This window comes from Aphelocoma coerulescens, chromosome 1 (genome assembly GCF_041296385.1).
Source record: "Aphelocoma coerulescens isolate FSJ_1873_10779 chromosome 1, UR_Acoe_1.0, whole genome shotgun sequence".
NCBI classification, from domain to species: Eukaryota; Metazoa; Chordata; class Aves; order Passeriformes; family Corvidae; genus Aphelocoma; species Aphelocoma coerulescens.
Window position 1 is genome coordinate 85,842,955 of NC_091013.1, and position 68,390 is coordinate 85,911,344.

The following is a 68,390-nucleotide window of genomic DNA, read 5'->3' on the forward strand; positions in this document are numbered from 1 at the left end:
CTACAGCAAATAAAAGAGAATTATACATTAAATCCACCAACACACAAGACAGTCTGATTTCAGAGGAACATTATTTAATCAAGCATAAGAAATACACAGTGTTCTTTGGGTGGTGTGGTAGCTTATGTTGGATCTGGGAGATTTTTGTAGGAGTGGATCTGATAAGATGCTACAACATTGGAGGTTACAAGAGACTTGAGGAGACTGCCCATCCTCCTTCTACAGCACACCTCAACAAGGTATTTGTAAACATCAATCAAACAATGCATGCTTGATTAGCACCTTAGTAACATGACTGAGTTACTGGAGGCCTCTAGAAATTGGACTGATAAGTTATATTGTTGTAATCTTCACTTTCTATGAGCAAGGGTTGTATCTCTGAAGAAGTTCCTCCTTTTTTCTTCCAGCAGGGCCTGATGTGCCTTGTGAGCACAGCAGTAACAACACTTCCAAACACAGCTGCTCCGACCAACCAAGCCCAGATCTGACGGGCTTGCTGAAGATAGGGTGTCAAAAAGTCTTGGAAAGACTCAAGGGCTAGAAAAAAACAGAAGAAGAAAGATCATGCTACTTGATACAATGTACTGTCAGCTTATGGAAGTTCTATAATAGATAATACCGGAAGGCTGAGCATAAAGAGGCAAGATGGGTAGAAATTGTCTGTCACAAACAGTTTTAAACAAATCTCTTCAGCCCTGATTGTCTGTTTCCCAATCTTCATATTGAGAAGGCTGGCACACAGTTCACTGTCCCCAGTGCTCCTTACGGTTTGTCAAAAGTTCAGACCGTAACCCAAGAAGTTTGATACTGTCTGACCAAAGGTCCTGCTAGCTCAGCATCCTTTGGCAACAATAACTGAGGCAGAGCACTAGGGAGAGCTTAAGAAAAGGTCAAGCCTATTACACTGCTTTCACAAAATACTTACCCAGCCTCCAAAATTTGCAGGTCCAGGATTTCCTGAAACAGATGTGGTGGTGTTGTGTGTAATAGTCATCGGAGGATTTTTTTTTTTCCTTCTGTCATCTTTTCAAGCTGTTCTTTGGACTTTTATCACAACTTTTAGCAGCAGAAATATCCCTGCCTTAACTACATATTGATTGGGGAAAAAAGCTTCCCGTCACTAATTGTGAACCTGCATTCTGTTTTCTTTGATAGCTCCTGTGTGAGGAGAGGCAGTAGACAACTATTCTGTGGTCACTCTTTGCACAATAAATCCTCTTTCTTTGGTGAATACTCAGCAGCTACTCATTTCTAGATGATCAGCTGCCTTCTTGCTTTGTGATATGAATGTGTGTGTCTGTTTTTCTCTCTATGGCTTAATGAGTTATGAAAACCCTGCCATAGAGGGGTCTCGCTTCACAACAGAGGCTGGAAAGAAACCTGTTCAAAATGCACCCAACAATGTGGTGGCTTGAATTTGAAAAATAATAATACTTGTCTGCTTGGGCCAAGGAAGATTTGGAATCCACATCTCTCAATTATTAGCTCTAAAGACCATTATTAGTGGTAATTACTAGCTAGTAAGGAAAAGGAAGAGCACCTCTATGGGCACCTTCTCTGGGAACTCCTATGGTGGTTTATTTTTGAATGCTCTTTATGCATCTGGACTGATTTAGAGGTACTCAACCATACTTAGTATGGTGTACCCCCACAAAGACTGTAAATATCTTCCTGTCGTTTTTTTACTGGTGCCTAGAAAAACAATCTGTAGATCCCCTTGGATCACGGTGCTTTGGAGAGTATGCTGTTACATGCACTGTGCTCTGCAAAGATGCTGCCTCCCTGGGCCTGGGTAAGGGATGTAGCCAGGAAGCTGCATGATTTGGTGTGGCCTTCTGACTATCCTCTATTAGTATTCCAGGTGGGTAGGGATGAGATTGAAGGAAGACATCCCAGGGTAATAATCTAAAGGGACTTCAGGGCACTGGAGCATTTGGTTAAAGGAGTAGATGTTCAGGTAGTATTCTCCTTGATTCATTCAGTACTAGGGGAAAATACTGAAAGGAATACAAAAACTCAACAGATCAATACATGGCCAAGAGACTGATGCCATAGGTGGAATTTTAGGGTTTTTGTCCACAGGGTCACTTACATGGAACCAGGCCTGCTCATGTTGGATGGGGTACACCTGACTCAGAGGAGGAAAAGTATCATGGCCCAGGAATTAGCAGGGCCGATAGCGAGGTTTTTAAACTAGCCTTAAGGGGGAGGGGGATAATTGGTTTCTGCCATTTTTGGTGTGTTTGTGTCTCACTGGTTGTGTCCCTCTGGATGTTAAAGGAAATGCCAGTGAGACTTCCACAATCAAAACTAGGAAGATGAGCTAGGAGAGATTCACGTTATGGAGTCCCTCAGTCAGTTTTAAGGTATCATTACTTGTTTTTGCAGTGGTGAAAAGTTCACAGCTCCCACAGATTTCATCAGTGTCCTCATTATTACAGCTTGGAAAGTCTTTTTTAATGGACAGGGTTGTCAAGCACTGGAACAGGCTGCCCAGGGAAGTGGTAGTGCCATCCCTGGGAGTGTTCAAAAACCATGTAGATCTGATGCTAGAGAAATGGTTTAGTGGTGGGCTTGACAGTGCTGGTTTTATGGTTGGACTTCATGATCTTAGCAGTCTTTTCCAATCTAAATGATTCTGTGATTCTATAAAACTCATCCCACTGGGAGAGGAAGATTTTCTGGGAAAAAGTCAAAACTGAATCTGTAAATTTATCTGTTTTCATTTCTGAAAGAAGAAAAAAATACAGAAAAGACAGTCTGGGGGCTGAAATATAAGCTCTTGGAACAGCTCTTGACAGAGCAACTTGTTTTGACAGCTACTGTTAGGTGGTGCCATTAGTTTTCCAAAGCTCCTGTTTGTTTTCAGGCAGCTGTGTAGGTTGTGGTCATTTTGCAGCTCACAATTCTCATGTTGGGGAAAGCTTGGTGTCTGCTCCAGATTCCACTCAGAGCAGCTCCCCAATAACTACACTCTGACACATGCCTTGGATTCCTGAGGGATGGATTTCTTTACACACTGTTTGCAACCACTTCTGCTTCAGCACTGTCATACATATAAAAGTAAATGAAGCTGCAATTAAAATTACATACTCTTACACACTGATTTGCGCTGCAGTGGAAAGCAGAGCTCCAAGCATCAATTTTTCCTCGGAGACACAACAACAATTTAATTTAGCATTAAAATGCCATTTTGCCATTGGATTCTTTCCAAGTTTTATTTCTTGTAACCAGCCTCTTCATGATCTGTGTAGCCCTGCTTTATCTCTCCTAAGCTGCTGGTACTATAACCCAGAACTGCTGCTCTTCACAGACTCACAGAATCATCAAGATTGGAAGAGACCTCCAAGACCATCTAGTTCAACTGTCTACCCAGCACCACCAAAATCACCCCTAAACCACTTTCTTTAAAAGCAAACAAGCCAGGTCTTGAGAGTAGGGTGGGGCCAGATTTTGTGTGCTCATTCCTCATTCTGTCTTGTTCTCTTTCTCTGCCTTTCCTCTTCTTCCTCATCTGGAAGATCTGCAGAAATGCTGCCTTTGCTTTACCACCCAGATCTTTGCTACTGACTTTTTTTTTTCTTTAGTAAATTTTTCCTATTTGTCCAGTACTTCCTGTTTGCCAACCACAGACTTTCTCTTCTCCCTTGAGTACACAAGAATCTAGTATTCCTATCTGAAGAAAAGTCTGTATTTAAATGCTAGAGTGGTAAGAAAATCTGTATCCGTATTTTGAGAGTCCAACCACTTTCCATTTGTAACCAGTTCTTCCCTCCAGATAAGAAATAGCTTGAGATCGCTTCTTCTCAGCAAGATTAACAAGGCGTTGAGTGACATCTGAGGATTACCTGGGCTTTCTGAACAAGGTGGAATTTCATTCGTTGTTTGATCTTTCAGAATAATTAAGGAACTACTTTCCTTACCTCTGTGTTAAAAACATGGGCAGAATTTCATAGGATTTTCTTTTTCTGAGGGATATGTACTCCCCTGGGAAAAGGCAGGAGTCCAAGAAGCAACAGAAATTAATTGATGAATGGTAAGTATTTTACCTTTTCCTTCCTCTTGAAGTACCACTTCAGGATTCAGAATTCCTGAAAGTCATGGTATTTGGCACTTTGAGTTGTACAATTCTAGCAATAGTATGAGTTTAGGAAACTAATGTCTTTCATTAAAAAATATATATACTTATTTCTGGTCTTCATCTGGCTGTTTCAAGAGCTTATAGTTCAGCCCCTGCACTAAGTCTTTTCTGCATCTCATTCCCCAGTTTGTCCATACATCCAGGATTGCCCCATCTCAGGTGCAGAATCTGACACTTCCCCTTGTTGAACTTCATATGGTTGGTGATTGCCCAGTCCTCTAATTTGTCGAGGTCTCTCTGCAGGGCCTCCCTGCCTTCGAGGAAGTCAACAGCTCCTCTCAGTTTTTTATTGTCTCCAGACTTGCTTAGGATCCCTTCCAGTCTGGTGTCCAAGTCATTTATGGAGATGTTAAAGAGCACAGAGCCCTGCAGAACCCCACTAGTGACGTGTCACCAGTCTGATGTCACCCCTCACTGTAACCCTTTGTGCCTGACCCATGAGCCAGTTGCTCACCCATTACATGATGTGTTTATCCACCTGTGTGCTGGACACTTTGTCCAGAAGAGTCCTGTGAGAGACAGTATCCAAAGCTTTACTGAAATCCAAAGAGATGACATCAACTGCCTTCCCTTGACCAATGAGGTGGGTTATCTTGTCATAAGAGGAAATCAGGTTTAATAAGAAGGACTTTCCCCTCATGAAGTTATGCTGTCTCTGGCCTATGACTGCATTGTCTTTCAGGTGTTTTAATACCTCCCAGAAGAATCTTCTCCATAATGACAGCCTTGAAGTCCAGCACTTTTTCTCCCCAGTTCTGATCACTAGCTGACCATTTGGGTCAGATTTTGCTATTAGTAGGCTAGGATGGATGGCACTGATATCAGTAGGATTTTTTTGTAACAGTATCATGTCAGATATGTATGATATCAGACCAGAAATGTGAAAACAAGCAGGTACAATTTGGGGACTATATTCAGGAAAAAATCTGGAATAGAAGGACTTTTTATCTGCTCATATGGCAGACATATTCCAGGTTATAGGCAACACATTTTACACTTCACCTTTTACATTTACCCAAAATTATAATATTACCTGGTTCTTGCAGATATGCATAGTCATATCCCAGCTCTCTTGAGGGTTTAAAAAATTCTCCATTTCTGTAAAGAGGGATGAAGGGGACCATGTAATTTTCTCGATTGTGCCCAATTGGTGCATTGGCTGCTGGGTAAACTTCTAGCATGGGCCTATGTCTTCTTAACCATCGTTCAAAAATGCTGTGGAAGAAAAAGCATGTTAATTAATGATGGAGATTAGCAGAAATTTTCTTCTTGAAGATTAAAAGAAAGTGCTACTTTTTAAAAAAAATTCTGGAGATAGAGTTGCATGCAATGTTTTGCATTTATGTGTGTGTAATGCTTTCCAGATTTCCAAATTTGGGCTTATCCACTTCACTGCTGAGTTCCTATGCAAGGCTACAAAAAGAAAATGCCTATGGTGCTGCAAAGAGTCTGAATGTGTTTTTAAATTCCATAAATGTAAATCACTCTCTCTTTGTGCTCAGAAACTCATGTTGTTGTGAGGGATAGAGAAAAATGGATTAAAGACCTCAGTCCTTCTTCCTCACTCTCAAAAACATTTGTAGTTGGTTGTAGATGGTCTTGTTTCTAGCTGCTCTGTCCTATTCCCCTTCTTCTAATTTCTTAGCAAGGGTTTTCACACCTGCAATAAAATATAGTTACACCATGATCCTTTGCACGTCACCAAAGGAGTTGAAACATCTGAGGAAGAAAGGATAAGCTGTATGAGCCCAAAATCTTGACAAAGCAGGTCAGCTCTAAGTAAAGTGTCTTTCTCCAGACAGAGCTTCTTCACTGACCTTAGTGTCTGCACTGTTGTTTAACATGCTCCTCTCTCCCAGCTGCTGTTGTGCAGCTTTATTTTACCTCTTCTTATATATGTTATCCCAGAGATGCTGCCAGTGTCACTGATGGGCTCAGTTTTGGCCAGTGACAGGGCTATCTTGCAGACGGCTGGAACAAGTTCCAACTAACATGGGAACAGAAACTTTCTGACACCTTCTGACAGAATCCAACCCCGTAGCCCTAACTACCAAAACCTTGCCATGTAAACAAAATGGATGCTGCTCCCCACACCTCCAGACTCAGCTGCTCCATTCCATATTTCTCTTCCAAAATATCTTCCATTAGCTCTCTGTCACCACAGGGCTGTGTATCTGCTCTTTAACTTTGAGGCAGAAAGTTTAAAGGCTGCAGCAGGGGAAGAGTTTACGTTGACATTTTCAAGTCAGCTACTGGATGTGTTTGGAAAGCAAAATTAGGAACCTTCCAAAACATTCTCAGTTTTCCTCCCTTTGAGCTTTTTCTGTTCAACTCTTCACTTTCTTTCAATCCTCAAATCCTTTCTTTGATCCCGTTGTGTTTATTCACCTGAGTGTGCCAGGTTGGAATAGGGAAGGTGGCAAAATGCTGCAGGGCAAGCAGATGCAGGTACCTTGTGCATGAAGAAAGATGACTCCATACTAAATCAGAAGATACTGGTGGGAGGTAATTATCAACATCAGGCTCAGGAAGGGATCACTGGATTCATTTATCAGTTCTAAGGGATAGAAATGGTCTAAAGAGACCTGTGAACTGTACTTTAATGGAGATCTTAGCTCAACAGTTGCTCCTCCCCAACACTGGCCACTGATGGGAGGACATGAAGTTCCTCCACCCCGTTCCCCCCCAGTGTTCAGGGACTCAGGTTATCTCAGAAATGCAGTCCCTAAATGCAGGTGCTCAGGGGTATCAGGATCTCTGCAGGTTATCTGCCAGTATTCTGCCATGAGATTTCTACCTCTTGTTTTTGGCCAGAAGTGTTGAGAAACACTCGGCATAGCCCACCAAATTAAAGCCCTCTCACACTACTCAAAGTAGAAGTAGGGCCAAAATCTTGGTTCTCTTTTTAGGATCAAATACTCTAATAAATGAAGACATGACTGTGATCATACATCTTGTCTACCCTTTACAATGCAGGTATTAATTTTAATTAAAATCTTCATTTGTGTCTCTCTTCCTCAGTTAATTTCATCAACCCTGTCTGGAAAAACTCTTATCTGAATAATAATGTTTAGTTAAAGCTTTCAGATGGATAAATTTATGAAGACTTCAACTGGAGTTATCTCAAGAAAGTTTGAACAGAATCTCTGTAATCTTTGGAGAACAGCATGAAGAAATTCAGTAATCACTAAAAAAGACATAGAATATAAAGGAGTAATTTAGCTTGAGGAGAGGTGGGATGTGGGGGAGTACTGTACTCCAATCTTTTCCCTGCCTGTCTTTTACTCATGCCTTGTGTAAAGAACCCTGAGTATTACTGCCTTATTTTCCTAGCAGTTGTAAATGGAAGCTGAGATAGCTCTTCTTTACAGTACAAGGTTGTTAGAGGTACAGAGGTACTCTGGTTGTGGGAACATGGTAATATTTTAAGAAGGCAGAGATAGGACTTGTATCAGGTTTTTAAAGTCTGGTGATGATCTGTACCCTAACTTTGGAATGCTCAATCTGAGGTACTTCCTGGTTTTAGAAAATGCTGAGCAATCACAATCTGAAAATCCTGAGGGCTGATGAGCACAAAGTTCAGAGCTAAAAGTCGTCATTTGCCTGAAACAGTTTTGCAAGACATGCCCTGAAATGCAGCATCCTCTCTGCATGAGTTAAGTGTTGCTGTTGCATAAGAGCTTTCAGTAAGAATCCTTAGGCCAGTAATCTTTCAAGCAGAATGCAAATGCAAAAATATTTCCATGGAAATGATCATATGTACTTTTGGATTCCTTCTTTTGGATTCCTTCATTTGCAGAGTGGTTCCCACATGAGGTATCAAGCTTTGCTTAGAGCAGTGGGAGAATTGAATTGCCTGCCCTTGCAGCTGATCTTTAGATTCAGATGCGATTACATGCCTCTAAATCCTGATATGATGGGTTTTGCTGATGCACAAAGTGTGTAGCACAATTCATTGTGTTGTAAGGGAACAGTTCTCTCCATTAGCTGGCACAAGATCTTATAATCTTTGCTGAAATCTCTTTCATTGAACTTATCTGTATGCCACCACAGAAATCTCAGAAACATCCTTTAAAGTTTAAGAGTCACATTTTCTTTTACTGCCTTCAGAAGAGCTAGTCATATGCATTTATCTTGTGGTAGTCTTTCGTTTTTTTGCTTTTGGGTTTTATTTGACACTTTGAAAGATTAGGATCATATTCTGCTTGCTAATAAAGTGATTGGGTGCAGTTGCATTTATTATTTCATTTAAAGGCTTGTTCTGAGCTTGTTCAGTAAGAGGGACTCAAAACACTATTTTTTTTCTTGGCCAGATAATGCATGATGATCTGTATTTCCAGGAGAGAGTTCATAGATTTTTTTTTTTTAACTTTGTGTGAGAAAACTGACAGATTTAGTATATCAGTAATATTTTTACATGTACTTCATCTGTTTGTGTTTCTCCTTTTAAGGGGGGCACCTGCCTTACTCATATTTTGTAAGTTATGGAAGCAGTAACTTATTCTTGATTTTCAGGAACAGTTTCCCAGCTTAATGGAAAAAGAAAACTCCCAATTGCATCCAGCTGGGGAGAAAAGCCCATGGACAGGGCATAATTTCAGCTGTATTTCTATTGGTAAAGTACAAATATTTCTTCTTGGCCACCATAAGCCATTTCATATCAGAGTTATATTTATGACTTCCCAACCAAGACCTTTAACTCCCTTCATACATTTTTAGAGAAAACTGAAATCCTGCAGTAGCCTGTGTCTTTTGCTGTCAGCCAGGTAGTGACACTGGTACAGTGCTCCTGTCCTTGGAGACTTAATTGAAAAGATTTTGGCCAAAAAAAAAATGTATATTAGGAGAAAGTAATCACACTCTCTTTTGTTTCAGAGTACTGTGACCACTGCATCAAACATTGTAGAATACTTTTTTTCTTCAAATAAGGTGCTTTTCTCCAGCGCTGGCTATATTTAAGGCAGTTAGCATCAAATATTTTCTCTGCCATGCAGGAAATGACATGCCAGAAAGAAATCAGTGTTTCCATCATCAGATGTTGATCTGCTTACAGTTGACAGAAGTTTTTCTTTTCTTCCCCTAAAAGCAGTCATGTAAGTTATTTCCCTTTAGTATCTTGAAAATACGTGCTTGTTTCCTGTTCTTTTTCTGGGAGCTACAACCTTGGAAGAGCCTAGGTCTGCCGAATTAATGCTACATGCAGAGAGACAAAATGCTGAGGTAATTAGCTGGTCCCTTCATGGAGTGACAAAGCTCCTGGTAGAAAAGCCAGGTTTGTGACAAAGAAGCAGACCTTAACTCCCTGGAATTGGTGGTTATCTTGGCAAACCACTGCTCTTATATTCTCTTCATATGAACCTCTGCATCCTTCCCTGGACCTGAGAGCCTAACAAAGCAGGACCATGAGGTAAAGGACATCTTCAGGGCCATTTTATTCTATATTGCCTCCCTTTCTTGACATAGTTTAACTAAAGATAGCAAAAAGGACATCTAAAGACTCAGATCAGGGCACTGCTTTATCCAACCTCCATACTAATTCCGTGCCAAAAAAAAGAGTACTGGACATAAGTTTAGTGAGGAGAGAAATCTCTCCGGCTCCTGCAGAAATCTGGTTGGTTACTTTCTTCCTCAGCATCTAGACAAAGAGAGCAAGCAGATAAGTAGCTATTTGTATAGCTGGAAGTGATATTTTCCAGAGACAGAGACTTTTTTAGCATTGCAATTCCAGCTAGACTGGCATCACTCAGGAGATGTTGGCAGTGCTGAGGGAACAGATGGGATGTGAGCGTGGTGGGAAGACAAGGCGGGATAAAGGAAAAAAAAGAAGAGCTAATCAAAAGTTGTTGGGAATTTTATTCAGAGAGTGGAAATGGAGAGAACCTGGCCTGGGATTAGCAACAATAAACTATAAATCCTTGAGGATGATAGGTCGAGCTAGAAGGGTCACAGTCAATCAAAGCTTAAGAAAGAAAAGTTTAAAACATGTAAAATAACTAAATTAAATAGAGATTAGTCTCCTGATAGCCCTAATGCCCTTTGTATTTCTTCAGCAGCAAGCAAAATTGACTTGGAAAAGGTAGTTTTTATTTAAAGGCATTGGGCAGATTAAAAAATAATTCTGTCTAGATTAGCGAAACTACTGTTTGCATCTGGAAGGCTTCTTCCTTCTCTTGAAGAAATCAAAGTCCCCAAACTGAATGTCCCAAATAAGGCGCCCAAGAACTGAAAGAAACTGGAGAATAATTTGAATTTTGAAAGATGCCCTGTCTCACATTTAGTGCTCAGAGAGGCTCAGTCTCTCTAAAGTGCATTTATGAAGTAGAAGTCATTTTGTAGGGGGTGTAGTATTAATTACTAGATTATGATAATCAGCACCCTATGTAAAGATTATTTTTGTAGTAGGAAATAGAATTTTAAAATTGTAGAATGGGTTGGATTTAGACAACTGTAGATTAAAATAAGCTCAGCTTTGTATTTAAACTATGGAAAAATTGATCATGGGACATGATAAATTCACTGTCACTTAAGCCATCTAATTCAGTCAGAGGCCATGTGTGATGCAGAAGTAGCTAAGGAAGGTCATCTGGTCAGAAGGATTCCGAAAAAATCGTAAAGGCAAAGAATATTTTTCCTGAATATTGGAGAATTTTTAGAGGCTCTTACAGGCCTCATTTTACTCTACACAAAATAGGCAGAGAGTAAAAATAACTTACCTAAATTCATACCAGACACACTGTGGTGGAGTGGGACCTCGGTTGTGGGGCCAGTTTGTACCAAACTGTGGCGCCTCCAGGAGTTAAGTTATACCATTGCAAAGCATGTGGTCTCAATTTTATTTAAATGTTTTGCTGTATGTCTCTCTACAGATCACTGTAACTGCTGATGAGCTTAATACTTGTGTGTACCACCTCTAATAGGTTCCAAAGAACTGGTATGTGGTAAAAAGTAATAATGTCGCCCACCTGGTATGTTGATGCTTTGTCAGTTTAAATTTTCATTCTGGGAAAATATACTTTGCTTTTGCAAAATGTTTTCTTGTGGCACAGTGAAAATTAAAGCCATCTATAAAAGACGTGGATATATCACTTCTATTTAATCGCATATAAATAGACTCAAGTACTTTCTTTGTTCTGCTCCATACATATCAGGTTATACAAAATGAATTTAAATGAGCTGTAGTGGAAAATTAATTAAAAAACCCAAACAAACAAACCCACCTTGGTTTAACAAGTTGTGGGAAAATAGGATTGATTTGAGGATGATTAAAAAAAGGCCACCAATATATATTTTCTTACTGAAAATATGAATTTGTATTATTTTATGAGTAATATATGCAAGGGGATTATAACTAATGAAAGGATGAGCCAAGAAATAACTGGGTTTATGTTGCCAGTGGGAAATATAAGGCAGAGTATAAAAGCGTTGCTGTATATGGGTTGGATTGCTTCCTACTGTTCCAGATAGTGTTGTACACTCTGAAAAAAGATGCTGCTCACAGGAAGGAAATCTTAAAATCTAGAAAAATAGAGTAAAACACTAAGAGTAGGCATTTTCTTTATCCTTTTGCAAAGTGTCCCTTCTACAGGCTGTTTCCCAAGTGTGCTACCACAGTCATGAGCAGAGGTACTCTTGACTGACTGAGTGTAACAGGAGAAACCAATATATTACCACATACCAATATCTTAGATATTCATTTCTAAGATTGAGCCACCTCAGAGGCACTGGCTCATAGTGTTAACTAACTTTCCCTTCAGGAAGATTTAACAGAAAAACTTTATTCCAGTGTGGTTTACCTTGCAGTGAAGGACAGCTGGAGAGAGGTGAAGGGGGAAGAAGAGAAGAATTCATACAGTACCTCTGTATGAATTCCTCTGTCACACAACAAGGAACAAGACTGGCACTGCAGGTATGCCCAGTGGGAGGACTACAATAACCTCTACAATAGTCTCATGGTCATTGTGGGTCCTTTGCACTGCAGGGGACACAGTACGGATTTCCTCCTGCCTCCTTGTCCTCACTTTCCTTCTAAGCATTTGCACAGCAATGCCATAAACAGGATTAAGGAACTGATTTGGTTTGAAACCAAACCTCCCCTTTATTTCCATTTGTTCTGGGATAGTTCAGATGAAATAAAGCCATGGATCTGATTCATTATTCTTATGTATGATGGCCAGTACCAGCACAAGGGAGAAACTCTGGGTAGCACTAATTACTGAGTAGGACTTTTTTTCTTCCTAATCTATGTGCCAGGTCAAACTGACTTAAAGCAATATTAAAATTGTGCCTTTTGTTTCTCAACAGCCTGATAAACCTGTGCCTCAGCCAAGCCTGCACTGAGTATTAACCATTCAGCTGCTAGATGGCCACTTTGTAAGTCACTAATAAATTTGTCAAGTTCAAATCCAAAGCTATGTCCTTTGTTGTGCAAGGTTTGACACAGAGACTTTCATTCCTCATCTCCAGTTGTGAGACTGAGGCTAGGTCAGACTGACTATGCCAGAAGGAAGACAGAACATTGTTGCATAGAGCTCATTTATACAATTTATTTCAGTATCATGAGATCTGACATGCTGTAGAAGAAATCTGGCAAGCAACATGTATTTGCATTTGGAAAGAAAAGAAAAAGGAAACAAATTGAGGAAAGCTGAAATGCCAGCCCAAGGACTGTGATTACACAGTAGTCATCACTTTAAAAGTTGGCACTAGTCAGCCAGTATCTCAAAGTCACCTCAGGTAATTCCCATCCCAAGGATTTGGGAGAAGGATTGGTGCTTCAGTCCTGGAAGAGGTGCTGATGCTGAGGCTGTAAAGTCAAGGCACTGCACTGTTTGCCAATGTATGCGGTTATATTGCAGTATTCTTTTTTGTTCTTTTTGTTTTAAGTTGGCTAAAGACACTACAGGGACTCTCAGGAAGGTTGTAAACAAATTACGCCGTCATAATGCAAGTGTCTGATTAAAAATGAACATGCTGCCCTCAATTATTGTGAAAACCTATCCAAAGCCTTTGAGGCTCTGTCCCCCACTGGTGAGTCACTGCTGAGACTGCCCTGGGTTACAGTGCTTATTCTGTCAACTCCCAGCTGCTGGAGAACATCCAGGGGCTCCCATCATCAATTCCAAGCTGCAGCATGCAGCAAGCATCTTTGGACAACGTTGCCTCTTCCCCAAACCCTCGCAGTACCTGCCAGTCCCTGGGCCAGCCACCAGAGAGACCTGTTTATGCAGGCATGCATTTGTGTGTCTGCCTGTGGGTGAGGCAGCCGCAGGTCAGGGATCAGGTTACTGGGTAGACTGGGTAAGGCTGGGGAATCTGGACTGTGCATGTATATATCTCTATATGTATCTATATTTTCCCATAACAGGCTTTCATTGTGGTCAGCCAAAGAGATAAAGAGGATGAGGCTGTTGGTGCCACTGGATTTTTGTGTGAGTGCTGCATTTCTTGCATTGATCTGTACAGCTGGTCAAGCATGTTTACATATATGCATGCATGTATATATGCACTAGTGTATGTGGGTGAGGTTGGGAGTACATGCTCAACCTCGATACTGGCTGCACCCAAGAACATGAAGCTGTGGTAGCAATACCAGCTTGAGCTTCTAGATTTGTCAACACTTAAAAGACAGACTTGCACAAAACAGAAAAAGAAGGATGTTTTAGTCTGGTGGAGCTATCTTCTCACATAATGCTGTGCTTCTGATTTTTTTTCTCAGAGCATATATTCCCATGTAGATCAATTATATGCCTCTGAAATATGAATATTTATTTTCAGGAAAGGTCTGGTCTACTGTATTGTTTCCCTTTACTTCATCTTCTAAACCAAAAGTGGGGATTTTTTTGTGGACTAGAGTGGAATAGGCCACCTGAAACAGGGAGGGGCAACATGCAGATGACAAAAAGTCCCTTCCTTGTTCAGCAAGATTGACACTGGCTGGAGGCTGTCTCCTAAAGTACCATTCGCTGAGTGAGGTATAATAACACACACTATGCTGACACCTTCCCACCCACTACAAAGTACCACCAGAGCTGGGGAGCCATGTGACACCTGAGGATCTTGGCACTGCTCTGCTTCATGGATCTTACTACAAGCATTCCATCTCCTTTGTTCTCACTGTACAAACTGGATGTTTGGAAAGTGTCAGATAAAGGAAGCAAGAGGGAGGGAGTTGGCAAGGGAGTAGTCCCACACAACCAATCCCACATAAGACAAAATCAATGCCACTTTGCATATGTCCCACTTTCTTGAAAACCTCGAGTTTACTGCAGCTGCTGTGCTCATAGAATCATAGAATGTCCTGCATTGGAGGGGACCCACCAGGATCACTGAGTTCAGCTCCTGGCCCTGCACAGGACATCCCCAAGAGTCACACCATGTGCCTGAGAGAGTTGTTCAAATGCTTCTTGAACTCTGTCAGGCTGGTGCTCTGAGCAGTGCCCAACCACCCTCTGGGGGAAAGAACCTTTCCCTAAACTAAGGAACTGTTTTCTGATCTTCTCCTTTTCGAACCCAGACCTCCCCTGACACAGTTCCATGTCATTTATGAGATTTTTTTTTTTTAATATTCCCTCTACCACTGTGATTTAGAACTTTTTCCCTTTATCTACAAAACACCTTCAACACGCCTGTAGGACTAAGGGAAGAGAAGGGTCTTCAGACTTTCCATCTGAAAATTTTCCTCTTTCTGTCAAACAGCTTGAGCATTCACAGCTAGCTGGAGAAGATGCAGTTGGATCTCTCATTGCTGCTTTACATGCTCATTTGGCTGCAGAGGGCTATATAGCTTCCCCTCATTGCTCCAATAATCATGAAGTCCTCCAAGTGTTTCTCTCTTAGAATTAAAAATTCACCAGGTTCTCAAGCCTCTCTTGTGAAAAGAAGCTGCTCAAGCACCAGAGTCCTGCAGAGAATTCAGATAACCATGATCCTGAACAGAGATCACTGCTGATGGTGTAGGACCAAATGTGGTTCCTCTCTCAGAGGGAGTTGCTGAAGTCTTGCACTTCTATTACCCATTTGCTATCATAATTTCCTTTGGTTTCATTGCAAACTGCTTAACCCTTCCCAAGAAAGTCATGTAGCTACCTGGGGCTTCAACTCCGTTGCATATAAGTCTGGGCTTTCCTGCCACAAATCTTAACAAGCTGGGTAGTCCTGTCACCTACTTTCCCAGTAAAGAAACCTTACTGAAATATTACTGGTTTTTGCCTTCTCAGAAAACTGAGTAGGATGAAACAAAAAAGTGCTGAGCCCAGCTTTGGTCAGTTGCTGTTATATTACCATGTAAAGAGCTTTATTTCTACTAAAGAGGAAGATAATTGATAAGCTAAGCTTGACCCTAAAGACAAGAGCTGAGTGTTGGAAAAAATGTGTAGGAATCTGTGCAGAGGAATGTCCATATTCTCTAGCACAGGACTAAGTAGGGCCTTAGCCGAACCCAGTTATTGGTAAAATAATCTAATTCCTGTGGGAGTTTATTCCATACCTCTGCTGGAAAGAAATGAGTTTAAATGAGGATTAGCTGTGCTGAAATTCTGTCAGATATCTGATCTAAACTCTGTTGCTTTTCTTAGTCAAGTCAGCCTTTGTTGAACGCCAAGGAAAGTTGTAAATAACTTTTCTGAGGTACAGGAGAGAAATTCTTGTTCCTTAAATAGCTGTCATCACATGTGTGGTTTCACCCCTTGCTGTCAAACCAGAGCAATGTTTGGCTAGAAATATTTGTTTTCCATTCAGATTTTGGTCTCCAATACTGTCCAACAATGCAAACTCCAGGTCATAAATGAGACATAATGGGGTGTCCTGTGTGCTTTGTAAATAAGGAAATACAAATGCAACCATGTGCTGTATTGAAAACAGAAGTTAGGATTTGATGGAATGTATATCCTGTGTTAAATTTCTCAGATTCATTTTTGCCGTGGTTTGTCACTAATACAAAAATATCACTTGAAGTCGGAGATCGTAAAAATGCCAGCTGCTCCAAAGTTTAATAACTACTTTCCCCTGAAGAGAAAGATAACAAGCAGATTAAAATGGACTGCTGTGGAGGTAGCTGGACTGACACTATGGAACACACTTTTGTGCTCTGCAATTCAGTTCTTTTGAGACTTAAAGATTGTCATTACTGAGGTTCACAAGGGCATATAATACATAAATCACATCTATGGGGGTGAAGTGATAATTTCTTTTGGTGAATAAGAGGTAGGTACATGTGGGTGAGAAAAGTACCATGATGTTTTGTGATTTTTTACAATTTGAACAATTGCATCAGCTGTTATCGCAGAAGTACTTCAGGAAGGAAATGCTAGCTGTCTGCATCAGAGCCCATTTTGATCGCTGCGCCGCAGGGAGCTTCCTCCTCCTCCAGCATTAAGAGAATAGGTGAAGACTAACCATGCAGCTCTTGTGAAGTTTCAGGGCAGTGTAACCTTTCCTTTTAAAATCCACTAATTCTTTGCAAAATATGTGGTGTACGAAGCGACTCATTCATTAATTGAGTTGGCTGAACTAAAATCTTGCAGTAAGACTGATATGAAACCTGCACTTTAAATAGGGCTATTTGAATTGAACCTGCTATATAATTGACTTTTATGAACAGAATGAATCATTACAAACATCTAGCCTGAATAATGACATGGCAGGTGAGATTGTCAACTGCTGTATTTCACATATGAACCAGAAGATGTCTGTTTAACCTCTCTCTGGTCATTACCCTAAAGCAAGGTGGAGCAGCAGCACTATAAGTTATATGTATGCTTAACCAATAAAAAGAATATTTATCTCCAGAGCCTGATCCTTGTCCCTATTTCTCTTTGCCTCTGTATGTTCTACCTGTGGATATCCAGAGGACCTATTTAAGGTTATTTTAAATGCAAGTGCACCCTTGAGTGTGCTCTGTAGACTCCACTCCCCTCTGTCCACTGGAGGAGGGATGCTCTAAAGCTGTATTCCTTCATTTTTGCCTCTAGCCAAGGTATGTGTTAGAAAATAGGTGATGTGACCCTCCAAGGCTGTTCCTGGATCCCTTTGGGTGCTTTGCAATTGCAACTCCTCAGGCTTACTGAAGTAGATGTTAGAGCCCAGCTCAGTATCTTGGTGTATGATTTGCCTTTCAGCCCCAGACACAGCGATATCGAAGCAGAGATACTGGGGAGCTGTTTCTCAGCAACACCCCATCCTTCCCACTTACACTCTGCTTTCCATGGATATATTTATGTGGTATTTCGCAGTAGATGTGAACTCACTCTGCCTACATACTGAGCCCACTTTGAGTGAGTCAGCTCCATCAAACAGGCTGAGTAGCTCTGGTTAACATGCTACAAAGCCTGAGAGGTTAGGAGGGAAAGGTTAGCAGCTCTGCTCTGTGCCAAGAGAGAGCTTGTGGTAAAAGAGGGAGCATGTGTCCTCCTGCACATTTGTAGACATTCCCCATGGGGAAAAAAATTAAAAATGCAGAAATTTCCTTTCTAAAAACTTCCATGCTCAGGTTTTCCCCTGTTTTCCGTACTTATCTGCTCTGTATCTCATACTTGTTGTAGAAGTGTTTGTGTGCCAAAGCGTGTGACCAAAGTCATTCCTGGCCCACCCTCATCTGAAACACTCTGCTGGAGATCAGTTTTCTTCCTCTGAGGTCCCTTGTGATAGAACAGAGCTGCTTTCCGTGAGCAGGAGCTGCTGTAACAAGGTGATTTTGTTAAGCATCAGGGAAGGGTGAGAGCTGGGCTATCTTGCTGCTGTGCCACAGAGCCTGCTGGTGGGACGTAGCTGTGCATGCTGATCAGAGCTCTCTTCCCAGGATATTGCTAATGGCAACCTCTTGACCTGCCTTTGTCTAATACATTTCAAGTGGCTCCAAGCCGTAGCTCATTCAGCTCCAGAAAAGTATGACTTCTAGCTGCATCATAATTTTTTTGCAAACGTAACCTCAAAAAGCAGAAATAGCCTTGCTGTGCCCATATCAAGGAATAAAATTTATTATACACTTTGTGTTTGTAATGTGATTTTTCCATTTTTATTCTGCTTTATTATTAGCTGATATATCATTGTATTACAATTTCCATATCAGCTGCACCTCAGTCAAATATTTTGGTGTCTCTAAGTTTTTGTATACCAAAGGGAGAAAATAATTCTTTGGCCTCATGCTTTATCTGTGTTTTCTCCCACTAGAGACAGTTCAGCTTAAAGAATGAATCTTATTTCATGTGTTAAACAAGTTTGGAACCATAGTGTTGTCTTACAAGAATTTCTGATGATTCTTTTTGAATGTTTTTTCTCCAAATATTCCAAATCCTTGAAGAAAATAGTGTTTAACTTCTAAAATAAATTCTAGTTTCCTGTCAACATTTCAAAACAAGAGAACAACTTAGTTTTTCCTGTGCCATTTTTTGGTTTAAAAACCCTGAGATGACATTCAAGAGAAAATGAAAGTGTTCTGTTTCAAAAACAGAGTAAAAATAAGAAGCTTTTATTTTGACATCTCCTGGGAGTGCAAATCAAATTTCCTCTTGTTAAAGCATTTTTCAACAAAATCACTTTTTCCACTTTTGTCATAGTGCTGACTTTATTTTTTAAGTGGAAGAAGGAGTTGGTGCATTGAATCCACAAGGACTGAAAGTGTCTGTAAAGTCGGCCGAAGGAATGGGGCGCTGCTGATCAGAGCAGGGATGTCCAGCTGTGTCCTGTCTTTACCATTTCATGCAACAGTAAATGAAGCAATTGTTATCTCTTGTTTCTTTGATACCTGAGAGCCACAGTCAGAGGCTAAGGATATGGCAGGTGCTGCACAGACCAGTGCAATGAGACAGTCCCTTAATGACAGAGTTTATAACATGCACACAGGACAAGGCACAACAGAGAGATGCAAACAGATAGGAGGAGGACCAGGCACCCATGCACTGGGACTGCAATAATCCACTCACTAAGGAGGAGTAGGGAGGGACTTGTCTGAATGCCAAAAAGGTGTACAGTTCATTTTGGTATAATGAATGTTTTGGAGGGGTACATGAGTTCCTATACAATGAAGAAGAAATGATTTGGGGTTGAGCAGTGAAGGCCCTTCACAATAGAAACCAGTTGATCTGATGGGAACAGAACACAGAAGCAATAGAAGGGTACTAACAGAGAAGAACCCTTGGAGTTAAAGAAGAGCATTGAGTTAATGTGATGGTGGTTGAAGCAGTATTCTGAGCTGTGCAGTTGTCTATGATAGCTGGAGAAAACAGGTGATGGCATCATTAGAACTGGCAATCTGGATCTAGCTCTAGTGTAACAGGCAAATAGTCTAACAAGTACTAGACTTTAGAGAGGCAAGAGACCGATATCCTACACATCTGTTGTTGTCTTCAGAAAATTAGTTCTAAATTGCTTGTTCTAAAACCAGGGCCTTTGGAAGTCATCCACATTATTATAATAAACCCTGCCCACTGCTGCAGAACTTAGGAGCGAGATGAGGACTGAGGCCCTATTGCATTAGCTGCTGCATGGGTATAAAGTTGTCAGGAGATCTTTAATGACAACTTCTATTCCCTGTTGCTATTTAGCTTTTCTTAGAGAAATTGTTCGGTTGGGGTGTGGAAATCCAGAAGTATAGAGGTATGAAATAAATGAGAAGAAAGCTGAAATATTCAAAGGACAGAAGTGCAGGGAGAACAGATGAAGATACTACATGGCTGTAGAGATGAAAGGTCTAAAAGATCCAGCAGAGAGGAAAGAGTTCCTTCTCAAGCACAGAAAACACCCCAATGAGCTCAAGTGGGACTGTGGGCTTGTGCTTTCATGGCCTGTGCAGCTGCTCCTTACAGCTTGAGTGGGTTGACTCCTCCCTTGTTATTCCCTTGTGCTGACTGCAGAGCATATCTGAATAGTAAAGAGATTTGCAATTAAGAGAAATGCTTCAGAGAGCTAAAAAAGCTCTTGGTTTTGCTGAATGTATATTTTGTTGCATCTTTTTTCTTTTTATTTTTTTAAGGCACTAGATTAACAATTAATAATTTTCAGGGCCGTCACCTGCTTTTACCAAGCACTGAGATTTGATCCCTACATCTTCTAGCAAACAAGAATTCAAGGAACCTGATTAATCATTGCTAAGAAAGCTGTTGCCTGGGTACCTTCATACATGTGCACTACTGAGAGGGAATGACCTGAAAAAAAGAGAAATGTTTATAAGCCAATGTTTTGTTTTTTTTCACCTGAGCGATCTCAGCTGCACCTCTGCTTCATCTATTCTTCCCTCCTTTTGTGCATCAGGCCTGAGCAGGGAAGGCTGAGGGACAGCAGATGGTAGGCTGACTGTTGCTCAGTTTAGAAAGCAGCTCCTAACATTTGGCTCACACCTGTCAGCAGACTCCGTATACACTTGTTTATCCTCCTCTGTACCATATGTTTCCATGCAAAATCAGTTCCAATGATCTATTGCCTTATTTCTATCACTCCTATTATGGTTGTAACTGAGCATTTCACAGTCATTAATGCATTTACCCTGACAGCATCCCTGTTGCGTAGGCATCTAATATCACCCACTGTACAGATGGGTTAGCTCAAGCTCAGATCCACAGCTCCTCAAAGGTCTCATTGAATCAATGGGAAGGAAACACATCTCCAGGGGATGAAAATTTGGGAGAGCAAGCTGCATGCTGAGTTTCACCCAAGGAATTTGCAGTGGAGTGAGGAAATTCCTCTGTGGGATCCTATTTGGATGCTCAGAGTGCTGGACCATTCCTGATTTCCTGACACAGAGCTGCTCCCTGCCTTTCCAAACCCAGCAGAACTGTGGTTGTTGTCATCATCAGAAGATACAATTAAAAAGTTAGTTAAAAGCCCATTGGCCCAAAGTAGTGATAGCAGTCAGCTCAAAAGTATTCTGCCCAAATGAGAAAAGTTGATAAGGACCAAAAAATGTGCTTCTGCTGGTCTGAAGACTGTCTCCCACTTCCTCTATTCTTTGTATTCTTGCTTGCCTCTCAGAAAAGAACTTTGTAGCTCTTCAGGTATAAAGTCTATGTAGGAGAGGAACAGGGTTTTCTAAAATGTACTGTATGTACCTATCCGTCACCTACTTATTAATTATAACTAAAAGCATGATTAATCTGTCACAGATAGGGCTGCTAAGTAACCCGAATCATGCTAATGCATTTCTGTCACCTACACAAAAGGCAGCATTTTTCTCAGATTTCACATCTGTGTGTACTAAGGCCCATATCCACAGCAGCTGCAGAGCACTGGTGATGTCTTTCTGCCACAGATGGGATGAGGTTGCATCATGCATATCTGTATCACTCCCACAGAGCCTGTGCAGTGGTTTATTTCCTCAACACTAGTACAATTTAGTGAGGTTATCTTTTGCAAATAATTTTGCCTTTTAAAATTGATAACAACTACAGTTATGAGAATTATTACCAGGAACTCATAATGACTATGACTGAAATTCCTCTGTGGGAAGGGTCAGCATGAAGGCCAAGGTGCTACTTGTAGGAGGTAAGAGGTGCATAGGTCTCCTGCAAGTGTCAATGCATGAGGAAAACAATTCTTTTGATAAGGCACATCATAATTTTTTCTCTTCCGTGTTCCTTTTCTCTGAATATTCAATTGACCCATTTTTTTAATAGCCTAGATGTTGGAAAGTTAATTTCCAGGCACCAACTCGAGATTAGTAACCACACTTGAAACCCTCATACATCCATCCTGTGAAGCAGTCAATGCATGGATATGCTAAATCACAGCTAAGCTACACAGTGTAACTTTTAACATGTCCTCAGAAAAAGCTTTTCACATAAAAGAGTTTGAAAACTGACACCTCCAGAAGACTAATTATACCCTACAATATGAGGAGCAGAAGACAGTTCACCCATTGAAGGAACCATTCCACTGATGCCTGGGTGACCTGCTAAAACTTGCTGCCCTATTTCTGGGTGGATCAAGTATGAGGAATACAATCATTAGGCTCATTAAATATATAGTATATTTATGCTATATTTATATAAATATATAAAAATATATTTTATTAGATATGAATTATATTAAATATATAGTATATTTATGCTATATTCATATACATATATATAAATATATTTTATTAAATATAAATTATATTATCTTTTCACTCCTCTTATATTTTAAATATTTATGAGGAGAAAAAGCCCAACTTCAACTTTGTCTTTTTTACACCTACTAGCTTTTTGGTTAAATAAGATAAAATTTTATATAAGAGTTTTGGTGTGAACTGCCTGAGACTGCAAGATGATGCTTGCAAGCTGTAATCTGCACCCCTCCTGTGGTGCATGCCTCAGTGGCCCAAATGAAGAAACCATTTTGGTCTTCATCTCAATAGGCACCTTTCTGCAGGCAGGCAGATTCTCAGTCAGTAGGTTTCTGAGCATGCAGATTTATGGAAGTTTGCATAGGGAATAGGTTTTTTGTCCTAAGCTATGCAGTAGTCAAGTAACATTCCATGGAGTAAAAGTAGAAGATGGATAAGAAAATATAAACTGCTCCAGAACAAGTGTTCATGTGGCTTTTACAGTTCTTTGCTTAGATTTTTTTTTTAATCGCTTTTTCGTCATCACAGTTTGGTGTCAATGCAGTCCAGAGCAAGTTGGTTGTAGCCATTCACATGTACTATAGTGACACAGAGATTAAATCTTGGAGTGCTGCCCTTAATGTAGCAATTTCACCAGTTTCTTGCAAAACTGCTCTCCTACCCTTTCTTATTAATAAACATGATATTCTTCTGTATGCTCTCCTTTCATTCTGCACAGCTGTACTCTTCTCTTTCATCAAGAAACAGCCACAATTTTGTTTGTCACGCTTAAATACAGACTTTTTTCTTCTTTATTTATGAATAGCAGGCTTGGATTTTCTTTATGGAATAGAAATTAAAAGAGCCCTGACATTTAGAATGTAAAGGAATTGCTCCAAATGATTATAGTTGTGTTAAAATGAGTCACACACTTTTGATCCAAACTTCCTGACATACACATCCATATATATTAATCCTTATGACATCATTGAAGAACTATTTTTACCTTTTTTTATAAAAGCTGAGTGCATTTGTCAACTCATCAAATTATATTTAATCCAGTGAACATACAGGTTGGTTAGGAGATGCACGTGCTTTCAAATTACAGCAGAGCTCATTTCTACATGTCTGAAAATGCTGTGCATGTAAAGACATGTAACATATTTGCACTCTTGGAAACACAGGTGAAAAGCCCACTGTAAAAAAAAAACCCCACATAATGAATTAGCTTTCCTAAGGAAAATTAAACTTACCTGTCAACAAATGCATGGTGTAGTACAAAGATAGGATCATTTGCAGAGCCTTGTACTTGGGACATGGAGCCATTCATGTAGATGTGAAGTGCATTATGCAAACTGCTTTGCGATGGGTTTGATATCGCAGTCTGTGGATCAGCAAAGCCTGTAGACTCAAGAGAAAATCATACGCTGATATGACAATGTGTATAATTCTTTTTCCAGCAACAGTGAAGATCAAAGTACTTCCTTTCCCTTCATTTACATTCAGCTTTTTAGACAAGAGTTTAGGAAAACTTGTAAAGGAGTGCTAATATATTTCAAAGGCATAGCAAAGATGAAATTAGAATAAGCTAAATTAAAACTCCTGCCATGTAGCTAATGCAGCATGTCAGCAAATGTACTGCTTAATTGCTTTATATTTTTAAATTTCTTTGTCCTTTTTGTCTGGCTGGTAAAACGCAAGATAATCCGTAGAGACATTTACATGTGAACATTTATTTATGTTGAGAAAACTTATTCACTTTATTTTCATTTTTAATCCCTATACTTACAGGTTCCTATTTTATCTCATCATACACTCAGTCATTTATTAATGTTTTTCTCTATAGAACACATTCTTTTATTGATAGGAGCCAACACAATGCAAGCTATAATCTCTACAGAAGGATTTGGTGAGTAATCAATAATCTTTTACAGTCAGACTTGCAGGATGGAAGTCTGTGGGCTGCTGTTATTTTAGAGGACACTTCAAAGATGGGTTTTAGGAAGAGCTTACACAGACCAGCTCCCAGACAGGAAATACTGGAAGATGAGCTTCTGTGTTAGTTTTTATCTTGGTAGCCTGTCTGTAGTTAGCTCTGATGTTATAGCCCTACTCAGCATCCCATCAGCTGTGCTTCCAACCTACTTGTAAGGACTCCTAGTCAAAGCCAACTCAACCATCTGATCCTTCTCTGGGATTTTCCCAGAGAATAGAAGGAGAAACCTATGTTGTCGTCCCAGTTCTATTCTGAACCTGATGCTAGCTCTGATATTTAACTCATGCCACAAAACCTCTCTGATCTGTCTCTTTTATTTTGTTCCTGAAGATGTCTTCTTCCCACAATTTCTGTAAGCTGTAGGATGAGGAAGCACAGTGGAGGCACATTAAAACATCATCACAATGTAATTATCGAATAAAATGGGCTGTGAAAAATATGGTCATTGGGTTGATCCTCAGAGTTTTCCCAATATTGTTGCAGTTTATCAGACCTGCAAGGTGGAGAAAATAAAGATATTAGCTTTTATCTTGGGAAATTCCTAACAGACTTTGAACACTTTCTTTACTTATTTGGCCCAAGAACCAGCATTTGAATGAGAATCAGTAATATACTTTTGAAGTGTATCTCCCAATAGTCCTTCTATTTGACACTGTGACTCACACCACAGGGCAATTTCTGACTTTGCAAGATGGATTCCTTTTGTAGAAAATCTAAAATGTGCCAACTATCAGAGGGTGTTCAGTTCAGGGGACTGAACTACAGACAATCTGAAAAAAACCTTCCCTGTCATAACCCTAATGTGTAACATGGAATTCAAGTCCACAGTACCAGCTCTTTTGCTCTGGATTTTCTCCTCTCTGAGTCACACATGAGTTGGCTCATCCTCTGAACTTGGAAATCTGAGTTTTAGACCCAACAGGGACTCTGATCTTCTGTGTGAAATGATTGCATTGCTTTGCTACTCTAAATTCCCTCACTGGGCTTTGTCTTGTCAGTCAACCTCTTCAAAAAAAGGGAGAACATCTGGCATAAACCCACTGGTATTTACCATAAGAATCAGATCATAACTGCAGCACATAGAAACCAAAATACCATGATAACCATCCATCTTTCTGAGTCTAATAGTATGACAAAGCTTTTGAGAAATTCAGGGGAAATCAGAGTTGAAAACATAATTAGGACATCTGGAGAAGGTAGAGTTGGTTTACTATGAAAATTGTAAGTCTTTAAGGTAAAGTAAATCTGGCTTTAGGTAACAAAGAGGAACACACTAACACCTAGAGATTTTAAGTACATCAGATGTGGACCAGGATTCTGGAAGAGTCTGCTTGGTGATATAAACAGCAGAGGATAGAAGTTCTCAAAGGGAAAATCGGGCCCACAGAAATCTGCATGATGGTGAATGCTATGTTTCCTAGCTATCAAATCAAGTAGAAAAGCAGAGTAAAATATTATTTATAAGGAATGATGTACATTGACAGTCTGTCCAGAATTCACAGAAAGCAATGGCAACAATTTTTGTCTTTCTTGCCGCTGGCCACAGTATGTGGTTATTTGGATCAGTCAGTTTAGCAATACTACAACATTTCTGTGAATATTAACTGGATATCATATATGTGTATCATTCTGAAGCAATTCTTCCACTTATATTCCACTGCATTGTAAGTATGTTTAAGGGAAAAGAAACTTTTTGCAGGGTCTGGGTAGAGAGATAGGTGTTTGATATCAGACTTCAGGTACTTCTTACATTTTTTTAATGCATTGCAAACAGTTGACCTAATCATTCATAAAAATACACAGAATACACATTTTGGCTCTGGACAGCTTTTCATGGAACATCTGCACATGAGCAATTTATCTTAATCATCCAAATCTCTGTACTGGAACAACTTTAGCAACCCCACCCTCTGGCTCAGATAATTGGGGTGCATCCAGTCAATGTCAAACATGATGTCATGTTTAACCCTGCACATGAGAAGTTCTAATACCTGATCGCTTGTTATGAAAACGCCATATAAATTTTTAAGTTAGCAGGAATAAAGTCATGATGTGATGTCACTGTATCTTATTAGCTTGGGTCTTATTCTTTTGTCTCAGACTTTTAAAAAGACTTCAGTACAATCAGCTATGCAGGATGACACACTAGAGTGGAGTCACCCAAAAAGGATATGTGAAAACTTCACCCTTTTTTTGGAGTACAGGAAACTTTGTTGAGGTAGCTGCAGTAAAATCCCCTCTAAAGCAGATGTGAGACTAAAGATAAAAGTGAGCTGAAATACGAGTTCCCTGTCTCTACATGGTGGAAGTCTTCTTCCTCCAGCTGCCTTGCCCCATGCTGTGCCTTCCTCTCCTCTACACTAACTTTAGCTCATCAGTCCTTCTGTGAACTGATTTCAATCACTGTTCTGGCAGTAAAGTTCCTCCTAATGTCCAACCTAAACCTCTCCTGGCACAGCTTGCAGCTAGGTCCCCTCATCCTGCTGCTAGTTGCTGGGGGGAAGAGACCAACCCCACCTGGATACAGCCTCCTTTCAGATAGTGATTGAGTCCCCCATGAGCCTCCTTTTCCTCAGGCTAAACAACCCCAACTCCCTCAGCTGCTCCTCCTAAGACTTGTGCTCCAGACCCTTCACTATCTCTGTTGCCCCTCTCTGGACTGGAAGAAGGCTCTGCAGAGAGATCTGAACAGGCCAGATTGATGGGCTGAGGAAAATTGTATGAGGTTCAACCCAGTGAAGTGGTGGTTCACAACATGAGTGCTGCAGGTTTGGGGGAGTGGCTGGAAAGCTGCCTAATGGAAAAAGATCTGCTGCTCCACAGCAGCTGAACATGAGCCAGTGTGTGCCCAGGGGGACAAGAAGGCTGATGGCATCCTGGCCTGGATCAGCAATAGTGTGGCCAGCAGGACCAGGGCAGTGATTTTCCCCCTGTACTCAGCACTGGTGAGGCCACACCTCAAATCCTGTGTTCAGTTTTGGACCCCTCTCTGCAGAGGGATCTGGGGAAGGGTCTGGAGCACAAGTCTGGTGAGGAGTGGCTGAGGGAGCTGGGGTTATTTCGTCTGGAGAAAAGGAGTCTTAGGGAGGATCTTCTCACTCTACAGCTGCCTGAAATGAGGCTGCAGCAAGATGGGGGTCAGGCTTTTCTCACAGGCAACAAAGCAACGGAAGAGGAAATTACCTCAAGTTGCCACAGGGGAAGTTTAGAGGAGATTTTAGGAAAAATTTCTTCATGAAAATGGTGGTTGGGCATTGGAATGGGCTCTCCAGGTAAGTGGTAGAGACACCATCCCTGGAAGTATTTACAAAACATGTGGATATGGCACCTGGAAATATGGTCTAATTGTGAAAATGGCGAGTGAGTATTTGGACTTGGAGATCTTAGAGGCCTTTTCCAATCTGAATGATTCTATGATTATATGGTTTAGTGATGGACATGATGGTGTTGGGTTTATGGTTGGACTCGATGATCTTAAAGGTCTTTTCCAGTCTAAATGATTCTAATGTCGGGGTCCCTCCCCCTGCCATGTAGCCCTGGGAGAGGGGCCCTGAGGGGAGACACGGGGTTTCCCTGCCCCTGGTCAGCCTCGTTCCCCATTGGTTGTTTTGTGTTCCCCTGTGCGGGCAAGGACCCTCGGGTCCCGTGATTGCAGCAGTTCCTCGGCAGATCCCGGCCATGCGGCTGGAGAAATAAACATCTCTGAAACATCTACCAAGAATCCGTTCATAGACATTTCTTTTCCACGGGACTCCTGGTTTGATATAGGCGTGTTACAGTATCCCCACTGTAGCATTCTATGATTCTCTATTTGTGCCCAGCTTAGTCCCATTCTCCTGGGGTATGATTTTTTTCTTTAATAAAGTTTTCACATTTTAGAGAAGTTCAGGTCAGATAGATGCATCTACTTTAAAACAGGAGGAATATAAGAATTTTAAGGCCATATTCTTGAAGCTCTTTGAAGTTAGGGATGTTCTTCTAGCTTATATTTGTGGAGTATTTATGCCATTGGCAAATTCGCAAGAAATTTTTCAGGGTTAAATCTTATATCCTTTCTCAGACAGTGTTATTACTGTAATCCCTCTAGAGTGAGGTAGCTGCAAGATCCATAGAATTTGACCTATGTGACTATAGTAAATGAAAGTTTGTGATTATCTATTTTAGACCATGTCATCATCTACTTTTTTTTTCTTAAAATTTCTCTTGTAGAGTTTCAATGTGATCTGTGCTGAATAGTCCTTCTAGTTCTCTAGAAATGGCTCTTTGCAATTTGACAACATTTTCTCAGTGTACAGCATAAATTTATCTAGAGGTGGAGGTTCAAGCTGGATGAGGAATGTTGGCTGTAGGCTGAAACTTTTTCAATTAGAAGTTTTCTGTTGGCTAACTTCATTTTTAGAGACCGTTTTTTTAATAGATTTATGGATTGCTGTGAAAACATTGAGAAAAGTTTTCCAGATGAAAATTTCTCATTTCAGGAGAAAAAAAGAAAATGTCCTCTTGAAATGAAATTACATTTTGAAATGTTTGATATTTAATTCCATTATTTCATGACAGAATAGCAGTAACAATACATAATTGTGACAGACAATGGAATGCTATGACATGGCTTGGCTTGATACCATTTTTCATGAGTTAATTCATGAATAATGAAAGTAATACAGGGTTTTAGAATTTTTTTAATGTTCATCTGTCACTTTGTGCAAAACTTAAAAGGCCCTGATTTTCATTTGAAGTTGCTGTGAATAAAGTAATTTCAACTGTGGAATCTGCTCATAAAAAAAAAGAAAGTCTAAATTTTTCATCCATCTCTTATTGTTAGGAAGTAGCATTCAAGGTATTACACACCAAAACTGGACTGAACAAAGAAGTCAAACTACTTAATTTGAAGTCAGCTAATCCATTTCTGATCTTTCCTGATGCTTTTAAACTAGGTTGATTTTCTGTTCTCTTCTATCCATGAAGCTTCCAATGAAGTCAACAGTGTTCCCCGGTTAGGACCACGAATCAACAAATGCTATTTAAAATAATTGCTCCCAGGGGCAAAGTGTAAACTGCATTTCACCTGTTGTTTTTCATTCATAGCAGAAGCTTGTCTGTCACAGAGAGGGCAACTCATGTGCTCAGCCCCTTGGGGAGGTTTTATTGAACAATATTGACCTTTGCTGTTTATGGCTGTTGTGACATAAATTCTTCAGTGACATAATTCCAGTCTCTGCAGCAGCCCTTTTATGTTAGTCCGACAGAAATTTCAGCCTGCCTTGTTGTCATCTGCTCATAGAGATGATGATATTTGCCCCTTTGAAGGATAAAAGTTTTAGCCTTTGTTCCAGTGCACTGAAGAATAAAAAAGCATAAAGTTTTGCCCAGAAGGGGATCTTCTATGTGATCACAGGTATTTTCCATTATAGAACTGAAACTGAGGCATAAATCTCACATTGGTGTAAATCAGGAACTGCTCAATTACAGTCACTGGCTTAGTTCTGATCACCTTTCGTAAACCTAGAGTAACTCCAATAAGGTCAATGCACTTACTTTGGATTTCCTTGGGATCTAAAAGGAATTAGAATTTGATCTTAGGTGTATTGGCACAAAATTGTGCAAATAAGTAAAGCAGGATTGAACAATGTTTTGCTTAGAAAAAGAACAAAATGTTGGGAACTACAAAGTGTTAACAGGTTTGTAAGAACACAGTAAAGAAGAAGTAGGCAGGCACAGACAAAGTAAATGCAAGTCATCAATTTAAGCGTGGCATTTTTACACAAAAAACTAAACTAGCCACTTTTAAGAAAGGAGTTAATACACTATAAGGGTTTGTTTTTTTTTGCAGTAAAATTTCTTTTAAAACTTTCCACCATCTTTTTCAACATTAGCCATGAATTCTTCATTTCACATTGCAGTTCAGTATCTTGTTAACTAAATAAGTTGGTTGGCAGAAATGTTTGTGGTTCTGTGGTGTAAAGTAGTGTTGAAATGATTCAAGTTAAAAAACAAAATAAAATACTACCACAGACCATGCTTTTGCTTTTGTTTCCAATACCAGTAGCATGATGGTAGACCCTCAGTAATTCATGACTTGTTTACTTTAATTCCTTTTTCTCTACTCCTTCCACTCCACCCTTTGCATCCATTCACACACTTTATGGAGTAAAATGTAGGCAAAGCTCTACTCAGTTATATCACCTTTTACTTTTCAATACTTCATGTAGTTTCTGTTTTCAAGGACAGAAATGTTCAGAGATGCAGACACTTATTGTCTGGATTCTTTCTAGTCTGCAAGAGACAAATTCTGAATTTCTGATGATTTTTACAAAGAAACTGGTCCACTTTTCCCAAGGAAGCTTTATGGCGTTCCACACTGCATTAAGACTAAGACTGAACATACTAAAACTTTTGCTATCTTAGAATCATAGAATGGTTAAGGTTGGAAGTGACCTCAAAGCTCATCTTGTTCCAACCCCCTTGCCATGGGAAGGGATGCCACTCACTAGATCAAGTTGCTCAGGGCCCAAACCAACCAGATCTTGAACACTTTCAGGGATGGGGCAGCCACATCTTCTCCAGGCAACCTGTGCCAGTTCCTCACCATCCTCTGAGTAAAGAATTTCTTCCTAATATCTGATCTAAACCTTCACTCTTTGAGTTTAAAACCACTGGCCCTCGTCTTCTCACCATCTGCCCATTTTAAAAAGAAATCTCTCTCCCTTCTTTTTATAAGCCCTCTTAATGTACTTGGAGGCCCCAGTAAAATTCCCCCAAAGCCGTCTCTTCTGCAGGCTGAACAACCCCAGCTCTCTCAGCCTGTCTTCATAAAAGAGTTGCTCCATCCCTCTGATCATCTTTATGACTCCTCTCTTATCCTCACTCCTACTGCTATCTTGTGTTGTTGTGCCCTTATGCAGTTCATTGAAAACCAAAAGCTCATAGACATGAAAAGTAGATCACATTTGATTCAGCTGATATATGATATTGTAGAAATATATTTATTGATAAATGTACAATATGTTATCCTTGCTTATCAGCAATTTTGCAAGATTCAAAAGAGTTTAGACAGATATTAAGAATTTCTTTTAGTAAAGAACTTAAGTTTACTAGCCAATTAGGAAAATTCAAAACAGGTTAAATAGCTAGATAATTAAGATAAACATTGAAATTCTTTTGGAAATTATACTAAGTGCCATTTTTGAGGGATAGCTTAATCCATGTTCCTTGGACTTTGGGAAAAAGTTTGCTGTGGAGTTCACAGTGGAATGATGTAGACGTAGCATGCCAGCTGGCAGCATTGTCTTTCACCCTTGTTATCCAGCCTGGTCCCTGGAAGACAGTGAATTCCAGGGCCAACATGTACCCCCCCATGGCTACATGGTTACGTATGGTTGTGCACAAGCAGATTATTGGATGTTCAGCTTTTCTGCTGTGCTGTATTTACTTTGCAGTGCCTGGTGCTGACTGAAGCAGGAGACAGTATCTCCTAACAGACAGACTTAGGGTCTGATCTTGTCTGTAGTTTCTAGTTTGTTATCAAATGCCTTTAATGTGGTTCTTCCTGTCTGGTGCAGCTCCTGGTGAAAGCATAACTTTTTCTTTCTTTTTAAGTTATTCTTCATTAAATCAACTCAATCTTCCCACGTTTTGAAGACTCTAACCCCAGAGAGAAACAATTTACAGATGGAAATGGCATAACAGAATAAAGCATGTTACCTTCCAAAGTGTTTCGGAAACTGTAATTGGCCATTTTATCCATGGGTCCAGATTCATACTGAGTCAGTGAAAGGCAAAACTCAACATCAGCTGAGGATGGGAGTCTTGGAGTCCTTGATTTGTCATTGTTCCCAGGATTTCGCCTTATAGGCCCCTCGCTCGTGGCACTGCATAAAGCCTGTTGGCTGTTGTACTCTTCAGACTGAGTGCAAATTACCTGCATAAAACACTTTCTATTAGAGGAATTTCAATTACAAAAACAAAAGAGCCAAAAGAGGTACTTCGAATAATTTTTTTAAGAGCAAAGAAAATGTACTGTGTAATAAGTTTGTTTCAAGAATACATATGATTTTTTACATTTTATGCATATGATTTTAATAAAAGATGGTTATTTCATGGAAAACAGTCCTCTAATACAGTGCATATTCTGAAGTAATACACTTATCTGTATCTGAAACTACTCATGCGGACTAAGGCATCAAATCTCATTCATGCTCTTGAAAACTCACAGGCTAAATTCAGCGTTACCCACCAATGCAGCAGGACACAGAGTTAAATCTGATGCTGACGTTGCTAAAGGGAGGCTTTTTGGCTGCAGAAGGCTACTGAATAAAGCCATAATCACAGATTTTTTTACCCCACACAGTAAGAGTGGCAATTGTTGACTTGAAATATGAAATAAAAAGTTATTATGAAAATATCTGTGTATGCTTTGTCAGGGTAAATGGGCACTTTCTCTATGTCTCAATGCTACATGTGTGAAATGGAAAAAGCTGTTGCTGTACTTCCTAGAAATGTTGCAGAGATGAACATGTATGACCAAATGAAATACCATAGTGATGGATATTGGATATTTGGAAAGGATCTTAAACAGAGAGCTGGATACAGATGTAAAATACTTCCAGAATCCAGCATCACTTATATAAATGTTCTGGGTTCACAGACAAAGTCCAATTACAATGACATAACAACTCATTATTTGTCAGTTGATCTGTAGAAGCTGCCAGTCCAATTTGAGACTCCTGGAAGAGCAAGGTAGTTCAGTGGTGGGTCTATGATAATGAAACAGAACAACAGTGGCTCAAAATTCCCAGAAGTTGTTTTGTATCCTTAGCAGGTAAGACTGAGGCTCTGAATCAAAGTCGCTGTCTATTGTTTTGCTTTCCTCCTGAAAAAAACACCAAAACAAGTAAAATTCCAAACCACCCGAGGCCCCTTTAAAACAGAGGACTCTGCAGTTAGCAAGTAATCGATGGGGTAATGAGAAATTTGTATGGAAAAAGAGTAGGTCTCATTAGTGAGTGAGACATCATGGGGGAGAAAACACCTAACATTGAAAGCTCAACTTCTTTTATCCTGAAGGTATATTTCTATTTCATGGAGAAAAGCAATGAACAAGGAGGTGAGTGAAAGCAATCATCTCTGCTTTGAATGAGATGGAAGAACATGTGATTCTCTGTTGATGAAGGAAGTGGGTGGGAAATTAATTTCACTTATAGTAGCCAAGTAAAAATGGTGAGATTGAATCAACACTTTAGGATGACCTCTGCAATCAGGGGAGAGAGAGCCATCTCCTGAGTGTGATTCAGCTCTCCCAAACCAGATGTCTGGTAGGTGAGATGTACTTACCTCTGGGGGTGCCTAACTCTCTCCATTGACTAAGTCAATGAAATAAAATGAGTAAAAAAATCAATGCAGAAACTGTCTCTGGACTGCAGTTAGCAAGGGAAGCAAAATTAAGAGTGTTCAACTTAATGCTCTGCTTCTGCATTAGGGTGGGATGAATCACACCCTGGAGGCTCAGATGTGCTTCTGAACTAACTAAAGACAGAGCCAAAGGCAAGTTGAAGTGCTGCTGAACTAACTTTTGAACGAGTGGAAGGAGATCAGATGAATCCTTTTGTAAGTGATTTCACGACAAATTCACACATGATGTTTGATGAAGCTGGTGATATAACATAGAGTCCTTAAGCATCTGGAGTTCTTAAATGATAAATTTTCTATGAATGTGAATATCATGAAGAAATTATTCTCATCTTTTTTGGGGGTATATAAGAAAGCTTACCAGAGGCTTTATCCTTAGACACTGCTCTGTTAGCTGCAATCTGCGCATGTCTGTTAAAACTACTGAGGTGCTCTTGGAGGCTATAGGTAGTTTTCCAGCAGAGAGTTTCATGAGCACATTTCCCCAAAAGCTCACCAAGTGGGTTAGGATTGTACCTCTAAGAGGTACTCAGGTCAGGAATGTGCCTCTAAGGAGTCTTTTCTAAGAACCTCCACCAAGAAAGGAGAGGTAGCAACAGGGAGAGGCCCAAAGTTATAAACACAAGCCATAGCTACGGTGCTGTTTTTATGTTTGGTTTGTATTACTGACAGAGTTGATTCTCATTAGGAGGAACATGGACAATTCAGGAGAAGCTCTAGTAATTTCTTTGGTCATAAAGATGCACCATTCTGTGTCCCCAAGAAGTGCATTAGTGATGAAGGCAAATGTTTCTTGGCCTGTGATGCTCAACCAGTTTCTCAGTTGTCACTTGGCTCAGAAACTACCTATGTGTGGATTTTCTTTCTCTCCCCTATGGACTTTATCTAGGTTCATATCTCCTGGGTTCTTCATCCTGCCATCTCCTATCTTTTGTCCTTTCCCCACTGCCCTGGGGATATATCCCTATTGTGTCTTAAAGAGGAATTGCATGCTCTGTCCAAGACACAGTTTTCAGATATTCAGATAGAGAATCTTCAAGCATGAGATCAAATATATTTCTAAACAAAAAAACTTTCCCCCTTTGTTCTGTTTATCAATTTCAGGGGGATTTAATGTAATTGTTAATGTCATGAGGGTTATAAATCAGAGCGCTATTTTTTTTTTTCCATTTATGTTTCAGTGTAGCCTTTGTTAACTGTCTGACTAACTAGATTCATCCTAAACAGAAGCCAGATGCCACAAGGCATTTGGTAAATCATGGTCAAGAAATGCCAACATAAGTGCCAGGAATGAAAATGCTTGTCTGTAACCTTTTGCTTTTTCTTTTTCTGAACTAAAAATTAAGGCTTGGTCATAAAATTAAGCAGGATGCTTTTCCAGAAAGATTTAACTTAGGTGATATTAATTAAGCATCTATCCTGAAACTATAATTTGTTGTTTTAACTGTCATGTGATGTGTAAGTGATAATAGAACATAGATCAGTCAAATGGTTCTTTCTGGATGTAACCTGCATAAAGGATACATAAAATGGGTCACATCATTGCCTTCTTTTCCTTCAGCAGGAATTCTTTTTACTATAAAGATGTTGGTTTAAAACATGATTTTTTTTCCCTTTTAGCACAGTCCTGAGCAAATTTCTCAATTCATCCTGGACAAATCCTCAAATTCCAGCTGCACCTGCCTGTGTGAATTCCTCAGCTCCAGGGAAACTGTTAGGAAGATACTCTGAGGAAAGGATTATGTAAGTAGTGAGCTGAGCAAATGCCAGTAGATGGCAGTCCAGAATATGCAGCACTGCCTCTGGACCTTGTAGCGCCCAGCAAAACATATCCCTCTGTGCACTGCAGCTGAGATCTTGAACAGAGCTCTTCGGAGTGTTTCTTAGAAAACAGACTGTAGAGGCTGTCTCACACCTTTGGTAAATGGAAAAGTCTTTTGTCTTTTACTTTGCAACTGCATGCACAGACCAGCCCCTGTGACAAAATAAGGGGAACTGCGTTACAGAACACTTCAACGATGTTCAGTCTTTTGCCTGCTGACTCTAAATTCAAAGCTTTGGGGAATTTTGTGACAGATTTCTTGGGGTTACTTTTGCCTATTAGATCTGTGCTCATAAGGGGATTCAACACTGGTAATAGATACCTGAATGCTTGGGAAAAGAGGATTCTCTGTGGTATTGAAATGGGTGCTCACTTACAAAGTGATCTGAAGTTCCTCAGTTTATTGGGGCAGTAGAGCCACTCAAAGGGCTAATCCACACCTCTGTGTCCTTTAGAACTGGTTCCTTGCTCTGCTTGTCTTCTGAGCCCCCCTGAGCAGGGATCTGCCCCTCTCCAGAAGCTCTACCAGCATATTTTCATAGTGTTGTGCTGCAGATTATATAGTCTGAAAGAACCACTTCAGACTACAGCCAGAGCAACCACTTAACTTGCTGATGTGTGCCAGCCACAGAGATGTGATGTAGGCATTTCACGGCCTTCCTTGACATCTCCCCTCACCTCGCTTTGTCCTACATGAAGCCTGAACTCCTGATTTGGAGCCTTGGGTCCCGTTATGGAGCCAAAAGAGATTTTGCAATGATTCATTGTCTTTCTCTGTCTTTCTCCACTTATTCTCATGACCTTGCTTGGGAATGTCATTAAAGCACAGGTCTCACACTGGGTTTAAAACATTTGGTAGCAGTAAAGAGGTTTAATTTTTACTCTTTTTTTGACTGCATTAGGGCCTGGCATAATTTAATCCTAATTAAGTGGAATCCAGAAGATATTTACTCACCAAACTGGGAAAACGCAAGGAAATCCCCAGATACAAGCTGTAATTTGAGACCTTGTTTTGATAGGAGGAACTTTGAAAGGTGCTGTATCTGTAGCAGACCAAAAGGGTTTTAAGAGATTCTGTATATTTATATCTGGTTCTTCATGTACTGCTGAATATTGGCAGGAATGGAAAAGTTAAACAGGCAGAGGACTGAAAGAAAAGAGAATATGGAAAGCAAAGCTTTGAAGAAATTCTAACATCTTCTAAAAGGGTAAGGTCCTTAATTGTCTTTCTTCCCCTTATGGCACATACATAGACTGGGGAAACTGTGAAACAGCTAAAAGGAGATGAGACCAACATGGACTGACAGCACTGAAACTAACCTGGAGCCTTCAAGGTATTTTCTCAGCCTTCAGTAAAAGCTGTCTGAGTTTCACCTTTTTGCTTGGAAGCAGTCCAGAATTTGGGGGGTAACCTATACCCCATTAAGCACCTCAAAATAGTGCTGGGCCAGAGTAGAAAACTCTATTAACAAGTACTGATGAAGTATTCACTAACACCTTCTGGTTTGACAGGCCCTGATTGCCTGCTCCCTGGCTGTCTCCAAGCTGTACCATCACTGCTGCTGTCTCCATGTCTACTGTGAAATCACTCAGACACTTCTCTCTAGAGAGAGAGATGGTAGGCTTCTTCTGCTGGTGAATTATTAACAAACCCCAGTTTTAATGAAATTAAATCTAGCTATTGATTTATACACCTCTGAATATGTATATTCTTTATCTTTTATTTCCATGACTCCTGAGCAAGCATGGCTATACACTTGTGGACAGCCAAGCATCCAGGGACCCAGCTTCACTGTCACCCACACATGACCCCATGGGCAGCAAATCACAGGGACATAGAGGCTGAGGGTACCCAAGTGGCTGCTTCTGTGCACAGATCCTGATACCCTCCTGCTGTGGTCATGAGGTGGCATGTGAAGAAATACCTCTTCCTAACAGGAAATGTTTCAAATTTATAATCCATGTAAGCATATCATTAGAGAATAGAGTTCACAAACTATTTCTTTATATTTACCTCCTGCATTTGGGCTCTTGCTTTTTAATGTACCAGCCTGTACCTGGCATCACAACTTATTAAGTTGCAAAAATAAAATTAAGTCATTGAGTTTGTGAGTTCTTTGGGTGTCCACAAGCAGATGAATGTAAGTCTTTGGTTGATTTAAGAATAAAGAAGTTCTGGCTTCTGGTGTTTGTATTTCTGAAAATTTCCTGCAGTTTTTAAAGATAAATGTAAAATAATGTTTCAAATGATGCTGTCAGACTATTCAGCCAGCAATACAGCTCCCTGATAAAATGTACTTAGAATTAAATAACTGTGTCTGAATAGCAGAATTTGTATTTCTTATGAAGTAATGTTTTCAGGTAATGGATCTAAAGTACTGTCATTATTAGTTCAGAAGCATTTTGTCCATTTTCTATTTGTGTAACTTGTTTCTCTTTTGTAGTAGCTTTGCTTTTGTGTAAGTGGTTCTTCAGGGTGATATGGAATGAAGTACTGAGGGAAATTTTCCATGCTTGCAACAAAGAATTGGCAGCAGGCTTACCCCAGCACATCCAAGAGCAGCCAGCTCTCCACGTTATGCAATTGCTTCTCTCAAGTCTTAGGAGAAACAGAAGAGAGGGAGCTGAAGTTGGTGGTGTTTCCTGCTTACCACAACAACAAACTGAAATAGCACTTACATTCTCCAGCTTTATTTTCTTCATCCTATGTCTAGCACACTGTGGGGATTCCCAGACTCTAATGTTAACTACCAGCAGAAAGATTCTGCTTTTATTTGCAGTAGGCTTTTGTGCATTTGCAACTCCATTGACTTCAGCTATTTCTCGAAATTAGTCCTGTTGTAGAAGAGAGAATTTCACCTCCTACTATTTAGAATCATAGAACAGTTTTGGTTAAAGGGACCTTTAAAGGTCAGATAGTCCAACCCCCCTGCCATGGGCAGGGACATTTTCAACTAGATTTTTTTTTAATAAATCCATTATCTTGAATAATTGTAGAAAATAGCACTAAAACAACAACAACAAAAAAATCTCTCAAAATGTCATGGAATAGCTCCAATTCCCATACAGTTTTCTGTTAAGTTGACATGGAATTGCAAAAATTGGTAAAGCATTAGTATGTCTCATGCAGCCCTAATGCTGAGTGTAAAATTTGAATCATAACAAACAAGTAACTGAAAACATGAGAAAACCCTTCCCACCCACCCTAAAACATGAGATAAGCAAACAAACAAATCCAGTAAAGATTCCTGATAGTCTTTCTGGTAAAAAAGAGGCAGGAATAAGAAGTGTCACTTAGATGACAAATATGAGAATAATGTGGATGGATAATTCACTTAGCCAAGTGGTAACAGTAGCATGTTGAAGAAAAAGTAAGGTGAAAGCAAGAATTTCTGCATGTATCCATGGGTATCCATGTTGCCATGGCAACTCCTCAATGGAATAAAGTATTTTCTCCTTTCTTTGGGATTAAAAAAAAAAAAGAAGAGGGATGCTGTTCTGCGAGTAGGCACTTTACCTTTTTTAAAATAAATCTAAACCATTTCCTGACATAGCAGGCATTGTTTGGTTTTGCTTTGGAAAGACACTTAAAATTCTAAAAAGGAGACCATATTATTGATGTGCTACTCAAGGGTTTCTCTTGCCCTCTTTTTATTTCGAATGCTCTTTAAAAGCCTAAATTCCTTCACATTTCTGGATCCTCCTTTTTTTTTTTTTTTTTATTCATGCTGTTTAGCTACAGAGCTGAGATAATCAGAGCATTCTGCAGCAGATCCGTGGCTGTTTTCCGGTTCAAGCTAAGGTTATTTTTGTTCCTTTTTGATTTTCTAGAGTGATCTCTTACTTTGTGCTACTTGAAGGAACTGTATTGACTGTTATTCCCTATTAAGCAGTTGTTTAAATTTGGATTCAAGGCTAATAAAAAATATCTTTATCCCAAACTCACTGATTGAAAATGCAGATCTGTTCAATTTTTTTCATTCCTTCTCTAGATAAGACAGGAGAGCCATAAATAGATAGAAGATATTAGAGGGAAATGATACCCTTTGAAGGTAAAGTTTTTGCTTATTTTGGAAATTTTGATAAAATTTTAACATTTCCAGAAGTGGCTGAAAAATATAAGTGATAAGTATTTTCAGAAATTACGTGGGAAACGTCAGCAAATGACTGAGGTGCTCTTACCTATGTACACTGACACTGAATGAGTTTTAAATATAGCATATTTTTTATTCCTGCACCTACTAAAGTTACACAGAAATATCTCCTTGACCAACTTGTTCCATTAAAAAAATCTTTATTTTAAGAATATATTAGTGGGAACTAACTTTAAATAAAAAATTATAAACCTGACTTAAATATATTAATTGCTATTAATAAATTTTCTGAGTAGTTATTACCAGGAAATATCTTAAGAATCTTGATACAATTAATAAAACTTTTGCAAAAGAAAATGAGCTAAATGCAACTGACAACTGCATGTCTTTCAGAAAATTCTGCTAGCAGCTTGCTGATTTCTCTGTATTACCTGCCTCCTCCTACCTTGGTTATCTCATCCTATATACTGTATTGATAGCTCCACTTGACACATGTAACCAGTGCAATTCTGGTTTCATTTAATCCACTTTACCACATGTACAATTTTCACACAACCATTTATTCAGCTCAGTGCAGAACAACATAAGATCCCCTTCTTCCTGATAATGCAATCTAATTAAGCTAGTAGAGTTGATCCAGATTAAAAGTGTTCGAAATGAGAAGAATCTTAGAAAATGGGATGAAAATGCATGTTTGTTTCTGAATCTATTTTATGGCTATGCCTACACTAAATTAAATGTCTTCAGGAAATTTCCCAGACACTGAGGCCAAGTGACATCAAATAATCCATGTCTGTGTCAGTAAAATAATTTTAGTCTCATAAACAGTGTCTCTATGCAAACATTCTCCTGGGAATGGTCCCTGAAAAGTACCTGTCTGAGGGAGAAAAAGGTATGCCCGAGAGTAGCCTAAGTTGCTCTGTTCCTGTATCTCCAAATGCTTGAATTTAGAGATATACACACCCTCTATTATTCAGAGCCCACAAATCAAGACTAAATACAGCCCAACCAGCCCAGTAAGCCCAGTTGGGTGCTGATTTGTAATATGCCAGAATATCCCAGAGCTGCTTGAATTTGTCTCTCTTTCCATTAAATCACTGGAACTGCCCAGCCTTCATTTGGGCTGCTGCTACAGAAATAAACAGAGGATAGATTTAGACGACCATAATCATAGACTTCAACGCCAGAAGCAACTGTTGCTATTGTCATGATGGAGTGTGTCTATTGAAGCTAATAGACCTTTGTCACTGTATTTTAGGCAATGTGGCAGTGATGAGCAAGAGACAAGAAAAAGCTCTCAGTGTTAGAACAGCACACTATAGTTCAGCTACATGACGCCTTATCACTTATGTATATATGTAATTTCCCTGTGCTTTGTGGGCTAATTTGAAGTGCTTTTAATTGGCAGGAATTGCTATTGTGTTTGCCTCTCAGTTCCTCTGAGCAACAGAGATTATTTCTGCTATTTCTTTGAACTATTGTTGTGAATTACAGAGCTGATTCTTCTCTGCTCTAAAGGTTTGGTTTACTTATTTGTCTGTTTGTTTAACATTGAAAGCAGGTTAGTTTAATTTGATAGTTTTTAACTCATGGATAGGAGGAATACACTGGGAGAGGGGTAGAGCACCTGAAAACCCTTTGCTTCTATTTCCATCATTCAGTCGCCTATTGTTTTGCAATGGTTGTGTGCTAGAAATTCATGTGCATAAATCCTGCTTCTTCTGACCTGACTGGCACACCAGAACCAAGCATGTTTAAGCTGATAAAGGCCATATTTGGACACTAAGGCATAGCTTTCCCCCTTCCACTTTACTTTTATGTTCTTAATTAAACAACCTAAATCCTCCAGTCAGAAAGAAATGAGTCAAAGTTACATATGAACAGTTCTAAATGAAGGCAAGGTCCACATAAAATCAGACTTGCTTTCTGGTATTGCTTACTTTCTCTCCAGTAATATCTAAGCGCAGGCAGTGTGACTAAGCTCCCATCTTGTGCACCTCACCTAAGTGCCTAAAATCAGGTAGGATAATTCCCTTCCTCTTTCCTTGGCTGGTTCTTACCTGCCACGAGGAGAAAATTGATGCTGGGCTGAGCAAATTAGGGTTGGTGGGATGTCTGCCACCCATGTACTCATCATTGCAGACCCCACAGTCCTCTGCATCTCGCCAGTCCCAGTAGGGGATGGTGAAGTTCTCATCACCTGTTATCTTCTGGATCTGACGTTCCCACATCAGCAGAAAGGCCCGATGCCAAGGCAGAAAACCGGGGGCTTCGTGGGCAAAATCGATGTCCCGCCACACACTGGAGCCACCTAAGAGTGTGTCTCGAGAGGCGTAATAATGCATCCACACAAAGAGGTCGTACACGTTGATGTCTCTGAACATGGGGCTGGAGCCATTGTTCATCTGAGTATACGTGCCAGTAGCAATGACATACTCCTGGCTTGGGATGTTCTTTGCCAGGTTAAGGTAGGCAAGAAACCTGTTCTTCTCACTGGTGGTGAGCTGGAAGATGTTTCTTCTTGTTTTCACTTGCCTTTCAGTGCAGTTGAACCCTGAGAAACCAAATTTGCACTCCCCACAGTTGTATCCCATGAAGTTGCCTTCACATCTACATGTCCGGTTGTAAAATACAGAGGGCCACTCCTCTCTGTCATCCACTCCTGAAAAAGGGAACTGTGGTCCCAGTGGAGCCTGAGAGAGAAGGATGTTCTGGCAGGACCCTCGGCTGGAAAGCTCCCCACAAGGGGACCCGTCTCCATCCCAGGGGGGACAGCACTCCTTGCTCAGCAGACTCTGCACGTTCGCACAGACTCTGGGGAACTGCCCGGTGGACGGCTGAAGGATGACTAGCAGAAAACCCAGGGCAAACAGCAGCATACTGACAGAGCAGCAGGAGAGCATCAGCGTCATGCTTCAGTGCATGGAGTGTTCTCTCTGACCCCTCCAAAGGCCTGCGTGTGAAAGGAATTCCTCCCCTCCACCAGGAATGCTTCACTGCTGACTTCTGCTACAGCACACCCTTCAATGTCCTTCCCCATTCCTACATGAGATGCATTTACACACAAAATACACTTCAGGGTTAATCTCATTATCACATGTTTTAGGTGAAAGCCAATTGACTTTCCCCCCCCGCCCTCTACAAGTTTCAAAATACAGGCATCTATTATAAACTTTTGTCTTCTGCCTAGCACATGATTGCTTTCCCGTGGCAGTTGGAGAGGAAGCAAAATTAAAATTTGGGCACAGAATCAATTGTAAGTTCTTAGGATTCCTAGTTTGATTATATGCTTTAGAGTAAATGGTTGGTTAAAAAAAATGACCTGGAAGAATCTGGTCAGTTAAATAGGAAGAACAGTGTACCTAAAAATGAGAAAATAAAGAATTTGTAAGCAAGCTATTTTTTTTAACAGGAAGCAAAATCAAAATGTGCTCAGATTAGGTGTGAACATAGGGCAGAACCAGAACAAATTATTTGGCTTGGTATTTTTACATTTCAGTGTAAACTGCCTTTCTCGGATTGGAGTGTGGCAGAGGGAAGTGAGGGAAGTAATATACTTTTCATAAGAAAATGAATTTTTTTCTCCTAGAATTGATAATGTTTTCACAGTTGATGACACACAGGACTCTGCACGACAGTCTTCTCCACAGTTTTGTGGGGAACACAGACAATCTACCAATAGATTTTCAGAAAGCCCTTTGAGCAGCTGTCTCTGGATCAGGAAAAAAACCATTGACTCCTGTTTTTCTCCCATCAAGCAGTTTGCAAACACCATATCTGTGTTCTTTACTCAATATGTTACTGGGCAGCCTCCAGACCACCCACCTCTTTCTTCTTGTACATTAGCCTGAGCAGAGCTGACAGAGCTGCATGAGCAGATTTAGAAGTTAGACATTCTTTGAAGTTGCCCCTTGCAAGAGGACAACTCTTGTTTTACTTCTGGGCAAATCGCACGTGAATTTCCTTTTTTTTCAGCTACTACTGCTATAAGTAAAGGTGGTTTTCTTGGTTTTGTTTCTTACTAAAAGCTTTGTGAATTATTTCCTTGTGCTTAGGGAGGGCAAGAACAACATATAGGCAAATGAAGTGAGAACCTTGCTGGGAAACAATGCCTTTGCTGGGATCAGGAGGTCATCACATGACCATGCTGAGGAGCACGAGGTGCTTTAATCCTGTTGGCTTCTACGCCTCATGTATTCCAGGGGATTATCCCTGAATCCTGCTTCCAGGGAGCCTGTGATGGGGGAGCCTGGAGCAAGAAGGGCAAAGGGCAAGGGTTTGCTTTTTCAAAAAATATTACAAACCATACTCTGATGTTTACTATTTTTAGCTGATTCCCCTGGTTTCCATGTTAGGCTTGTAAAACAGATTTTTTTGTAGAAATGCTACTCATTTATTTTATTTTGTTTTGTTTTGTTTTGTTTTGTTTTGTTTTGTTTGTACTTGACTGTTTGGGAAATGTTGCCATTTTGTTTACTGTTCCTCCCATGGATACTACAAAAATACTACACATGAGGAGAGACCCATCTCTGATGATATTTTAAATTTTTCACTGAAAAGCTACAGAGATTGGGAGAAACTTGAGGTGGAGCCTCAGACTCAACCAGAAAATCCCTCGAATTATATTTATGCAGAAAGTCATACATACAAGTACATTCAATACCCTGGTTTAATATTCAAATGTTTTTTGTTCAATGATTTTATGTTCAATGTTACAAAACAAGGATCTGAGTCTTGAGAGTTGTCATATGATGAGTTTCCTAAGCAGCTGGTTAACCACAGAATTCCCTGCAAAATGGTATGAATGAGAAGCTTTGAATCAGGAATGTGACTCAGGAGCAACACACGTCCCTCTTGCTTTATAGACCTGTCAAGAGTTACTAGAAGGAAAACTCCCAGAGTAGCGAGAAGTCTTCCTGAAGCTCACCTGCTGGCTAGCTTGCAGTGTTACAATCAGATTTTCAACACTATGCTGCAATGCTAAACTGAACTTCACATAGTCACAGCCTGTGGCTTTCTGATGTAGTTATGGACAAGGAACATTCCAAGTGAAAAACCACAGCATTGAATGGATGTTCACATTACCTCATAAAATTAATTCTTTGTTTCCTCAGAGCTGAGTAGGCTGATCTTCAAAATATCATGTCTTCCTTTTGTAGAATGTCACAGTAATTTCCCTTCTGGGCTGCTAATACTGAAGCAATCAAAATTTCAAATAATACTAGTAGCTTTTAAAAAATTCTGATAGCTGGATGGCACCATGAAGGAAGTATCCCTCAGTATTGCTTGTTAATACTTTTTGGGAATTCTGTGGGGATTTTAGGCCTAGTTGGCTGTGTTGAGTGGGGGGGGAAAATTGGGATGGGAAAGTGGAGAATAATTTTAATTGTGGTTAATTCAAAAGTCAAGCATAAAACTGTGGAGGAACAAAGGCTGGACCGACAAAGTTGATGCTGCCCAATTACCAGTGGAAATCAGAATCGTCTAGAGAAAAAGAAAAAAAATATATGGTTATTTGAGATGGATAAGTACAAGGACCACTTGACAATTAGAGAATGGAAAGACAGATAGTCTATTAACCAGCCAGGAAATTCAGTCTGATAAACCAGTGGGCTCAGATTGTGTGAACTAGTGAATATTACCAGATCAATGCTTTTATTATGAGCCATGTTATTTTTGATCTGATACTGGGAGACCTAGATACAGACTTAATGCATCAGAAAACATATAGTCAGACTGGTATGAAAACATAGGCCAAATATTACAGGCAACTTCTAGGAGCAAGAAAAACATCATTGATCTGCAGGCCAAAGCAAGGGAGAAGAGGTGTCAATGCAATCAGAGCAATGAAAGTATAGAAACTATAGCAGAAGGCAAAAGCCAGTTTCTCCCTGTTACAGACTGAAGATAGCAAGCAGCACAAAAGTAGCTACCAATCTATCCATCTATAGTCTTCATAAAACTTGCCTTATACCTGTCAATCTTGATGACAGGACAGCATCTAAGGGGGATGCTGAAGCAGTATTTTCTACAGTTTTGTTACACTCCACTTATTCTTTGCCTCTGCTTTCAGATCTTTGCTGAAAGCCTGACTTCTGGCTTTTGGGAGCATGCTGGGCAGAGTGGAAATTTTGGTGAGTCTGAGTGCTTTCCTATCAACTTTCAGAGGAAAAGTGCCATACAATTTCTTAGTACTATGTGGCTCATACCTGTGGCATGGTTAGCAGGCCAGGGCCCAGCTTTAACTAGGCGGATAAGAGTGTTCTGCTTCGGGAAATCCCTGTCTCTTCTAAGAGCTCACTGAGGTTGAAAACACTGAAGGTTTGTCAGCAACCTACAAGGAAATTATTCATGTCTTTTCTGGGTTAATGTTCTACTAATTTTCCAAGGGAAACTTGCCTGCTGAGGGATCAGACAAGCAATATACCCTGTGCAAAACTAGTGGTGGAAACAACTAGGGGAGAGGCAACCCCAGCCTTTGCTCGGTTAGGAGCTCTCCTGGACTGACTCCCCCATATTGCAAAGCTCTGCATCCTCTGCCATCATGACAGGTTCCCCACAGCTGTGTCCCAACCAACTGCAGGGTTTTACTCTTGCAATGAAAAACCTATGGTCCCCCTCCTCTGTTCCAGTGTCCTCTGATTCCAATGATGCCTCTTCAAGTTGACGGGGGGAAGCTTCCTCCTGGGGTACCCATGGTGCTGGGCTCATCTTCAGAACCAGCTGTATCTAAGTGCCTCTAGGTGCTTCTTACAGACTTGTCCTGTTACATTTATCCAGCTCTGCAGAGAAACAGAAAAAGAATAAAAACTGCTAGTAGTTGTGTGTTGGTTTTCTGTGTGTGTACACTTTGGCAAACAGATAATCAACACTGTATTAAAAACCATGAGAGTGACATTTAGCACAGAGCAGGTCTCAGCAGCTGCTGGTGGTAAGGCAAACACAGCTGTGCAGTGTCAAAAAACTAAATTTGGAAAATGAATGAGAGAATCAGTTGGGACAGGTACAGGGATATAAATCAGCTGGGACCCTTGGAGGATGAGGTCACCTCATATAACCTCTTCTGGACCAAGAGCAGCAGGGCTTCCATTAAACCTAGCTTTTTCTTATAGGTAGAAGGGGGACTTGTACATCAAATAAGCAGTTCAAATGCATATTTTTCTCTGAAATTCAACCACACATTATTTTATTCTTAAATTGATCCTCTCAACATGCTACCAAAAAGTCCTTTAAATACTCAAAAGCAGTGAGGAGAATACTACAGTTTTTCTAAAGTGTGTCTGAGAGATTTTCTGAGGTAAATAAAAACTTTGTAGATGGCAAAAGACCCTGAAATTTACACACCTACAGAATATCTTTTAAAATGAAAAATAAACCTCACAAAAATGTGATTAAATGGGGCCAGTTCTAGTGGAAAGAACATATGTACAGAAGAAATTAATATCATATGCTGCTTTCAGATTCTCCTTTGAATATTATCCTTACCTGCAGTAAGCTTCACCTCATTTCAGTTTGAAAAGAAGTTTAGCTGGCTAGACTTCCAGATACCTCAGAGAACCCCTCAAACTTTGTGATTGTTATTATTAATGGGTTCTGCAGTTTTTGCCTCCCCTGAACCCCACTTATCTTGGTAACTGGTAAAAGGAGCAAATCGGTTAAAACTGTGCTGACAGACTACAATATACAACATACTGACATCTTCCATGAGCTACAATGAGAGAAGGAAAGCTGTGGAAAGCAACTGTTCTCTAATTCCCAGATTGCTACCTGCATGTCTGCTTATTATTCTAAGATTTGCAAGCAGGGGAATGTGCTGGAATGGGCAAGGAGGAGATGATCAATGGGTCCACAGGAGAGTGATGTGTGTCTTCCTTCTGCTTCCCCAGCTCTACAGAGGGGAGATCACATGGTCCTTCATTCCCAGATCAGTGCAGGGAGAAAATGCAGATAACAAAGAAGACAACTATAATAGCTCCACTCACGTTTCTATTAATTTAAACCTCTCTACAGCATGTGAAAGATAAGGGGAAAAGACATACATTGTTTAGAATTCAAAAAATCTTATTAACCTTCCATAACTGTCTGACAGTACTCAAAGGCCCAGCTGCATGAAAGACTCAAATATAATATGTGGTCTCTGATTTCCCCCCTTGCCTTCCAAATAATGACTGTAATGAAGAATCAAATCGTACTGAATTTTGCATTCTCTCTCGAACTTCACTAATTAATCCACAGTTAAATAAATATATAAATAAGACCTTGACATTCAATTTCACTTCAATGCAAACGGTGGATAGGAAACTCTATTAACTCAGACTGAAAACTCTCTGAATAAAGAACAAAATGTCTTGGTAAGACATTAGGCCTCTGGAAAAATGGGGAAAGAAAAGTCCTTCCAATGTAAAATTATTCTGATAATAGCTGACAGTTTTGAGTAACAAAGAGACAGTGAATTATAAGTGGTTTTTCTCATTTTCCTACTCAATTTTTTGCCATTACAATGCAGTGTGTTTGAAACAAGCAAAATGAGACTTTTTTCTTCCTACAAGTCATAGTTAAGCTGCTATGTTCATTGTAGTCGAAAATTTTCATGAGTTCAAAAACTGACCAGATAAATTCAGGAAAGAATAAGCCACAGAATCATAGAACATGAATGCACCATGTTTCGGATCCCTAAATTCTTTGAGGAAGGGAGATTACTCCAGGAAAGTGTCTGTACAGGCTTGCTCTTCCCGGATCCATACTGCATCTGCCAAGGGCCATTGAGGTGGCAGGGAAATGGACAAAAGCCTTTATTTTGAAATTCCTATGACAAAAGTGGATTAAATATTGCCCAGTTGCAGCCAGTGGTATCTTCAGCATGGATGTCACCAGGCACCTGGTCTCTACTGCACAACAGTGCAAATAATACAACATATACCTCCTTGATATTTGACAGCATGATCCTTAGAGTAGTTAGAAAGCAAAAGACACAAAGATTTAGAGTATGTTTTACAAATTTAAAAAAGTAAGCCTATTTTCTACTTTTCAGAAGAAAAAGCAAAGGTCTGGAACAAAAAAAAAAAAAGCTTAACAATTTTGTGGGTGGTAACAAAGCAGATTTTGTAGAGGTTATTCACATGAATACTGAAAACATTATTTGTGCACCAGTTATAGGTTCTGGGAGGCTTAATATACCTAGAAAAACATTTGAAAGAAATGAATGGCCAAGTGTGTTCCTGGAAATCCTTTCTTTTCCCCAGGCCAGGGAACAAACATACAGAATATACCAGAAATAAATAGTTTAGAAAGCAAGTGGTGCATCAGTTGTGCAGGGTATTAAGTAAGACAATGATGTTAAGAAGAAATATGTTTAATATTTCTGATGTAAGAGATTCTTGTGACTTAAATGGTTAAATTAATCTTAAATTCTCCCTGGTCATATGAGATTGGCTTGGCCTAAACAACTTTATCATCCCAGTCTTTTAGTTAAAGTATGGTTTCAACAAAAAAAACCCAAATTGCATAAAAATTTTGAAGGTCTTGAGTGGTAAGGCTAATTTCAGAAACTGAAGGACTGATTGGGTTCTGAGCACTGTGACTTTGCAGACCACTTGGGAGGTTGGAGAAGCAAAGATTTCTGAGTGAGTTCTCTAAGGAAGCTTTAGACCGCTTCTTCCAGTTTTATAAGAACACATGAAAATGCTAAAAGCCCTCCTGCTTATGCCAGGTTCTTTTGTCAGCCATTTGCTCACCTTTAGACATAATAGGCACAACGTGTCTGTCTCCCTACAAAGAGTATTTAGCTACATTATAAATTAAAGGATTCTCTTTTGTGTGTGTGTGCTCACTTGCACTGATGAAAAGTTGGGTTTTTGCACGCCACAGACTTGGACTGACACACCAACCACAAATTTTTTCTTTTAAAACACTTTTCAAATAAACTCATTGTCAGGCACATCAAAGGGTTTGCTGGAAGCTTTGTGTACGTTAGTGAACTTTAGGGTGATCTAGCATTAAGTACTGCCAATTTATTTTGAACCTGATCTTCCACTCACAAAAAACAAAGCCACATTTAATGTTATGTTAGGTAAAATGCATTTAAACACGTGGAAACTGCAGGGCAATATTGTGCATCCTGATAGCACATGCCTACCAGCATGACCGAAGATCTCTTCACCGCTAAGGAGTGATAAATACAGAGTGAGAGAAGGACTGAAAGTGAGTCATAGTGTGAAAATTACTGCCAACACACATATGGTTAATCTTGCCCCTTACACCAAAAATAAGAAGATGAAGAGAATAAGGTGAAGAGAAGGGACTTCAAACCCTTTTGTATGGATGTTTTCTTGAGGAGTCTGCATTTTTTTCAGTATGTGGTTATTATTTTGCACATGGTGATTAAAAGCAAACAACTGCCTCAAAAGCCATGTCAGATTCCCCTGTGAAAAGATGCAAAGCTCAGAAATTCCTAAAAACATTTGCCTGTAGCTTTTCTATATGGAGTGAAGTCTCAAGTTTTCTAGGTCTGGTATTTTGGGATCTCCCAGAACTGGAAGTAAGTGTCAGTTCTGCTCTACTTTTGGGACTGTCTTCATTTCATGAGGGCAAAACACCTGTTTTCTATTTCACTGCTTGAAAAATGTTGGAGGAATTCAGCCTTACTATTTGGGTGATAGGTGTTTTCCATGACAGCTACATTTATGGGTGACTTTTAAATACTTTTGTTTTTTAAACTGTCCTTGTATGCATTTGATTTCAGTGTGATCAGTATCTTTCCATGTGTAACATCTTGGGCTTTGAATATTTCACATCATCTAGAGAACTGCAAATGGTTAATGTATTGGTATGACATATAAATGTGTATTTTGCCTTAATTCTCAGATAAAGACAACGAGGTGGAGAGAAAAAAAGCAGCCCTGTGCTGAGGCCACACAAATCTTGTTTTTAATGTGTTTGAGAGTACGTATCAAAGCTAACAACAATAACAAAGTTTAATTTTCGGGAACATAATGCAGAAGAGAGCTGATTGCAGTACATTCCACTTGTCTCCTTCTATGTGTCCAGTCATTTCACCCTGAAACAGACAACCGTGATAGTTCAATGCTTTTCAGGAGGTGACAATTTCTCTCCACCGCTAGAAAGAAAAGACAAGGTAACAAGCCCAGACTCAGACATCTGAAGGAGGGTGAGATGTAAGAAAGGTGATCTTAACCTTACATTTAATCATGCATTGCCTCACCAGGGTAAACCTGAGCAGTCCTTGAGCCCAGCAGAGATGCCTTGTGCTGCTCCCCAGTATGGCACTGGTTTGAATTCATTTTCACTGAAACATTTTCCTATGTCTTGAAAGCAACAGAGATAAAAACATCCCTGCATGAGTTGCTGATTGAGTTGCCAAAGTCATCTATCACAAAAATGAACTTGCCTATGCATTGTTGAGCTGCACTGATAAGTTTGCATTAATTCTACAAAACCATCCTTACAAAGAAATAGGCTGGATAAATGCTCTAATTTTTAAATGAGAGCTATGCCACCTATACACTTCAAAGTACAGATAGATCAGAGAACACAAATTCCTGCAATAGCAGTTGTTTTGTGACTTTTATTATATTTCATTTCTAGACAACCTTCTGAAATAGAAACAATAAATATTAAGAGATAAGTAACTTTTTTAACAGTGAACAGTACATTTCCTACAAATAAAAAGAAAGTTCACCATTACCAGTTGCATGATCAAATACATGACATGGAGTATTTCTTGCTTTCTAGAAAAATAGTATTGAAGATGTAAAGCAGAACTATTTAAAATAAAATATCCAATTTTGACTCGAGGAGTCTATACGCATGTTGACTTTGAAATGCAATTACTATGGAAACAACAAACAAAGAGGATGTCTCAGAGAGTGCCAAGCTCATATTCATGCCTGGATTGATTTCATGTCTTTTCCTTGCTGAGAATTAAAGCTGAAGGTTTTCATGCTGAATTCTATAATAAAAGTCTTCCAGCAAGTTATTTTCATTCCTTGATTCTGGCCACTCCTTTTTGATAACAAGGCATGGATAACATTTTTTTTTTTTTTCTTAATGACTAATAATTTTGAATGCCCCAAATTTTGGAGTATCAACTTGTTAAACATTTTTCACTTTCAAGTCTTACCAAGTAAAAATAGCACTGCAAAAGTATGCACCTGAGTATGTCAGTCCAGGTTTTAATGATCAAGGTAGAGAAATGGATGATTTTACTTGCAGTCATTATGGCCTTTTCAGACATCTACCTCACAAAGATCTGTAATGCATTCTGTAAACACCTATTTCTTATTATTTATTGTAAAATGAGTCTGCAATACAATTATATATATATATTACTAAACATAAAGATATGATTGTGTATTACACCAAATATAGTAGGTACATATACAGAATAATCTATATTTACCAGATGATTTCCCTAGTAACAGCCAATTTTAAAAGAATCTTGAAAGATGAAGAAAAACATGCTAGGATACTTGGAAATTAATTTGTATTTTGATAAACCGTGAAAATCCAATCTTTCAGAGAGTTCGTTTCATTATTAATCAACTCTATTTTATGTTTTGAGCCTTTAATTAACAAAAATGCTCTTCCAAGTTTAAAAAAAAATATTTTTGGCAGAAATAAAAAAATATGATAGAAATTTCAAATTTTAATACAATAGAAATAATATTGTAAAAACCAGCATCTTTGGTGTTGGGAGAAAATATTAAAGCTTGCAAGTTATAGAATATATCATGCTGCTGGTCACTAAAAAAAATAAATGAAAATGAGTAATTTTCATTAAATAGTGTGTGAAAAAAGGTGCCTAGTCAGATTTTTAAAAAATTATATTTTTTGCAATCAACCAAAGAATAATCAGAATTTTAAAGGAAGATTTTGCAGCTGCCACATACTTTTTTGGAATAAAGGAGGTAGAATAATAGCTGTATTGCCAGTTTTTTAAACTTTAAAACCATTAAATTTTCAGTTTCCTTAATATTGCAGCACATATTGTATGAAGGTACAGAACAATTAAAATGTGGGAAGGAGAAAGACTCTCATCTGAAAATATAGCAATATAGAGAACACTGAGAATCCTCATTCCTGATCTTACTTAAATAGATGTTAAATTTTGAGTTTGAGTTTGAATAATAGTAATTATAACTTTCTTCAGTTTCGTTTTCTTCTTCCACTTTTCCTAAAAAGGAAAAAAATCCTCCAACCCACTGTACATCAAAAGAAAAATAAACAGAATATCAATTCCTCACCAAAGGAAAAAAAAAAATCAGAACCATTATATGTTGGGTTTATTACATGATTTGTCTAAAAGTTTTAATCATTTTGTTTCATTTTAGTTTATTGAATCATAGCCTGAATTCCATTTTCAAATAAAAAGTCCATGTATTTTATTAAAATCTCTCAGAGTAAATGTACATCTGTCCTAATTTCCTCTTATGCATTTAGCCAATTTCAAGATCAGTTTGCTTTTGTTTTAGAGTGATCAAACCTATGTTTATTAATAAAAAACTGACCTTTTTTTTTGTTTTAAATATCTGTTCAAACATCTGAAGACACACAATCTGGCTTCAGAACAAACATACACAGGCAAGAGAAAAACTCATACGCAAAATATTTTATTAATTGCTAAATTTCAAATGAAAACAGCTTTATTTTGACATTTCCTTGCAAAGTTTGTTTTTAGAATGTAAAGGCTTTGTGTAGCCTTGTGAAAGAAAAAGGGTGAAACTAATTAAAAATCAAATTGTATCTGGCAGATACAGTTTCTTTTGGGAGTTAAGATGCATACATTTATTTACCTGCAAGCAGGTATCTCCATGGATATGTGGCAGGTAAGACAGGGATTAAGTTCAGGTCTCTAGAGATAGACATTTGAATCATTTCAGACGGAGAGGACTAGGAGAGAGACCAGGAGGCAGACTGGTGCCTTGTGGACAAGCAGACAGAAAGCTGATGAAATAGACTAAGGCATCTCAAGGGACTCCTGTTCTGAAACAGAATCTTACTAAATAATCTCATGGTAATTTTTGTCTAATTAGTCACAAAACCATGGTTACAAATAATGAAAAATAATCTAGGTGTTCAAAAGGCATTGGGAAGTCCATTGTGATACCAACATAGATTGAATATCATGTTTACATCCACTTTGAACTGGAGTTTAGCTGCAGGGAAGAGTGGTTCACAGTAGAGCTTGAAAACCTTCAAGGAAGTGACGCAGGCTGAATGTATTTACCTGTGTGGCTTTGAAGCAAAAGTGTGAGCAATAAGGATCACCATTTGAGAACTCAAATTTCCCTCTACTTGGCCATGTCCTCAATGCTTTAACTTGTGCTGCACAGAGGACTCCCTTGGGCGAGATGAATCTGCACAGTTAGTGCTATGTGTAAAGCGTGGCACATTTAAACCTGAGCTCTATCTTCAGAGCCCTACAAAAGAGCATTAACACATTGGGAAGCCTGGCTGTTATTCTTATTTTGGCAGTGGCCTTATTATTTTATCCTGCTAATCTGATTTTCAAAGATTTATACGTTAATTTTTCATACATTAATCCCTGAAACTATGCTTGGAAAGCCCATGCTATAAATACCACACGACTAATGCACATGCCAGGAGTAGACAAAATTTACAAGAAACAGACAAACCTCAGAATAATAATTTCATTATATTACCCTTCTAAATCATCCCAGCTCTTCCGACACTTTAATTACAAAGTGACACTTGAAGTCTTAAAGTATTGTGGCCTGTGTAATAAATCAAATCACTTTATATACGTTATGATTCTGACTACTGCAGAGGAGTCATTTTAAAATCCATCTCTTTTACAAAGGCAGAGAGTAAACAAGAAATTAAATAAAATAACTATAAAATTCAATAAAAATATTTTGTCAGTTCTGAATTTATTACAACGTATATACATGCGAGGTATGAAGTGTTTTTCACATACTCCTTCCCATATCCCACATAAGCTTCTCTTTGGACTACAGGTATGGGAGCAGGAAGCACGTGGCCAGTTCTGGAGCTATTGTACCCAAAAAGTGATATTTTATGAAAGCTGCATGTAAAGGACAGAAGCTCCAGAATAAATTCACTAAGCAACTTGTAGACAAGGGAGTGGGAAGAAAATCTGAATGAGGAATAAAGAAAGTGTGTGACTTGTTTTCAGTCTAACACACTCTTGTCATAATTACAATTAAGAAAAAGCAGAAGGGATAGAACAGTTTGCTGTAAACAGTGGCTTCAGAACATAAAAATTAAAATGAACAAACCCCAGTAATTATACGAGTAAATACAGTCCTAACATGGAGCTACTGGGATCTGCTGTTCCCTTAGGCATGTACAAAAATTCACATTAATGTTAATAAAGGCTGCAAAGACTGTTTGTGATCCATACATTTATACCTCTTCAAATTTACCTACAGAGGTATTTGTCCTGCAGCCTTAAATCATAAGAAGTCATTTCTGTACAAGAAAAAATGCCATCTTTTATCTTCACTTTGTGATGTGTTTCATCACAGACCCTGCACTGAAGCAGCAGGATTGCTGGCAACCATGCTCTACAGCCTCTCTGAAAAGTTGTTTGTAGTAATAAATGTGTTGGAGGGAGGTCAAGCTGCTTTCAATGGACAGAGCCTTCAAAAGCAGTGGCTTAGATGCTAGAAATGCTCTCCTTTCTTATCACTTGATCCTTGTCTCAGCTGCATCTCACTACACTCACTTTGCTGACTTCAGCTTGTTGTTATCATCAAGCTTTAAAGGCATTTGACTAAGTCAGAGATATGAATATTGTTATTAACATTGATTTGTGTGCATTCCCCTTTGCAAAGATGAAATAATTTCACAGATGTCTTGGGACATGGAATTTTTACATGATCATATTAACCTCAGCCTACCAAGCAGTAGTCTATAAGCTGTGCAACATTATCAGGCTGGAATAGAGGTATCCATTATTTTGCTCAAGATAGAAGCAGCCTCCCCACATATGATCATTGCTTTTAGCTATCAATTCTCTCAGCATACATCCTGGCTATAGTGTTAACATTGTGTGATGCAGAGTAGTATTCATAATTAATGAGCATCTCAAATCTACGCAGTCATGATTTTAATTTCTGTGTTGCTATTTTTGTCTTTGTTCTTAATTTGTGAGATTTGAAAGGAAAAATAGTATTATGGTCTCTGTCCACCAGGTTTACTTTTTATTCTCTACTAATTTTCCTTATTGAAAGTTTCATCTTTTTATCTATGAACCAGTAAGGTTCTGCACATAAAGAACCCATCCTGAAATCAGCTCCATATGGACAGACCATATGGGCACACTGAGTCCCACTGAAGTGAACTATGGTTAGCATTTCTTATTTCTGCTATAATAACATGCATGTGTCCCTAACCACGGGCCTTGTTGTGCCAGGCACTGTAGAAACAAAAAGAAAAACTTAATCTTAGTGGTAGCAGATAAACCGTCACAGTAAAGATAGGATGGATGCTGAAAGTCATTATGGTTGCAGACTAGATTGTTAAATGGCACATATACCGGTATTACCCTGTCAGAGTTAATGAAATCAGCATTTTTATATCATTCTCTTTATTGTGCATCTCTCTAGAAGAGGTCATTCTCATTTCCTTTCTGGGTATAAATCACAAGTGTTCTTTTCTGCTGTCAGTGAGGTTGTACATATGTGTGTTAAGGTTAGAATCAAACATCATTTTGCACTCTGGACATGTCTAAAGAGGCAGGTAGCTGTGGAATAAGGGCTAAAGGGAACATGTAGTGCATTAATAATCTTACAGGAGCTCATTCTTGAAGCTGGGTTCACTAAACTATGCAGAAAACATGTCCATGTGAAAAGACAGAGTAAAATATCAACTTCGATATGAATTTATGCCTGTAGTGCTTTGCAGACGTTCCCTTTTAAGGAAAATCCTGTATAATGACACCAGAATTAAACCAAAGGTTTATTTCCTGAAAGTTACATATTTCATGGCGAATATTTACATGTAAAAGATAGAAAGAATGATGTTGATCCTCTTAACAAAGGTAAGGACATGCTTACCTGTACTAGGAACATTAAAAACATGACTCTTCAGAGAGAAGGAAGAAAAGATGGAAAGGCAATTTCATGTACATATTTTGTGATCATCAAGGCTGCTCAAGATTTCACAACCAAGCTCTTTCCAAGTAGGTCACAATTATACTGCAAACTGCTTGCTTGAAAAACAATGGTGGGTAATAATCTGGAAATTGAAGATTAAAAATAAGAGGCAAAACCTTAAGAATTATGATAATATCCCATTAAACAATTTATCTGGGGCTGCAATGGATTCTCTATCATTAAAATTCTTTAAATCAGGTTTGGAAGGCTTTCAGGAAGAGATGCTCTTGCTTAATCCAAAGTTATGGGCTTTACTAACAGAATTTCGGGTGAGAGTGTCTGACCTGTACTATGCAAGCAGTCAGATTAGATGATCATAATGGTCTCTTCTGGCCTTAAAATCTATCAATATATTAAGCCTCCTGCTGTAATGCTCTGATGCAGAGGCAATTTGCATCAAGTTCTGAAGAGCACTTAAATTAATTGTTTCATTAAAATCCATTTGAATGCTTTTACATCTTGATGCATGCTACTTCTGGGTGCCTCACAGATTTCATTTGAAGATCTTCGGCTCCAAAGAGCCTATTATGTTTGCCTGGCCTGACTTGTGCCTTCTGCCGGCCGGAACAGCCTGTTCCTGGGGAATTCACGTGGCGAGGAGCCCTGATACCATGTCTAGTGCCCGTGGGTGGTTCCCTGGCTACCACTAGGAGGTGCTTCCAGCGGCTCCGCTCGGTACTCCTGTTGGCATCATGAGGAATGAGTTCAGCTCTGTGTGGGAGCGTATTTCAGATCTTTCCTACACCTACAGCCTTATGCCAAAAATAAGATGCAATCATTTGTTTCCTAGGTGATAACTGCACTGAGCATGTGCAGTCCCTGCTGCCTCTAAAATGGTGAAGTGTGTTATCAGCCTTCCTTGCAGTGCTTTTGAGGCAATGCATCAAGCAGCTTTTACTGCAGAACAAATGGCTTCTTGATTATGTACAGAAGGGGGGGGGGGGGGGGGGGGGAATGTATTGAGGTTTGCAATTCAGTACTCATTCTTGGCAAAAGTAATTTTATTCTACTTGTTTGCTTTTTCTCTGGTAAGTGAAGGGAAGAGGGAGCATTGAAATGTCAATTCCAAGGTTTCTAAATAGTAGAAGACCTTTTAGATGTTCTTTCTTGATAGTCTTTCTTAATCTATATCTGTATGAAGCTGCAGAAATTCTAGTTCCAACCTTGTTTTCTCATGCAGATTTTGAAAGCTTATCAAAGCGGAATATCATCCAAGTGTGTCTTCTATCTATAGAGTATCTAAATGCCAAAAATATATAAAAATATTTGCATTATGCTACTGTCCTTTGCAGGAAACAGTAAAGGGTTATAAGAAGTATAAAAAGACTTTTAGTATCCTGTTTGATTTTTTAGTTCATCTTTTTTTTCCCTGATATTTCACGTCTGCAAGTCTTGAAAATATGCAGAGTTTCTGAATTCTTGAAATACATCCTTCACTTATCAACTTCAATTTCACTTTTGTTTAAAATAGTTATTTATTGAGGATTTTATTTTAAAAATGTAGTATTTTATTGAAAGGCCTACTAAAACCTCCTTGTTGTCAGAAATTCTTGACATCTTTGGCAAAATTTCCTCTGAAGGGCCAATCAGTGATGACTCGTGCTACGTATTCTACTCCAGCTAAGGCAAATATTTAAGTGAAATAAATTTTGGTTTTTTTGAGTAACACTAACCATCACGAGCAAACTGATGGGATTTCACTATATAAACATTTTTATAGTGCTACTTTGGGAAGATGAAATTTGCTGATTTAATTTGTGGATATTTTCAACCTGGTTATAAGCAAGAGTCTAATTCCAAAGTTTCACTCTCCATTGTCCAGCTGGTCTTTAGGCTTAGATGAAAGTTGGAGCAATCTCTGTGCTCTGTCATTGGTTGGTGTAGTAAGGTGGAATTCCCAGCTCCACAAAGTGAAGGTGTGCTTCTCCCTCTTGGTGACTGTTATCTGCACCTACCACATCTAGGGGTGGGAACGTATGAGGAGGAGTTTCTTTGAGGGTCCATTTTAATGTTTTGCATTTCTTACTTTCTCTGTAAATTGATTTTAACACAAACTGCCCCCCCCCCCCCCGTGATTCCCCCCAAACTACCAAACCAAACCAAAAAAACACACAAAAAGCCCTAAAATATTGGAATATTTACTTCCCAATCTCTCACCAATAAAAAAAAGAGGATGACATGAAATTGATGAGAAAGCAAGCTCTAAAATATTTGTAGCTAACTACTTCTCATCTTGTTTTTCTATTTGAATGAAAATCCTGATTATTTTATCAGGTTCAGGAAAAGGTCACACAGCAAGATGATAATGTGAAGAGCTTTCAAATCATACTAAACCCATAAAACTTAACTTACATGGACAGTTGTGATATTAAAACCCTGGAGGACTGCAGTTTAAGGTCTGCAACAGAGCAAAGTTCTGTGTTTCAGATGGCATGATTTTTGAAGAGAATGTGGTTTGTTAAATTACATTTTGATATTGCATCTTGGTATGAGAAAAGTTATAGAAAAAAGTAATAAATCTATGTCACAAAAACCCAAAATGCGGTGTGATGAATACTGCTCTCACATCAATTGATCTGATAGCTGGCCTAGATGCTAAATTGTAATAACAAGCCTTGAATATGGGTAAAGTGATTCTTGTCATCTTTCTAATGCTATTTTAAAAATCTATATTTGTTCCAGATGCAATCTTTGAATAACTCACTTCTGGCTACAGGAATAACTTATTTTTGGTCAACAAAAACAACAAACTTGTTATATTTGGAAAAAAATTCTTGGATATGACCAAAAAGAAAATACGGCAATGCACACTCTCAGTATCTTCTTTTATGCAGCAAATTTTTGCCAAGTTGATTGTACTCTCTGCAGTTGTTTTGCCATCTTCCTCCACACTTAGCTCCTTTTCTTTATATTTTCTTTTTTGACTGAAATTATTAAGGGTATTTCTGAATTAACAGGTGTCCTTTTGCTGCTGAAGGCATATCAGTAGTGTCAATATCAAAGAGGCTACAAATACTTTGTGTATCTAGGGTATATGTCTTGTGAAGTTGGTTCCCTCATTGCATCAGCAAAGCTTTTGCATCCTTGGTTTCAAAGATGTTAAACTCCATGTAAGCAAAATCATGTTGTTTTATTTGTAAACAACAGGGTCAAGAAATCAGAAGTATTATCAATATTTATAAAAATCTTAACAAACAGAAGCTCTTTACTGGTGAAATATTAACATCAACTCAGAAGGGAATTGTCTATTCAAACATGGTCCTAACAAACTTGACCGTATTATGACAGTTTTGTTTCTTTTCCTCCATAGGGGTTAATAGACCTGTGAACAAAGCAGTGTTTGGGGGCCAATTTACATATGAAATTTGACTGTGTGAGTGACAGTTCTGGGTTGGTTCTTTTTTCTGTACAGCACAACATTTTATCTCTGCCTAAAACAACACCTCTTTGCCTTCCTTGCAGTAACACGTGCATAGACATCACTGCAGTTTTGGCATCACGTACAACCACCAGTCTTCTTCTCTGTCATGTACTCCAGACACCTGAGAGCTTCAGATGTTCCTCTTTCTTAGATCTGGACTATTATTTCAAGCTGTTTTCATTTATGCTATTTATTCAGTGGGTACTGGCTTAGGACCAAGCAAAAGCACATTCACCTCTATAAGAATAAATATTTTTCTATCTTTGTGCAGGATTTGGATATTATATGGCTTTAATGAGACCCATCTTCATATCATCCCAGCTTCATATCAAGTAAACAGGGAATGGCAGATTTTCTCTACTTCTTTTCCAATTTTTTTAACATTTTTTGTTTTAGCAGGACATGACCACCTCTGAGAAAAGTGGGGAATGCAGGTAAGGCAAACACTTGGCCTACTCTAGAGCTGCACTAGAAATATGGAACAGTTACAGCAGTTTTCTAATAAAGTGCAGTAGAGCTGTGTTGGTGAAAAAAAAAAAGAAAGAAAAGGCACTGAATTTTTTCTACCAATACACAAGGAGTGTTTCATTTTTACCTTACTTATTCCTTATTCTTTTTTACTTCTTCTGCCTTCAGAGATCATCCAAGTGCTCATACATGAGACCTTCAGAGACACAATTCTAATATTTTTTTCATTTATTTCTTTTATTTCACATCCTATTTAAGTCTGAAATGATGTCTCAGAACTTCTTGGTGTCGCAGTGGGATTTTCCACATGGCTTCTTAAGGTCAGAATTCATATTGGGAATCTCAGTGGGGCTGCACTGTGATAAGCATTTCTGTCAGCTCAATGCTGTGGGAGTAGCTGCATTAGAAATATGCACAATAGGGTAGGTTTGACAAATGAATAAGCTCAGTGTTCTTTAGCACACCATGTGTCTGAGCTGCTTTAATGCACAGGCTGATGTTTAAACACAGGAGAAGTGGAGAAGTGATCATTTAAACTTCATGTTTAGCTAGTGGCCCATGCTGGGGAAAAAACAGATGGTTGTTTCACTCAGTCTTCAAAAAGAAGTTTGTACCTGAGTCTTGACAATTTCTTAACCAGACAGTTTTTAAATACTGTTTTTCCTTTTTTATGAAAACCATGTCATGTCATGTCATCTGCCTAACTCTAAGAGTTTATAAGGCAGGTATCTGCTTCTCAATTAGTCTTTTTTCACAAATTGGCCAATCTTAAGGTACACTCACTTGAAGACATCTTAGGGCTGACACTAATTGTATCAGCCAGGCACCAGTTCCTATCATGAAGGAAGTATAGATGACCAGAGGTAGATTTCACATTACAGTCTGCTACATGTCTGCTAAGGAAAATTTTGTTATGTACCCATTCTCAATACCCAAGCTTTTCATGCTCACACGTTACTGTAAATGATTTGGATCCATCACCAATTAAATTATTCATCCAGCAGGCTACCATGGCACAGCTCTTGACCTTGAAAGAAGCAGCCAGAAGAGATATTGGGAGAAGCCCCAAGTAAAAATAGCATATGCCCATTCAACTGGGTTTTGTCTTAATAAAGCACCCTTATATATCGAGAGTCATATAGCATCCAAAAAGAAAGCTGCATTTCTCCTAGTTGTATTTTCTTTTAGTGTGCATTGATAGTTGAAGGAAGAAAGTTTGACAGAGAAAAGTTTTTGGGGGGTTGTGTAGATAAATTTACCTAAGGGAAAAAGAGGTATATAAGAGAAGGGAACTGCATTTGGTATTTATAGTTCAAAGTAATTTTCTACTAATTTTCTTCATCAGCCTCTTCCATTTCAGGAATAAAAAAAAAAAAAAACAAAAAAAATCCCCATTTCACAAATTCAAGAGCTTGCTCAGTGCCAGTAAAAAGTTGAGGTGCACCTGCTTCTTCAGCGGGCCATACATAATTAATTTGACAGAAACTGTAATTTGTGAACAGCAGCCACATTGCTGGGTCTCAAAAAAGTAGTCATCTTCAAAATACAAAGACTTTTTTAGTCAAGTCAGTGTTCCTATGGTAACTACAGTAATTGTTTACATAGGAAAGCAATATTGGGGATTCATAATTTAAAGACATACACCAAACTTAACACCTCTGATTTCTGCTTGCCTTAGTCCTTTCTTGCCACGTTTTTGGTGTCCTGTGGGAAGGTGAAGGGCTGAAATAATTTTGTGTCTATGCCCCCTGCCACTGTTACTAGTTCTGCTTCTGAGATTACATTTTGCACAAAAATAGCTACAAGCAAGGAGACAGAGCTGGCTCCAAGTCACCTTCTGTGGCAGGTGAACTGCCAAGCAGGCACGTGCTGATCCAAGTCTGTGTTACTGCTGGAGCAAGGTTGTTCTGTGCTACGTATTTCCCAGTCCTTTGCCAACCTCCTTTGTTCATGGAGGGAACGGGGTTCATATCACAGTGCCAGCAGGAGGAATCAGCTGACCAAGAATAGCTGGAAATATCAGTGTTTCAGCTGAAAGTAAGGTGATTAGCATGGAGCATTGAGGTGACATTTTGCCACTTTCATCTGGAGGACAGAGTTTTGTTCAGGGGAAATTCATCACCTTTATACTCTGGTTTGTTTTCATGCAGGGTAGTCCTGAGGGTGGCTCTTCAACCAAAGGGCAGTTCTCCACAATGGTCAACAATGAGCTGGAATGCATGGAATTCCACCTGGGAATCGAAGAGCTTGTGGGAGACAATGAAAGGGAGAGCAGAGGCAGGTCACTTTCTAGTGGGAGACTGCTTCCAACCAGGAAGACCGAAGAGATGAGGCCTTCTATAGGCAGATAGGAGCAGACACACATTCATATGTGAGAACACCTGGCAATCCAGTGATGTAGCCACTGACTGCAAAAGGGAAAACTTAACTCCCATTTTTAAAAAAGGAAAATAAAAAGACCACGAGGACCACAGGTCAGACAGTCTCACCTCTGTGCCTGGTAAAATCATAGAGCAGATCCTCCTGCAAATTATGCTAAGCTACAGGGAAACTAAGGAAGTGATTGGTGGCAGCCAACATGGCTTCACTGAGGGCAAATGACTGATAAATTTGAAGGCTTCCTAACAACAGGCTTACGGTGTTGGTGGATGAGGAAAGAGCAACTTCTGTCATCTGCCTGGACTTGCGCAAAGCATTTGACACTGTCCTGCAGAACATCTTTGTCTCTCAATTGGATAGAAGTGAATTTGACAGATATATCACTCGGGAGATAAGGATTTGGTTGGATAGTTACAAAGAGCTGCAGTCAACAGCTCGATATCCAATTGAAGACCAATGACAAATGGCATTCCTCAAGGATAGGTGTTGGGACCAGTCCTGTTTAACATCTTGGCATCCAGCTCTGGGGCCTCCAACATGAACAGGACATGGACAGGTTAGAGTGAGTCCAGAGGAGGGCCATGAAGATGATCAGAGGGCTGGAACACCACTCCTGTAAAGATGGGCTGAGAGAATTGAGGCTGTTCAGCCTGGAGAAGAGAAGGCTCCGGGGAAACCTTCTAGCAACTTTCAGTACCTAAAAGGTCTGACAAGTAAGGAGAGGGAGAGGGGGTTTGTATAGGGGTATGTAGTGATAGGACAAGAGGGAATGGTTTTGAAGTGACAGAGGGAAGGTTTAGATTAGATATAAGAAATAAATTTTTGGCTGTGAGGATGGTGAGACATTGGCACAGGTTGCCCACAGAAGCTGACAATGCCCCATCCCTGCAAGTGTTCAAGGCCAGGCTGGATGGGGCTTTGTGCAGCCTGGTCTTGTGGAAGGTGTCCCTGCCCATGGCAGGGAGGATGGAGTGAGATGATTTTTAAGGTCCCTCCCAACCCATGCCAATCTAAGATTCTATGAATGAAATGAATTTGTAAGAATGTTTACCTCTGATATTATTCTTTCTCATGAGTGCAAGGTCTGGATCCTGGAATAAGTAGAGTTCTCAGGGAAGAATTTATTTCAGAGCCAGGAACTTTTCTGCCTTGTATTCACATGAATCAATAACACTGACATAAATCTGATCCCATTTTATGTAGGTTTGGGGACTTCACAACGTAATGTCCCCGCTGCCATTGCCTCCCCACTCTTCAGCTGAAGATGCCAATCTGGGGTTACCAGGCATGAGTTCAAAACATGAGTTCAAAACTGCTTGAGTTTCACCCATTCAGTACTCTACTCTCACTGCAGAGAGAAGATAGTGTATCATACGGCAGCATAATTGGAGGTTTCATTCTTTCAGCCTTCATTAGAAGCACTCCCCCACTCAGATTGGAGCTCTCTGAGTAGAAATAGGAGCAGCAGCATCAGATTTTGAATGATGTGAGAATGCTAAACCAATTTCCTCAGCACAGATAAAAACATCTTTTTAGGTTGTGGAGTTTCCTGAGAACCTTAGTGGTACCGAATTTATTTTTGTTTTTGTTTTGGAGTTATGTGCATTTCACTCAAGTTTAGTAGGGAGGCCTGACTATACCCTAAGCTCTCCTTTCAAGGTGTGTGTGCCCACTGCATTTAATTAACATCCTCACACATCAGTTTTGAGTCTCTTGATGACTGAGCTAAAATTCTTTGGTGGAAAATAGTGATTGGAATAGCATAGGATACAGTAGGTGAATATAAAATGCACACATACTTTAAAAAAATGGAAATAACAGAGGAAGCAAGAAGAAATCATGTAAATGTAATAAATTTTTATTGATTTTATAAAGTCAAAAATGCTTATAACATTTCAAACAACAGGAAATTGAACTTGAATAATAGGAATAATACCTTTAGTCATAAAGGTAAATATAAACCAAACTTCCTAGGTTAGAGTTACTGCCCCTGAATACTCCTACTCATGTGAACCAGAGTTGCAATTCTGCAAAAGGTCCACTTACCCCTTTTGGCAAGTATAGCTACTTTAGATATGAAATTAATTCTCTAGAAGGTGCAAAGAAGGAGTTACAGGGAGGACACATAGAACAATTTCCTAGGGTAAATACAACCATTTGGTGCTAGTTTTTTACTCAGATGCCATGAAAACTGCTTTTATTCTCTTAAAATAACTTCTTGTGGGTAAATCTGAGGACATCTGTTTGCTACAATCTCTTAGCCACATCCCATTACTCACATAAATCTCCATAGATAACTTCTCATTCCCCTTTTACACACTTCATGCAAGCATCCTTCTCAGAGCTCTGTATTCTGTTTTCCTCTCTCATGTCCTGTTTTCCACTGATGAGCATAAGGGTCAGGCCAAACACGATCTTACAGGCACCTCCAATTTTAGATTCTAAATCTATGTCTAAGGTAAGAATCCTTACCCAGGGCCTGAATAACACTGAAGGAGCTTCAGAGCCAGGTTCAGTTTGGAGTTTCTGATTTTTCTCAGCTTCTAAGAGCTGGGTTGCTTCCTTGCACAGAACTAGAACAGTGTTCAAAGTATTGGGTATTTCACTGTCTCCTTTATACCTACGCACAACCAGGAGTGAAAAATTAGTCAGATTCCTTGAAAGCACACTGGTACTACATGGATATTCCTCTGAGGAATAAATTCACTTTGGAATCTGTGAAGAGAAGTGGGCACATCTTAATGTCTCCTTCTTTGTCATCCTAAACAAAATGTTTAAGATAAATCACATGAACTGCACCCTACAAAATACAATACTCCTGTGTTCACTCTGGTGTGGTTTAAGCCCAGCTGGAAATTAAGCACCACTCAGATGCTCGCTCAAACCCCCTCTTCCCCACCCCCAACCTGGTGGAATGGGGAGTAGAGTCAACATAAAACTTGTAGGTGGAGACAAGAACAGTTTAATAATCAAAAATAAAATAAAAATACAGTAATGATCATAAATGTTGATGATAATGATGTGGGAAAACTCAAGTGATGCACAATGCCATTGCTCACCATCTGCTGACGGATGCCAGACCCCGCTTCCCGACCCCAGATTAGCTCCCCTTCTGGGTAACTCCCCCCAGTTTATATACTGGGCATGGCAGTTCTATGGTGTGGAATATCCCTTTGGTCAGTTCATGTCACCTGTCCCAACTGTGCTCTCTCCCAGTTTCTTTTGTGTACCTCATCACTGGCAGAGCAAGAGACAAGAAAATAAACCCTTGAGTTAGGATAAACTTGACTTAGCAAAACCCCAAAATTTCTCATTCTGAATCCAAGACACAGCACTGTAACTGCCACTGAGAAGAACTTAACCCTATGGTAGCTGAAACGAAGACAACTCTTAAGAGAATATGAAGTTTATATATAAATCTCTACAAAAGAGACACATAAAGTCAGGCCCTTGCATTCCTCAAGGCTGGAAGAACAACACAAACTAAGGATAAGGATTCTAAAAGTATTATTGTACCCTAGCAGGCTGATATTTTCTTTTAATATGTGTTGCATAGCATACTTTGCACCTTTTTTCTCCTTCTACATAAAAGACTTGCCATTAGGATACCTGTTAGGAAGGTGAGAGTAATTTTCTTGATTTTAATTATGTCATGAACTTTAAGCAGGTTGGATTATTCACACCTGGCTCCATCTTCTCCACCTTATCCAAAAGGGAACAAATACTGGTGTGTATATATATATGAATACAATCACATCATATCCATTTTTTTTTACCTTTTCTTTTTTTTTGTTTTAGAGATTGTTTCCCAAGAAAGAAGGCACTTAGCTTATCTTGGTCAATACAACATCACCTTCTTGTCCACACTTTTTCTCTGATTGTGCTGCCTGTGTCCCACAGGGTTTATTAATTCTGGAATTGAGGAGAATCCAAATTAGTATTCCTTTAGTCTCCTTATTTTCTGTCTTAAAATGTTAGCGTGGTTAGGATGCTCTTCAGAGGCACTGATTATACTGGAGACTTACTCACACTCTTTTTACCCCTGCAATTTTCTGTATGCACGAGCTCCTCAGAGTGCAGAGATACAGCAAATGTGCAGCCTTGCCAATGTGTTAGTATTTATAGGTGCTACTGCCACAGAAGAAATGAGTGTGACCAATACTGGGCTTGTAAAATGTAGTTATTATATGTCCTTATTCAGGTACCAGTTTATTTATCTTTTGCTGATGCTGTTGCAAGCAGGAAGAGGAAGCTTTCATTTTGTTAACTTTAAAAATAGTATCAAAATAGGGAAAATTTTTTGATTGGGGAAAGTGAAACTACCATCAGTAGAGAAGACAGAGGCTAATTTTATGGGTTCTCTAAAATGGTTGTGAATGATGGAAAGGGAGGAGGGGAGAAAGGGGAGAAAGAGAGCAAGGGAGAAGAACCTTTTATATATATCTGTATTTATTGAGACCCCATTTAAAGGGTCAACGAGAGGCATTAGGAATGTATATGCCATGGCCACTCCCATCCATTCTGTTTGCCTCCTTTAATCTTTGATCCAGCTGCTCCAAACATCTGGCACAGTGAACTCTGACTCTGGGCTGTGATTCACAGGGAGTCCTTGGGGGATGTGTGTGTAGGAGCTGCTTTGCATCCCCTGTGGTTGCTCCTACACAACTCTGTGTGTCCTGCTTGTGTGGGGATCCTCTCCCTCTCCTGCTGTGGGTCACCCAGCTCCCTGCCAGCCAGCTGGCTGTGTCTGTTGCCAGTGGGAGGTGGCTGCTTTCTGACTCCCTCATCCCACGCCCAGTCCCAGGGGAAGACAGGCAACTGCTGTGACAGCTCAGCAAAGCAATGGCACCTCCCCTCTGCCCCGATTCATCCAGCATTGATTCCTTCCAGACCCCTGTGCACAGTAATAACACTTTGCTTGTGGTGTCACCATTCCTTTCTACAGACAGCACCCTCCACTCCTTCTGTCTATTCGTGCTTTTTCTACAAATATATGTTCCCTCTCTTCTCTGTCTCCAGGCTCCTGACCTTCTAGACATTTCACACCACATGGTTCATGAGAAAGACAACATCTGAGAGAAGCATGGGCACAGGGAGGAAGAGGAAAGATGCTCCTTACCCGTCAGCCCCCCAGGAATGGTAACTACTGGGGTGTCCCCTGTCATGTAATAACCTACCTTCATCCCTTCAAGCACCAGCACAGAAGCTCTTGGAACTGCATAGAGGAAACCAAGAGTTAGAGCCACACACACTCTCAGTGCCCTCTGCTTAAGACCTGGCCTTTTCCAGGGCTTCCGTGACTGAAGGAGCCAGGAGAGCTGGGTAAGGGTGTGAAGCAGGTGCCAGCTGATGGGCTCCCAGCCAGGCCCTGGATGGGACTGAAGGACGATGCAAAGGAAAAAGAAGTCATACTCCACATCTGATAAGGACATGTGGGATATATATCCTTCACAATCTGGGGTGAAAGAAGCAGTCAAGCTGGTAATCTAGTT

General features: G+C 39.5%; 1 protein-coding gene across 1 annotated transcript; it reads right to left on the reverse strand.

The window, feature by feature from the left end:
• Positions 1–313: 313 nt before the first annotated feature.
• Positions 314–42,374, reverse strand: TYR (tyrosinase). The gene is made up of 5 exons (XM_069015627.1): positions 41,532–42,374; positions 31,852–32,068; positions 23,408–23,555; positions 5,175–5,356; positions 314–537 (listed from the first exon to the last, which is right to left on the reverse strand). The coding sequence occupies exons 1-5, from the start codon at positions 42,372–42,374 to the stop codon at positions 314–316; spliced, it is 1,614 nt and encodes a 537-aa protein (XP_068871728.1).
• Between the last annotated feature and the right edge of the window lie 26,016 nt (positions 42,375–68,390).

What these genes read in the sequence shown, in the direction of transcription:
- TYR (XM_069015627.1), bottom strand. Translation starts at nt 42,374, where the DNA reads ATGCTCTCCTGCTGCTCTGTCAGTATGCTGCTGTTTGCCCTGGGTTTT. An exon ending in CACCATGCATTTGTTGACAG is followed by an intron (nt 5,357 to 23,407) that starts GTAAGTTTAATT and finishes TTTCTTCCACAG; the next exon opens with CATTTTTGAACGATGGTTAA. An exon ending in TGCATATCTGCAAGAACCAG is followed by an intron (nt 538 to 5,174) that starts GTAATATTATAA and finishes GTTTTTTTCTAG; the next exon opens with CCCTTGAGTCTTTCCAAGAC.